The sequence below is a fragment of the Gopherus evgoodei genome, chromosome 1 (assembly GCF_007399415.2).
Source record: "Gopherus evgoodei ecotype Sinaloan lineage chromosome 1, rGopEvg1_v1.p, whole genome shotgun sequence".
NCBI lineage: Eukaryota > Metazoa > Chordata > Testudines > Testudinidae > Gopherus > Gopherus evgoodei.
Window position 1 is genome coordinate 279,709,876 of NC_044322.1, and position 60,948 is coordinate 279,770,823.

Here is a 60,948-nt window from a genome sequence, read left to right on the forward strand (position 1 = left end):
TGTCCCCGTTGTTTACTAGAACTGAGCCAATACTTGATATTCTGTTTGGTGACAGAACTGAAAAAATCTGAAAAAAAAATATTTTTGGCTCAACCTGAAACAGAATTTTTTGTTTGTTTTTTCCTTGCTGGAACTAGAACAACAAAAAACAATCTCATTTTGGGTTGAACTAAATCTTTAATTCTATGTAGATCACCCCCCCCTTCCATTTTCTGTTTGGTTTTTGGTTTTAGGTGGCATCTTTTTTGTGTTTGTAATAAACGTAGCTAAATTTAAAAATGAAATGTAGTTTTGAAATGAAAAGTCTAAATGTTTTGAAAATGCTGAAATGAAACAGTCTGACATTTTCAATATTTCCCCCCAGCCAAAACTGGTCACTGAATTTGATCTGAATTCACAAATAGTTTCAGTGAATCTGAAACTGCATTTTTTTGGTGAATAAACTATTTGAAAATTTTCCCAAGTTCTATTCTGTCTTACTTTTTTTTAAAGGTTTTATATTAGACATAGGGTTAAAAACCACGTGTACTTGAGGTTGTTTCAATACAACAATGCAACATTGCAAGAAACATCTAAAAACCACTTACAACCAGCATTAGCACTACAAAAACATATGTAAGAGCACACTTTAAATGAGCAGCCCTATTGCAAAATACAGGTGATAAACCATGACAGGAAACCTCAAAAGATTCAGACTTTGGAAATGGTATGGGTGAGCTAAGCACTCAGACACCAGAGACAAGGGAGGGAACAGAAATTGCTGTCTATTCAGGGGCTCATAGGGAAATGAAGACAGATTCAGCTGTTTGTCACATGGCAACAGCCAAGAAAGTGGCCCGGTGAGGATAGGAAGCAGAAAGCAGAACAGGCAACCTGTTTCAATCCTGGAGAGAGGATCAAGCAGGTGGAAGAGTGGGTGGGGGGGGAAAGAGCCATGCATCAGATTCTCACTTCAGGCATGAGTCTTGGCAGTTTTGCACCCAGGTGGTGTCCTTTGTTTGCTTGGAATTCTGTATATTTTTGATTGGTGCGTGATCACATGACTCTGTTTAGCTTGTTGCACTCTACATCACTGCATAAGAAACTGCAAGAAAACACAATCATTAGGAAATCTGGGAATGATATTTCCCAGCAACAAAAGACCGGCATTCATTTCACTTGACTGAAAACTTTATGGGCAGCATAGAGTTGCCAGTAAAATAAATATTCTGCACACCAAGTGAACTTACAGTTATCCAAATGTGGATTGAAAGTCTGAATTGGACAGGCTTGGACCACTTTAGCAACTTGGCACTTGTTCTGAAGATGTCATCGAATGGTTCAGAATTTCTGCTTTCAGAAAAAAATTAGTGACCACTACATGCCTACATGAGGATCTTCCCAGCAAGATCAGCACTACTCACAACCAGGCTAGGCTGAGTGGCAGGTTCCTTGCAGAATATCCTGTCAATTTCCTTGTAAGAGGGATCTTGTGTGAGTTCCTATAGGAGCTGTTTTGGTCCTATGCATCTCTGTAGGTCTGTCAGAGGTTTCATCACTGCATTTCATCTTGGGGCTACCTCAGTTTGATCATCTGTCCAGACAGCTGCTTGTAAATCTTTGCACTGGATCATAGGGTTAGAAGGCATCTCAAGGGCCATCTAATCTAACCCCCTGCCAAGATGCTGGATTTGTTGTGTCTAAACCATCCAAGACAGATGGCTATCCAGCCTCCTTTTGAAAACCTCCAGTGATCCTGGTATGTCTTTTCTGGCATGGACTGGGCATGCTACTCACCCCACAGAACAATGCACCGACAGGCTCCAGCCAGAGGCAATGAAACATTCTGAACAAATGGAAAGTGCTCTTCACTCAGTCTGAAAGCAACTCACTAGCAAATGGGACTCTTGCATTTGCCAGCAGCACTACTTGAACAGGTGGGTGACCTCTAGACCAAATGACCCCAAAGCAGTGGAGGACAGAATACTAACCTAACAGGTTACCTCTGCAGTGATTAGAGCAGTTTAGGATAATGGGGAAGGACTATTTGCTCCATTTTAGTTAAATCAGCAGTGGGATGTGATCATACTGCCACAAAGCCTTTACTTCTCACCAATATGGAGTTACTTCAGATGTGATATGCAGTAGCTTCTGCTAAAGTCCAAAGAGCCACTGACAGGAAGAATTTGTGTGTGGACATGTGGTAGTTCCCACTGATATGAAGACAATTATACTAAGGCAATTTTCATCTAAAGACAAGGCCTAAGTCTGTTGCAAGGAAAACCATGAAAATATGAATGGTATAACCAATACAGAAATGTCCTCCTGAATTTGTAGAGAGAGCTGGAAACAAAAGGTCTTAGAGGTATGAACTGCCCGTTCATCTCAGTGGGGATTTAACTCAGATGCCTGTTGGTGTTGATTTAAATGTTGGCTTGAAGTATTTCACTGCAGATGAAAGCGTGTAAGAAAGAAGAGGGACAAGTATATTATGAGATCTGCACAATAGTCTGTGAGACCTTAGTTTAGTGCCATGATGGTGCTTGAGGGACACCACTCCTCTCTGTCCTACTGCTCCAAGGAGGTATGACTGGCAACAAATGCTCCTCAAAATTCCACCTGGAGGAGGCAGTAGTAGTTGTTAAAGGCCTCCTCTTCTCTTCCCTGCCACTTAGGGAAACGAGGAGGCACCTGGAATGGTGACTGGCACTAGGTAGTCTCCCCTCTCAGCAGTAATGGCAAAGCCCCGCTGAGTAGCAGCAGCATGGAGCCTTGAATACCATGGTGACCTAATCTTCTCTAGTAGTAGGGGTATCGGGCACAGTAATTTTCTTCCTAGGAGCTGCTGCTAACTCTCTGAAGGCTCACACAGACATCACTGTAGCAGTTACAGCCATGTTTCATTATCGAGTGTTTATTAGCTTCCATGAGGGACAGAACTATAACTTGTTTTTTAAGTGAAAGCTTAGATTCTGACATCATCATCTAACTCTAGAACTGGGGTCGTAGGAGGGGCCTGTTGTCATTATGCCTTAACCCAGCTCTCTTGATGGGTGTATCCAAACTCTGCTGAGCAGGAACCAAACCTGAGGAGTTTAGTTGAGCCCATCAGACCATTCCTGATCATATTTTTGAATGGTTGCACAGACTGCCGTGAGTGGTGTCTCATTTTGGTGTCTCAGATGGGTGGGGCTTGGTTTGTGGGAAAAGCTTGGAAAAGTACCACCAATTTTCCCCTCCATTTCCCCAAACTAGAGGACTAGGTAACTTAACAGATTGTTGCACTAATTTGGCACTTATGCAGATCCATGTTCAAGGCTTAAACTGGATTGGGCTGTACTGAGTCAGTGATCTGGTACTACCTTTTTTTTTTTTTTTTTTTGAGGCCGCCGTCTTGTTCTATAGTGTAAATTCATGTTACAGCATTATTAACTCAAGATACAATAAGAGACCTTAATGGATTCTCCAGTGTTGTAGGCTGTTCTGTAAACCATTTAAAGTAGTAAATCACAAAATAGACTCTTTAAAACTCCAAAATCTGAATGCTTAAAATCCATAGCAGATTTTTGTTGAAAAAAAGTTAACGTTCATGTGCAAATAAAACACTGTAATCAGTGTCAATATTTTTGCAACCAACATGCTCTAAAGCACCAATCCATGTTCAAGATAGATAATCTCAAAGACGTTAGCTTAAAAAGCAAAGCCTTTAAAAAAATAATTCTCACCAGTGTTTAACAGCATGTCTGCTCCTATCAGTGGACACCTGAGATGGAAAACCAGATTACTAATGCCAAGGAGCTAATTAGTAGAGTAAAAATATATTTGATACTATCAAAATTTACTCTTTTCTCCACTCTTCTAATATTAACTAAATAATATGACAGTTAGACTCCCCCCCCACTCTCCACTTGTTAAAAATATTCCTGGAAAATAATATGTCATTGAACTGAAATCTTGTATTACAAATCCAAGTTTTAACTTGAAGCAATATTTTCAAATAGTCAAATGTGAAATTCCTGAAAATAGAGACTTTGCTGGAAATGCACTCTTACCTAAATGATCTTATACATGTTGCTGTTTTACTGTGTCTTATTCTCAATAATGGTGTATGAGGGGCAAAGATGCTTTCCATCTACGTTAATTTGCTAAATTAACACCTCCAAGTCATTTGCAACTCATTCTAATCCTCCAGTGTACCACAGACAGTTCCATAGTCCTACATAATATGTATCAGCTGAATGGATTCCAATTTATCAGGAAAGTATAAATTGCAAAATACCAGGCTGAAACTGAAGTAATAAACCCAGTGATCACTGTCCCATACATTTTAGGCTGTTATTTTGGGCCTCCTGGGATATCAATGCTGTATAAACCATTTCTCAAGACTCCTGTCAGCTATATGAATCCTTTGCAACTGCTTTCACTAATATATTACAACTTGTTCATGAAATTGAAGAATAAGTTATAAAATCAGCATGGTCGCTGCGGGATGGGAAATGATGTGAAAACTTTCTGGATAGAGTCTCCTTTTTCCTTCCTGTGTATGAACATACTAAAGAGCATGCAGATATTAATTTCCCCCTCAAGCCTGCCTTCTAGGTACCCAAAAAGGTGTAGTAGAGTTATATTGACCTTTTGAGACTTCATACAGGCAGATCTGTACTCAGTAGGGCTAAGTCATTCTGAAGTTGCCCATGCTACCATGGGTATGATACTATTTATACATGTCCTAGCTCTCATTAAATATGTGCACGTGAGCTAGATATCACACCCCTTGTCATAGTATAGACCAGGCAACCTTTCAGAAGTGGTGTGCCGAGTCTTCATTTATTCCAGGAGTTGGCAACCTTTCAGAAGTGGTGTGCCGAATCTTCATTTATTCACTCTAATTTAAGGTTTCACGTGCCAGTATACATTTTAATGTTTTTAGAAAGTCTCTTTCTGTAAGTCTATAATATATAGACTTACAGAAAGTCTATACTATTGTTGTATGTGAAGTAAATAAGGTTTTAAATTGTTTAAGAAGCTTCATTTAAAATTAAATTAAAATGCAGAGCCCTCCAGACCAGTGGCCAGGACCCAGGCAGTGTAAGTGCCACTGAAAATCAGCTCACATGCCTCCTTTGGCACAGGTACCATAGGTTGCCTACCCCTGGTATAGACCTAGCCTAAGTCATATGCTTAAATTCATCCCTACTCAAAACGGCACTTAAAGAATGTGCTTTACTATAATCACATTACTAAGTCCCGGATTTAAGCACAGGCTTAAAAAGTATGTGTTTAAATGCCTTTTCGGAATTAGACAACTTCCCTGAATCAGGGCTTAAATTATCACACACGTCTCTTAAAAATAAGATGCTGCTCACTATGGAGCCCAGGTAGAGCATAGGAATAAATCAAGAGCTTTGACATTCAGCATGTGACCTAATCAGCTCTTTTCTGGGTCTCTGAATAGAGGGACTGCCAACATATTTAAAATGTGGCACATGTAAAATAAAGGGAGATAAGCATATTGGTCTTTTCTGGTTGGATGCAGTATATTTGTAGTTTTCTTCTGATAAAAATCAATGGAAAAGGCTATTTATATTTCACAAAGTATTAAAGAAGAAACAAACTATTTAACTTATATGGTCCTAGCTCGGTGACACTGTAAGGTAAAAAAAAATCAGGCACCATTTCCCATGCAAACAGCTTCTCTGCTTCAATCACCTTACCCCACTGACTCACAAGATGTAGCCACAATGAGGTAATATATATAAAATGGAGTCCCTTGCAGGAAAATATTGTACAGTACTTTAGAATAAATATAACTGTAAGAAGAGTTCAGCTGTAGGTGATATTAATTACAACAATTTGGTAGAATCCATTAAAACTTTATCTTTGCCGCAATCATAATTGTATTAGCCAGGTACAGTGTTTATCTTCATAGTGTTATAACTCAAATAACTACTGGATTGTGCTTTGAACTCAAATCCATAAATTAGTTATCTGCAGTATTCTGTCAAAAGGGACCACACTACTTTGATTAATAGAGTTAAAGTCTGAGAAAAGATTTTTTTAAATCTTGAGTCTTAGGGCTTTACTAAAAATGACAATGATATTGACTTTACATAGTGATATTCATCATGGATGACCCCAAAGTGCCTTACACACACACACACACACACACACACACACACACACACACACACACGCACACACACACTCAGCAGACTGGATCATGGGCGGTCAAGACTAGTGGTCCGAGTGGGAGTCAGGCTTAGTGATCAGAGTTCAAATGCCAGAGCCAAGGGTTGAGGCAGAGTTGGAGTCAGGAGTCAGAGCCAAGGGTTGGAACCAGATTAAAAGAGTCTGCAAAGGCAGAAGCAGAGCTGGTTCTGAGGCAGGAGCAATGCTGAAACAGAATGGGAACAAGACCTGGTGCAGGGTAGAATCTGGGCTGGAGCTGTGAGGAGAAAAGCAGGCTTGGAGAGCCAAGCACAAGGAGGCAGAGAGTCCGTGGGCATCTGCGTTGAGCTGCCACCAAGCTACTGCTGCTGCTATGTTTAAGAACCAGCCTGCTGGCTTTCTCAGCCAATCAAGCAGCGTGGTCCATCAGGCAGTCAAGCTCAGTGCTTCTCAAAGTGGTGGTCCATGGACCGGTGCCGGTCTGTGAGCCATCGGCTGCTGGTCCGTGGCGAGTTTCCTCATAATAATAATAATATGGCACTGGTCCCTGGCACATTGGAAAAAAAATTGCTGGTCCCCCACATCAGATAGCTTGAGAAGCACTCTGGCTGGCTTATTAGGGCATCAGAAGTTCTGAGCAGGCATAGCTGAGGGCCTTACTCCTGACACACGTACACACCCCCAAACAATAGACAGGAGCACTTTTTCCCACCACTGAAACTTAGCCATTGTGGGGGTGAAATTCAGCAACCATTTAACAATGCAGAATAAAATTACACATCAAGTTAGGACATAAAATGAAGAATAGCTTTTCCAACTGAAACTACAGGGAGAACTTAAGATAGCAGAACAGATTCACCCAGACTGGAATTTGTTCAAGACATCAACATTAACAACCCAACTCTTAGAGATAGTGCCAAGTACCTTTAATAAACAGAGGTAGCCAGGACCCCTGCTGCTATATGTCTCATCTGCAAGATGGCATCTCCAGCAGTACAGCACCCTCTGACACCATTGGGGCACTTTTCCCTCTGACTTAGAGGGAAAAGTTCAGTCTACTGAAACCCCATCACTGCTTGTTCCTTAGAGGTTTCCCATCTAAGTAATGATGATTTACCCTTCCTTAGCTTAGAGAGGTCTGAGAGGGTCACTGCATAAGAGGGAAGAGTTGAAAACCAATCAATAACTGATATTCTGCACATTGTACCTTATGAGTGTTATATGTTTTACATAGTTAGTATGGCAAAAAATGTAAGCCCGGTCTCTGGCCGCACATACTATATATGAAATTAACAGAGAGCTTCATAAAAATATCAGTATCAAGTCAAAAATCAAGTCAACAGAATTTTTTCCATTTTTCATTTCAGAAGTTGTCCGATGTATTAAAAATTGAATTGTTTTGATGTTATAAAATGTCAGCTATCCCAAAGTGGATTCTTTACATTATGAAAAGTATTGACAGTTCTTCTTCATTTGCATGGGATTTTATGTAACTGAAGTAAAGTTCTATAAATCATATTTTTCATATGAATTTAAGTCAATACAAATCAGGGTGCCTTTTGAGGAAAATGGATCAAAAGTGGAACTTCTGCAGTGCCTTCATATGAAACTGCACATTTCAAAAGATCTACTAAATTAAAAACAGGACTCTGGCCAGAGGCATTGGAAGCCATCATGAATCTATGAAATTACTCCATACGTGTGCAACAATGAAAATATTTTGCACAAGCAAATGCTGGAGAATTAGTTTTTCTGGCCAAATGAAGCCCCATGGACTACAGACACTAGAGTGGCTTATTAATATTTTGGCAGCTGACATGCACCTTGGAGTATTCGATAGAGATTACTTCATTTCTAGTAATACTACTAGATTTCTGGTGAAAGCACTGTTGGTAAATGAAGGCAAACAGAATTATTGGGAGTATCTTGGCTTTAAACAAGTAGAATGGGGAGTGGTTGTTAAACTGATATCCAGCCCCCACAACCAAGAGCCAATGTGTGAGGCTGCTCTGCAGCTATCTCATCTTACTCCCTCACAGATGCTATTTCAGTTTTTCAGTTGGAACAGCAGCTGTAGTTCATCCATGCTTAGTTGTACGGGGTACTGCGGACACTAGACATGTAAATATGGATTTATGCCCTAGCCCTTACCCCGGCACCACCTCTGACCTACACTTATTGTGGCCTTCTGCATTGGCCCATTTTCAGTTCCAGTGGTTAGATAAGAACAATGCAGCTCTGTTCTTGGATGGCAGTAAGTTTGTAGTGTATCTTTCTTGTCTCACATGGTAAAACCTAGAAACAGTGATAACCACAATTCACTATTATGGGTAGCATAATAAGCCTCATCATCAAAATTAAATTATTATATTTTACTCACCACAGTTGAGAACCCTTTCTCCTCAGGCTCCAGAGTATCAGTTACGAAGGAAAATGACAAGGGGGTTTTAATGTCTCATGGTATTCTTTTAAAAATAGTTTATCTTAGGGATCTCAATTGATGTCAGGAACACTAACAAAAAGAGTGGCACGAAAATAATTGTCACTGTGCAAATATCATGGAATGGAGTGCATATTTTTTAATTTCAATACATGACCAATGATAGATAGTTAGGAATGATTCTTCTCTTAAGGCACAGTCACTCAGTAAAGGATGACAAAAGCCAGCTGGAGAGTATAAAACCCCTTTGGTCTGCTTTGAAATTTAGAATGTGGTCTTTGACTTTGTTAAGATAAAGCCAAAGAAAAAAATGAATTATTTATATAAATGTTGCCTTAGTAACACTGCAGCAAATAAAATAATGAAGCTGCCTCTTGTTTTTAAGGAAAGCATAAGTTTTAGCTCATTGGTATTGAAAGTTAAGCACGCTCTTAAGGCAATTGTCAGGCAATTTTCCTATGTGGTCATACATGCGAACAGTATCATAACTGCATATGCCTGACTTACTATATGTCATCATTTATTGTTCATGTTGAATAAAGGAGGACTTGACAGCAACCGATGTCTCACTGAGACTCATCTTGTGTGGGACAGAGCATTCCAATGTTGTCTAACACCTACTTCCACATTGCGGAACATTTTTCTATTCTTCTTCTTTTTTCAATAACCTAATACATTCACTGCAAAAATATTTATTAAATGAATACTAAGGATTCAAGGCAAAGGACTCTAAAAATCAAGAAATGGCAAAGTTAAAAGCTAAAAATAACCAGTTTTATGGTTTCCTGTACTAACTCTCTTCCTTGCTCCCCACTAGCCTCAATGGTACAGGTAAAGGTATTCTCTATGTACTCAGTGTATGGTAGCATATCTGGGGCAGGAGGGGGAAGGGAGAGGGAAGTGGAGAGGGAAAGATAAAACAGACATACTATGCTGTAAAGTATCTGAGGGGTAGCCGTGTTAGTAAGATCCAGAGGCTGGGATTTCCAAAGAAATGTAAGGCAGTTGGGTACCCACATCATAGGGAAAATTAACAGGATACGGGAAACTGACTCTTAAAATATGTCTGAGATTATTCAGAGTAACATATATACATAAATGTGGTGTGTGTGTGCGTGCTCACCATAAACATGTTGGTTTATAGCTTAATAGAAAACACGTTAGTTTACACAAAGCATAAGAAAGCATGGTAAACACCAGGGAACAAAATCTGACTTCACATCATCCATGTGAATGTCAAAAGGGTTAAGCAAGCAGCTTCAGAAAGGATCATACTACCCTCCTCCCCCACTGACTACAGGGGATGTATTCCAATTCACCTTGGCAAAACCAACAATTGGTCACATTCCATTACTTCTAACAATGGTAAACTAAAGAAAGAAAGAAAAAAGAGAGAGAGATGAGCCTAGGCAATGTGTGTATATATTTAAATACTGTGTAGATAAGATAGCTCCACATTTAACATGCCATTTACCAGCTGGAATGAGTTCCTTTACAGCATAGACTAACAGATGTATTGGAGCATGAGCTTTCGTGGGTGAATTCGATGAAGTAGGTATTCACCCACGAAAGCTCATGCTCCAAAACATCTGTTAGTCTATAAGGTGCCACAGGATTCTTTGCTGCTTTTACAGATCCAGACTAACACGGCTACCCCTCAGATACTTTACAGCATAGTATGTCTGTTTTATCTTTCCCTCTTCCACTTCCCTGCCCCAGATATGCTACCATACACTGAGTACATAGAGAATACCTTTACCTGTACCATTGAGGCTAGTGGGGAGCAAGGAAGAGAGTTAGTACAGGAAACCAAACACCTGACCAGGGGACCAATCAGGAGACAAGATACTTTCAAATCTCGGTGGAGGGAAGCCTTTGTTTGTGTTTTTTGGGTTTTGCTTTGTTCTCTTTGGGCTCTGAGAGTGACCACATGTACCTACAGGCTCTCTAATCTTCTATTCCAATTTTGTGAGTACAAAGGTAGAAAGGCGGTATAGTCTTTTTATTTGTTTTCTTTTATTTGCAAATGTGTAGTTTGCTGGAAGTATTTTAAATTGTATTTTGCTGGGGGGAAGGCTTCTTTCTAGTTTCTATAAGCTGACAGACCCTGTAACTTTTTACCATCTAAATTGCAGAGATAAACTTTTACCTTTTTTCTTTCTTTTTATTAAAAGCTTTGCTTTAAAACCTGTCTGATTTTTTTCTCCTAGTTAAGGCTCAAAGGAACTGAGTCTGTACACACCAGGGAATTGGTGGGGAGAAGGGAAAGAGAGCAGGGGGGAGAAGGGAAAAGTGAATTTCCTCTTTGTTTCAGATTAGCAGAGTTTGAATCTGGATTGCCTCTGGGTGAAGGGAAAAGAGGAGGGGGGAAGCTATTATTCCTCTCTGTGTGGTGATTCAAGGAGTTTGAATCATGGTGATCTCCTAGTGTACCCAGGGCGGAAAAGAGCTGGGAAGAAGAAAGGAGGGGGAAGGGAAATGGTTTATTCCCCTTTGTTGTGAGACTCAAGGAATTTGGGTCTTGGGGTCCCCAGGGAAGGTTTTGGGGGAGACCAGAGTTTGTCAGGCACTCTATTCTAAGTCCTGATTGGTGGCAGCACTACAGGATCTAAGCTGGTAATTAAGCGTAGGGGAATCCATGCTAGTACCCATATTTTGGACGCTAAGGTTCAGAATTGGGAATTATATTATGACAATGTCTGTTTTATCTTTCCCTCTCCACTTCCCCCTCCTGCCCCAGATATGCTACCATACACTGAGTACATAGAGAATACCTTTACCTTTACCATTGAGGCTAGTGGGGAGCAAGGAAGAGAGTTAGTGGAGGATGCTCAGAGTTTCCTGGCCTACAGAGCCTGCCAGGGTAGATTGTAGGGGAGGCAGGGATACATTCCTTACTTCCAACATCCTGTAGATTTTAAGAATCCCACACTACCAGTCCAAAACGCTGGCTCATTTTTATGCCTGCTGAATATAGATTTCTCACTTTTATGAGGCAAGAAAGAATATGGTTCCACACATTTACTTTAGCTTATTCAAAATAATAATAAATAATCTTGATTTGTTTGAATACTTTCAAAACAGTGTTTGCAAACATTCATTGACATGCTATCCCTGTTTGGTTCAGCCGTCCTCATACGCCTTATTCTTTGTCAGGGCCACATTGGTTTGGGGGATGCAGAAAACTCTGAAACCTAGAACCCCCTACATTTTTTTTAAATTACCACTGAGAGTGGGGATTGGAGAACTAGCCCGCCCCACACTCATCCCACAGCAGTGATTCCTGTGTCTTGGGCAGAGGCAGCTCTAGACATTTCGCTGTCCCAAGCATGGCGTCATGCCGCGGGGGGTGCTCTGCCGGTCGTCGGTCCTGCGGCCCCGGTGGATCTCCTGCTGCGGAGGGTTCTCTGGCCCCGTGGCTCCAGTGGACCTCCTGCAGGTGTGCCTGCGGAGGGTCCTGCTGGTTCCACAGCTTCGGTGGAGCTGTAGGACCGGTGGACCCGCCACAGGCATGCCTGCGGGAGGTCCGCTGAAACCGCGGGACCAGCGGACCCTCCCGCGCCGGCAGAGTGTCCCCCGCGGCGTGCCACCCCAAGCACGTGCTGGGGCCTGGAGCCGCCTTTGGTCTTGGGGATGAGCCCTGCTCCCTGCACCAGGTGCCACTTCACTGGTCATGATGGAGGAGGGCAGCAGACCAAATCTGAGTGATGCTGTGATCCTGTGCACCTGGATATAAAGTTACTTGATTTGAGGCCCCTCTCAAACTGGGATCCAGGGTAAAGTGCCCTTCCCCCCTGCTGCTCCAACAGCCATATTCTTTGTTATTCACAAATACTTAAATGAAATGGAATATTTTCACATCTCATTTCCACACAGACAAGGGTTATTTATGCCTAGACAAAAGTATTTGCTCTTCATTATACAGCTGTTTAAAACATGCTTGTGATCCAGTCAGGGAACAGAAGCATGCCATGTGACTTAGGTGGCTATTCGTATACCATGAATGAATACTCAGTGCTCAGTTTGTGAACAGCCCATAGTCTGAAATTGTTTTCATTCTTAAAGGTTGATTTATTTATTTTGCAAGCCTGCTTCAGTATTGCCTTTTCTCTTTTCATATCACTAATAAATAGCCCAGTAATAGTGTTTGTCTCTGTAAATAAGTATTGGGCCACATCTGCAGCTGAGGTTCTGGTCCATTTTTAAAAAATCTCTTCTTCCCTTTCTCCCAACTTGTAAAAACTCATTATTTTAAACACCTGTACTAAAATAAAAAAGGAGATAGATCTAATGTGACTGCCTTTGAAGCACACTACTTAGTATTCAAAGAGAGATGAATTGAAATGACCTTTAGCACTGGAGAATTTGAAACACTTAAATAACATCAGTTTGGTGCAACAAAAACTTAAATTATTTTACCCTCTAATAATAAAGATTGTATTGTCTGGCCAGATAACTGAATGTGGTCATCGTATACAGCATTAATAAATCCCCATGTTTAGTGTTTTTCTCTTTCATTATCATTTGAGCTAAAACAATGTTTTTAAGAATTAACAAAATAGCTTAATTTATACCAGTTTAAAGCAATATCTGTTAGTTTCAGGGTAACATGTATGTAATGAAGTTCTGTTGAAAATTTAGCACTATGTATACATTCACTGGTTAAAATACACTTTATGCACAATTATTTGTAACCCACACACCTCCTGGGTGTGGTGTTCTGTTCCATCTAGTGGCACCAAGATCACTTAAGCCTGGTCTACACTACGGGTTATACCGAATTAGCAGCATTAAACTGAATTAATCCTGCACCCGTTCACACAATGAAGCCCTTTATATCGATATAAAGGGCTCTTAATATCGAATCTGTACTCCTCTCCAACGAGGGAAGTAGTGCTCAGATCGGTATTGCCATTTCGGAATAGGGTTAGTGTGGCCGCAATTCAACGGTATTGGCCTCTGGGCGGTATCCCACAGTGCACCATTGTGACTGCTCTGGACAAGCAATCTGGAGTCGGATGCACTGGCCAGGTAGACAGGGAAAAGCCCCGCAAATTTTTGAATTTCATTTCCGTTTGCCTAGCCGGAGAGCTGATCAGCACAGGTAACTATGCAGTCAGAGAATCGAAAAAGAGCTCCAGCATGGACCACACGGGAGGTACTGGATCTGAGCGCTATATGGGGAGAGAGTTCCGTGCTAACAGAACTCTCTTCCAAAAGACAAAATGAAAAAACATTTGAAAAAATTTCCAAGGCCATGATGGAGAGAGGCCACAGCAGGGACTCAGTACAGTGTCGTGTGAAAGTTAAGGAGCTCAGACAAGCATGTCAGAAAACCAAAGAAGCAAAAGATCTGAGGTATCAAGATGCAACTCTAGGGCTGCTGTGTGATCAAATGGACATGCTCCGGCGTCTGGTGGAGCTTAAGGAACTGCAGCAGGATCACAGAGTGCTGCTGCAGCCCCTGTATAACCGCCATCCCCCCTCACCATATTCCTTAGCCTCCTCATCCACCAGATGTCTAAGAAAGCGTGGAGGGAGGCTCCGTGCACCCGCCCATTCCACCCCAGTGGACAGCCCAACCAAAAGGCTGTCATTATTTTGAATTTTTTTTTAGTGGCCTTTTCCTTCCCTACTATCTTCCTCCCAAACCCCGCCCAGACTATCTTGTCAGTTCTCTCCCTCTTTTTATAATTAATTAATAAAGAATACATGATTTTAAAATGAGAGTGACTTTATTTCCTTAGGAAGCAAGCGCTAATTGAAGGGGGAAAGGTGGATGGCTTACAGGGAATGAGTCAATCAAGGGGGCGGGTTTTCATCAAGGAGAAACAAACACAATAGTCACACCGTACCCTGGCCAGTGATGAAACTGGTTTTCAAAGCCTCTCTGATGCGCATCGCTTCCTGGTGTGCTCTTCTAATAGCCCTGGTGTCTAGCTGCGCGTAATCAGTGGCCAGGTGATTTGCCTCAGCCTCCCACCCCGCCATAAAGGTCTCCCCCTTACTCTCACGGAGATTGCGGAGCACACAGCAAGCAGCAATAACAATGGGGACACTGGTTTGGCTGAGGTCTGAGTGAGTCAGTAGTGTGTGCCAGCGCACCTTTAAATGGCCAAATGTACATTCTACCACCATTCTGCATTTGCTCAGCCCGTAGTTGAACAACTCCTGACTACTGTCCAGGCTGCCTGTGTATGGCTTCATGACCCCTGGCATCAAGGGGTAGACTGGGTCCCCCAGGATAACTACAGGCATTTCAACATCTCCAACTATTAATTTCTGGTCTGGGAAGTAATTCCCTTGCTGCAACCGTTTACGCAGAGTAGTGTTCCTGAAGACGCGAGCGTCATGAACCCTTCCTGGCCATCTCTCGTGGATGTTGGTGAAGCGTCCCTTGTGATCCACCAATGCTTGCAGCACCATGGAAAAGTACCCCTTGCGGTTTATGTACTGGGTGCCCTGGTGCTCCAGTGCCAAGATAGAGATATGTGTTCCATCTATCGCCCCACCACAGTTAGGGAATCCCATTGCAGCAAAGCCATCCACTATGACCTGCACATTTCCCAGAGTCACAACCTTTCGTAGCTGCAGCTTAATGATTGCTTAATGATTCTAGGGTCTGTGCTGGTTTCTGTTGGAATCTGTCATAACAGAGAGTTTCAAGCAGTAGTGAGTGTACCTGCCCATGGCACTCAACCCCCCAGGAAGACTGCACCCAGTTAGTTCAGCCTAAAGAATAACCAGAGCTGGATGGAGAGGTGGCATGGCCAGGACACCTAATGGATCAGCATCCTTCCTCAGCAAGGCTCCCATGGCACGCAAGCCACAAATCAAAGCAACCATCTGTGAATGGAACCACAGGGAATGAGGCTATAGAATAATTACCTCCCTCCCTCAAGGATGAATGCCCCACTGGTGCAGGCACTGCAGTTTGTAATCCTTCCAAGAGCAGGCCTGAATCAGGCCCCCTAGTCAGCAAAAGCATTTTAGGTCTGTTTTTAGTTGTTGTTTTTTAATTCACTAAAGATAGTAAATTATTCGCAGAGCCAGGCACAGTTTAGACAGGCTCTCTGCAAGCTTTGCCGCTGCATTTCATATCAGGTGTCATATGGATTCTGATGTTATTCCAGTCTAAAATCTCTTCAGGGTGCAGGCTACCTTTCAGACCATATTATACTCAGCTGGTTGGTGGTTCTGTGGTATAAACAAATGATTACTGGGAACTGGACTGAAACTACCAACTCATTTTGCTTATCACAAATTTGAACCCAAGTCTCTAGAAGTGAAAATCTGGTGTGGATTAATCCCTGCGCCACACAGCTCCTCTACGATAATGCTTTTTAAAACAGTCTCCATAGTGAATAAAAGTTTCATTAGAGGTTGGAAAAATAAATTGGTGAGGTGACAGATTCTATGATATGATGGAAGCTCAATTATAAGTGAATATCATAATATAACAAGTGCAGGTGAAATCCTATTAAGGTCTGAAAATCCAATATCTCATCTCCATGACTTTTAATTGATCTTTACACATATTGTCATTGCAGTCAAATATTTGAGATGATTCCCGTACACATAAACAAATGTAAACACATTAACTCTGTTAATAATTTTAACAAGTAATTTGTATTTCCCATTAGACTGTCTTACATTTTTCTATCGTATAATTAAAGATATCAACAGTGATAAGCTTAATGTGTTATTTAAAGTCTGTCTGTTTATAAGATTTGCTTTTATCATTAACTGCAGTTTGATAAGATCTACGTATCTCCTCATCAAGAAATTAGATTTTATGCCTCCAAAGAAAATAGGATATTTGTGTGGCAAAGGATTGTCAATGTTTTCATAAATCCAAAAACATAGTTTCTTCTTATGTATGTTGATTGGTGTTAAGTAAAACAGCTTGGTTGCATTACTGTGTTTCAATTTGTTTTACCAAAATAACAATGCTGTGACCCATACTGTATATCTTTATTTTTGCATAACATTGCATGTCTTTCTATTCTTTTCCATTATGATGGGTTGGGTGAGAAGAGATTATTCTACGAAAACCATGAAGGAAAACTCTTTTCAGGGGTATGCAAAGCTCTTAGGAATTGAAATTCTTTTGGTCTTGGGATCTCAAAAACCTGACAGCAGGGTTTTAAAAAACTCACCAAATCTACAAATGAAACATGTGAGATACGGGGCTATTTAAATCCTTTGTAAATATGTTACTGTGTGTGCCTTAACAAGCTAAACACAGAAAACGCCGCTATACCTAAATAATACAATGGAAATCAACATGATAAAAAAATCTGCCTTTTGTCCATTTTGTCCAGGTGTCTGTTAAGTGCAAATGTGTCCTGAAATGACTTTTAAGATGATTTTTTAAAAATATTACTTGTCAAGGAAAAAAAGAGAATTAATATGTATGTTTCCAGCTTCTGGTCTGAACTATTTGTTAATGGTACAAATGTGACATTTGGGATCTCTGTTTTGATATACAGGAAGCAGCCAAGCTGTACATGAAAAACTTTTTAACACCAGCTCTGACTAATCCATTACTTTATTTCAATAAGCAGAACAAACATTTGATTCCTAATTAGGGGCCTACCAAACTCACAGTCTATTTTGGTCAATTCACTGTCATAGGATTTAAAAATCATAAATTTAATTATTTCAGCTATTTACAGCTGAAATTTCAGTGTTGTAATTGTAGGGCTCCTGACCCAAAAGAAGTTGTGGGGGGGGGGGGGATGGGGAGGTCAGGGGGAGGTGTCACACGAAGTTATTGTAAGGGATTACAGTGCTGCTAGTCTTACTTCTGCACTGTTGCTATCAGCGGCACTGCCTTCAGAGCTGGGCAGCTGGAGAGTGGTGGTTGATGGCCAGGAGCAAAGCTCTGAAGGCAGAGCCACTGCCAGCAGCAGTGCAGAAGTAAGGGTAGAAACAGTATGGTATTGCAACCCTTACTTGTGCATTGCCTGCAGAGCTGGGCCCTCAGTCAGCAGCCACCACTCTCCAGCCTCTGAGCACTAAAGGCCACAGTGCAGAAGTAAGAGTGGCATGGTATGGCATCGCCATCCTTAATTCTGTGCTGCTGCCTTCAGAGCTGGGCACCTAGCCAACAGCCACTGCTCTCTGGCCACCCAGCTCTGAAGGCAGCACAGAAATAAGGGTAGCAATACTGTGAACCCCACAAATAACCTTGTGTCCCTGCCCCACCCCCCACAACAGCCTTTTGGGTCCAGACCCTCAATTTCAGAAATGCTGGTCTCCTCTGCGAAATCTGTATAGTATAGGGCAAAAGCGCACAAAAGACCAGATTTCACAGTGGGAGACCAGATTTCATGGTCCGTGATGCGTTTTTCATGGCCGTGAATTTGGTACGGCCCTATTCATAATAAAACAGCTGAACTTACCATGCAAGGTTTCTGTTTAAATGTATAATATTTTTATATAGCAGTTACCTCAGTAAATAAATTGGTTGTGTGAGTGGAAAACAAGGTGAGAGTAATTTTCTCAAGTATGGAATATACTGTAGTTTATTTTTCATTTGTGTGTTTTGATTCCGCTAATGCAGCACCTGCTTCTGTCCACTTGTCCTCAATCTCTGGAGCAGAGGAGATGACTTGGACCTTAGTTAATGATACAACAACCAAAATTTATTTTCTCAGAAAGATGTTAAGGTCTAAGCATTTTCCTAGTAACATTTCATACAATTAAAAATTTCACTTGCCCTAGTTTCGAAAATACATCTAGGATTCCTCCAAACATTCAAAGGATTCCCACCCAAAATACAAGGATGCTCTAGGCCAACAATAGGTTGGTGATCTCTTGTTGCATTTGATTAGTCATAGCAACAAAACTGGTGCCTCTTCATCCCTGAGACCTCGATTACCTCTCCTTTGTATATACATTTCCAAAACTATTAATAGCAAAACAGATTGAAATATAATGCTAACTCAGAACTGTTTATGTATTTGTGCTGTTATAATTTTGATAATATTGATTTTATGTAAAGTTTTAACAAAACACAGATTGCACAGCTTAAAAAGGACTTCGGGGAGTTCCTAATAAATTGCATTTCAAATCCTTAATGGAGCATTAGTAATTATTGGACATGACGTGATTAAAATCCATTTAGAAATAACAAAAAGACAGGTTGAATACAATATTACAATTTGATATCTCTAACAAAATAGGCACAGAAAATGTTTATCATATATCTCACAGATAATGTAAATTAGGAAAGACTTTTCCATTATCTTACCAGTTCCCAAACAATTCATATATTATGTCATGTATAAGGTATTGTAATTTTATATATTGTTTTCTTTATATGTTTTCTGCTATGATTCCATAAGTATTCATAAAGATATAAAGGTTTAACATGATATGGTCCAATGCATATAGAACACTGCACCACAAACATACACCAATTTTCAACAGAATCCAAGTGAAAGTGACCAGGTGTGCAGCAGCTAAAAGAAAAACAAATATTATATACAAATTTCATCAAACTGAGCACAGATTCCCCATTAAGACATAATGATCTAAAGTATCTTGGGGCAGATACTTGTTTTATGGTAGCTGTACCCCACCACCAGTGATGATTCAGCTTGATGATATTCTGAACAAAAAGAGCTCAACCATGCTTTTGGGAGTTTCCATCACTGCACATACACTTAACAGATGTTCTAGGCCACAAAGAGTGACAACCTTGAAACCTTATTATATAGATGGTGTTATGGCTTCAGCTCCAAGTTTCATTCCCTCTCATAACCTCTTCTTCATTCTCATCCTGTTTGCTGGGCTAACTTTCATTGCTCCTTTCTGTGCTACTTCCTACCCTACCTCTTCCATGTCTGTACTTGAATGATTTTCTCTCCATCTTCCTACTCTCCCTATGTACCTTACTATACTTTCCCCCCCAACCACTAATCTCCCATGCCCACTCCTTGTTCATCCAACACCTATTTCTATACCTTCCTCTCTCTTTCTTTCCTATCACATCTTCAGTCTCTTCTCTCCTTTATCCCTTTCCACTATTTCTATTTGACTGTTACTACCACTCAACCCTCATTATATTCCCACTCTATCCACAGCAAGCTTTGCCCAGTCCCAAAATAAATTCCACCTAAGCCCCCTTTCCTTTTATCACTTTCTTCTCTGGGAAATTACTTGCTCTTTACTTGGCCCCTGTTGGAGTAACTGAGTTCCTGTCAAATCTAATCATCTATCTGAGCATTTATAGTGCTCCAGTCATTACAGAATGTAGGCACTGTTACCTCCCACTAAATCACCACTTACCATTAGACTCACTTCCTTAAAACTCATCAGTGAATGAGATATTCTTATTGATATACATACTGCTTTCTCGGTCTCTCCCACAGTGATAAATTAATATTCTTAGTGTGACACAAACAAAGAAACAAATAAGAAGTCCATACAGACCAATGAAAAGCTGTGAGACTTGCTATCATAGTTATCTTCCACTGTACCAGACTGGAGAGCATGAAACAATATTAGTGCCTCCTATTACCCATCTAAATATCTGTAGATCCACTAGGCCAGACCCCCTGCCCGTTTGCCATTGACTTCAGTGGGCATTGAGTCAATTTAATTATGACCATCATAAGGCAGAAAAGGAAAGCAGGTAACAACATTAAACAAAATTTCTTCAGATTTAAGAGAGAGGTTATTTTTTATGCACATTTTGAGTGTGGTACTAGGCTGGTGCATGGTGACTCAGTATAGTTGTGGGACTGTCCCTCGGAAACGCAAACTTCATAGGTGCATTCCATACAGCTATCAGTCTCTGGAAGGAAATAAAGCATACACTACAAGCAGAGAGTTTTCTCTGCTGTATGTTCTACCCTAAATCTGCTTATTCTGATGTGATACAGAACACTTCCTAGGTAGGTCTAAAACAAGGCAGAGATTGATTGAGGAAAGAACTGCTATATAACTTTGACATTGTCTTGCTTTCCATTACCCGAACCACAAAGTTACAACAGCTTTCAAGTGACAAACCAATTTAAAAAAAATTTGACTCCCAAGACAATCAGAAAAGGGAAAGACTAAGTTAAGGCAGATATTCCAATGCAATTACCATCATTAACCCTTTGGCACAGCAGCCAATCAGGAGTTTCCACTGCTAAGAGTTTCTTCAAAATGTCTGGTATTGGCAAATTGATTTCCAGCAGTGAGGAGTTAACACTGTGGCAATCTCTTCCTTACAGATTTTTAACGGGCTCCAGGTGGTAAGATCTATTTATACACCATATGTTAGTACTCGAATCTCAGTTTGTAAGATATAGCATTCAGCTTCTTGAAGGAATATACTGAACAGAGTATCATGGCAACTGCAACTGTAATAATATGATGAAACATTAAAATTAGTGTTAATATAATAATCTGCTGTGTTTTCTTCCACATGACAAATTATTTTAACGATTAAGCTAAATCCCATCTGCTGCTTCAGAATAAAAACACAATAAAACAGAAAGTTCACAGTCATGAACCATTATCTCTGGAAATCACATTGTACAGGTTCAGTACTGATGGAGTCAATTCAACAAACACTATAGGAGAACACATATATGTCAGGTCAAATCAATGTGAGAACTGCAAACATTGTTACATGTGGGACAGACAAGACTGTCCAGGACCATTACAGACTCTTGTAGCCTTACTTTGCACTGTTCACATTTTTCATCTAAGATATTAGTTAACGTGCCTTGCTTCAAAGTGGTTAACAGTGACATGAAAAGTCTGCTGCAACCTTGTTTGACTTCGGTGTGTCTTTGTATCATTTTTACTGGTCACCATGAGACTAGGTCCCTTGCTTCAGCTGACCATAAAATATGGCCTTGGGTATTCTTGAGTTGGCTGTATGAACTAGACGCCCAGACCAAAACAGCTGAGTTTTTGTGAGCGTGCTTTGAATGCCAGACATCTGACAACAATTAAGGATTTCAATATTTGGAATCGTGTCCCACCATTTGACCCTGCAAACATCCAAACAGCACATATGGAACTGATCGGGTTCAGTATTGAACATGCCAATGGTCATCTATATGAAGTCTGTTGGATTAAAATACATTTTCTCTCTCATGCTAACATTGATGTTGAAAGAAGAACCTTGCTTTCTAATTTCTGTCTCACCAAAGGATCTTAAGAGCTGGTGGATAATTTAAACCATAAAGAAACTTTGACAACATTCAGAGTTTCACAACAGGGTCATTCATCCTGAAGATGCAAAAAAGGGCACAGTAGAGCTGAAAACAGCAAAAAGTACAGATTTAAATATTTCCTGAACTGAAGATATTGTTGGTTCAGGATAGTACTCATTCAGTAGCAATGACAAGACAAACAGTATAGTCCACCCACCTAATGAGTGTGCTGTTCTTTGGTTTATATTTGAATACATTGACAGTATAGCTCTGGAGAGTATTTATCTTTATAACACCTGACAAGAAGCATAACTACTGTATGGGTATGGGTATCAAAATAACAAAAGAAAAAAAGTCCTGTCTATGAACCTTGCTATTTACCACATTCTGAAATGCTGACCATGTCTAACTCAATAGAAATTATTTGTAAAATTGCCTTAAAAACAATTATTTTCTTTCCCCCCAGATGATATGTGGGTCACAAAGATCTGACCTGCACTGTCTGTTTCTGTCCAGTTTCTATAGCGATCATTCCACACCTGCAAGAAACAATAAAAATGGTCATTATTGCACCAGAAAAATATGAAAAAACTAAGAAAAATTTCCACATTTGCTGTGCCACAAAAAGCATAGGATGCGAACATTGGATTCATTTTGCAGGCAAGTGCCTCCTGGGATACAGGCAAGCAAAAATTAAACACTGGGCCTAATGTTCAGATATGGCCTCCTCAGTAAATCCTGCATATTCACACTAAAATCAACACTCAGATCTGCAAAACAGGAATCTGCATTGCTGATTTAATTCTCCAGCTGGGAGATCTGGCTCTTTTATTAAAGCCTTCTTCTGTGAAACGTGAAACTCATTGTTAGCCCTCTAAAGTGCCCTGTTTTTCTGAACCTTCTTTTCTAAGGAGATAGGCTTTCCATCCTTTACTTCATTGCATGCCTGCTGGATTCTAACACAGAAGCCCCTCAGTAATTCCTCTTAATACAGTTATAAATCTTAGTGCAACACATCTACATGTGTCACTGAGTCCTAGGTTTTCCATTTGGATCTGACTTACTGAAGTTGAAAAATAAAAGGATAAAAAGCTCATATAGTCTGAAAGCTCCTTATTAGCTACAGGAGCAAAAAATATTCCTGCCAATTATGATTTAAGTTCACTGATTTGCCTCTGTATTCATGTCTCCCAAAGAACAGAATGTGGAAAAACATATTTATTTGCTCAAAATGCTCATTTTTAGCATTAACCATGCTTCCTCTAGAAGATCCACTAACACAATACAGACTGGGATGTGGATCTGAGCCATAGTTTCTGATCAATGTTTTACTGCAAAATATTTTTGTACTTCTGATATCCACAGTGTGGATCTGTGAGGAGCATTTGCCCCTGAATATACATGCACAGGGTCAGTGTAAATCAGCATATTTGCATTGGCTTCATATTTAGATTGGCATTCTAGACAAGCTCCACAATTGCCATTGTTCATTGAAGAGCATAAAATGGTTTAAAAATAATTCTCCTCTCTCAGTCCCTTCTTTAAAACCCATTTCTTAGAAAAGGTTTTTTTTCATAGCACTCTCCCCTGACAAGTGTTAATAAACTAGATGACTGAAAATCTTTACACCTTAGAAAAAATCCCAACAAAATCATGGAACGACTAAGAGGTGCACTATCCTTCACCGCTCAGTCACACTGCTTTTGTTGCTTCACCTCCTGTCTTCCTTTGTTGCCATATTGTCTGCCTAGGTTGTAAGCTCTTTGGATCAGGGATCTTATCTTCTGACCCACCTGCAAAAACACCTTAGCTGTTGCTTTGCTATGCAAATCCACAATTAATATATAATAACCATTAATTCAGCAAATTCACATTCAGGCAAGTGGTAAAACGGTGTTTGTACTGCAGACAGGATCACCAATAAAAGATTGATTGTGGCCTATTGCATTATTCACCACATGCACCCAGGGTATTTTTTAAATGGTAAAGAAAACAAAAATGAATTAAAAAAGAATACCACTTATATACCATTAAAATTGAGATATAAACCACCAGAAGCCAGGATATGCAAAGACACAGCTATTATTTGTACTGACACTGGGCAGCATGACATAGTGTCAGAGTTAATTTTGAATTTCCTGGCTTTGCTTGGTTTGTGTTCCAACCTTGAGACATCATTTAAATGTAGTTTGTTGTCTGCAGCTATAACTATAACTCCAATATCATCAATAATAATAGGGTACTTCCCTCCTTCGGGGCAAACTCTCAAACAAATGGCTTGCAAATCAATAAACACCTTAGTCTGTTCTCTCTGAATTTATTTATTCATGAAATACTTATTTCTTTGTAAAGTCCTTAGAAAAAATCCTTAAGCTTACCATATTGACTTGACTGTTTATCAGTTTTAAATTAGATCTTATTAATTTTTTCCTTGCTGGAAATGTATTTCAGATGGTATATTTTTGTATAGAATTAAATTTATTTTTGTCTTCCTTTTCTCTCCCTGGGACTAAACTCACCAGTTAAGAACAGGAGTTAACTTATGGCTACAAGCTCCATACATAACTGTGTTTGTATTTGGATATCCTATAAGGTACACCACCACCTACATGTAAAAGCTTGAATGCTATAACATAAGCTCACTAATGCTTGGCTTTTCACTCATCAGTGACAGGTTGATCTGTTTTCCCTTTGTTTTATTGCTGCTCATTGGCAGCTGCTCTAAGCTGAGATCAGCTATATCATGGCTGAGCACGATTATATTTATAGGGTACAAAAGTACTTACAAACCCTTAAGTATAAAACCGAATCTGATCCTAAGGTCTTACCTACTGACTTGCTCAAGATCTAGGACCCTCAAAATGAAATGCTTGCTCAAGATCTAGGACCCTCAAAAAATGATGTTTTCCTGCAGGCTCATTTGAATAATCTCACCACTCATTAAACACAGCTGCAAGGCAAGGAATGACAGAGTTCAAAAGGCAGACCAAGGGAATATATTAGTAATAGAATTATTGTCAGAGCCTTTAGGCATGTTTCCCCAATATCCCCATACACGTCAGCACCATTAATTACAATAAGAACAATTTTGTCATTTGCAAATGTTTAAAAAGACTATAAGAATATTCTACTCTGGTAGCACAAACATATTTATTTAGAAACCCTGTAATTAGGATATTGTAACAGCCTGTACATTTTGGGAATCAGCCAAAAGGAGTTTTCATGATTACTGAGTTTTAAAGCCCACATAATGTGTTATTTTCTGAAAACATTTGCTGATTCGATTTAAAGTATATTGTTTATTAATCCTAGAGAAGCTACAAACTGCATGAAAAACATTCTACTCAGAGATGTAAGTAAGGTCATATTTTGTTTGTGTTGTTACATGTTATTATCATTAGGACATGTGTTCATAATCTGTATCCAAATGGCAGCCACTGGCACATCAAAAATGCACCATTTTCTGCCTTTTGTCAAACTGGTGGCATGCTTTTGACACATATTTACTAACACACCTGTTAAAGCAAGATGATAGCTTGGGAATAGAACTGTTTCTCTCAATTCAATTTATACAATTTGAGAATGCCAAAATGCTTTCAGGGTACCAAAGTGTTGATACTTTTAGTGCAATTTTCATCACTCTCTTTGCTAAATAAAATAAACTATCCAGTATGGCTCTGGAGATTGGAGTGTTGCCTTTTTTTTCTCTCTACAAATCAAAAGGGTTTTCATTCTTTGATATTTATCAACTTGCAACCAGAGGGTAATGTCAGAAACACAAATCCCCCTCCCCCTCCACAAAAGGCATCTAGAAGTAGTGATTTTAACATATCTTATTTTTTGGGAGGGTGGATGTGGGGAGAACTTCGGGGACACCTGTTGTAGTGGACATTTCCCCAATACACTATTGTAATCAGAAGTGGAAGTGCTAGAAGGTATTTTCTACACAGTACTGCTACTGAGCTAAATAAATGGAGTATGGGGATTGCTTGTGAAAAGACTGTAATTCTGAGGAAATTTACTTGGCTAAAAACCATAAGAAGTTTAATAGATACTGCTTCTTTAGGGAGAATTAAATGCAGGCGAAGAAAGTTATATTATGAACGCTTTAAATAAAAGGGACTGCTGAGGAAAGGAAACAAACAGCATGTAGACATCCAGCCACTTCTAACTCACTTGTAAAACTTAGGCCTTGACTCTTCAAAGACTTACAGACTTGCTTAACTTTAAGCATGTGAGTAGTTCCACAGATTGCAATGAAAAGTGCTTAAAGTTAAGCATGTGCATAAATCATTTGCAAGATTGGAGTGTAGCAGGTGGGGCTGCTCTGTAACATCCCCCTATGGGACCAGGAGTGGTACTGCAGGTGTTACCTGCCTTAGTCCATACGTTTTGGCTGCCTGCTTGGAGCAAGGTGGCCCGTGTTGTAAATCTGGTCTTGGGGCTCTCGTCTAGCATTATCCCAGTCTCACTCCACTGTGCCACTGAGAAGAAGCAGGCAGGCCTTTTTAACTGGCCTCCTAGGTCTTGACTGGCCAGTATTTCCTCCAGGCCACTCTAGACCTCTGGAGGACTGTCTTATTGATAACCCAGTCTGAGTTCCTGAGCAAGGGGGTCAGGGTGCTGATGCTGTCAGCAGGGGGCAGACAATGCCTGACAGAGCATGTCACATGGGCCTTACACCCATTCCTGTAATCTGATTCATGTGGGGACACCCTTAAGACAGCATGGAGCCCCAGTGATTTTTACAGGACTCTGCACCTTGCAGGATCAGAGCCTTAGCTGATAGAAAATGAGCTGAAAGTGGCTGTTATGACAGATGGGTTTCTGGGGAAGAGGAGGAGGGTTCAGATAAAACCTTAAATAAATAGAAAAGTTAGACAAATAAATCAATAAGCAATGAATATGCTGAAAAGAGTAAAGGAAAAGGGTCTAAATTTTACCTTCTGATTTCTCTCATCTCTGCTATTATGAACTATTTTTTTAAACAAAGATATTTGAAATTGATCGGCCTTATCCACTATCAATAAAGCACAACACCATATGCTTTAGTAGGTTATTGATGCACTTCTTGGGTAGGTGAAAACACCATGCTTCAGCAGTGCCAAAATTCTTAGAAATTACATAGACTTTAAGAGGTAAACCATTTAACAGGCAATAGTAACAGAAAATTCCAGGAGGTAAAAGAAATTTTGGCCTCTATCAGAAATTCAGACACACAATATTGACCTCTGATTTCCCTTGTAAAGCTATAATCAGATATAATGTGAGGAGAAATAGCAAACATTACACTTCCCACTAACTGAAGGATTTATAATATACAATATGCAAAACCACTGCCTGCTGGAATCCAAAAGCCACAGTGAATTGAGAGATGGGAGAACCTTTTTCCTTACTAGTAAACAAGATTCACATTGAGAAGCAGAAAGCACTTTTAATGCCAAACCACCTCATGCAAAACTTAATGAAAATAGCTACTTTGACCCATCTCAGCACATTAGGCAATCAGAGAAACAGCGGAAATATCATGTGACTTTCACCTAGTGACCAACCATCTCAAAATTATAAATGCAATGCAAAATTTTTCCCTGCATGCTTGCCAACACCCATGGAATGGCAAAATAAACAAACAAACAAACAGTGTGAAACACATTTACAGAAGAAGCTTGGCCTTGGAAAAGGATACTTAAGAGGACTTTTGATGTTTGACCTGAAGGTGTCATGCAGCTCTAGCAACACAGTTTACCAAGGCAATCTAAAAGTTTGCACATATTACCTCACACAAGGCCCACCAAAACCTATCGCTATCTTTGTTTTGCTGAGTAAACCTGTTTCAGGAAGGAAGAACTGTGAAGATGTCAAAAAATGGTGGAGAGCTCAAATCTTCACAGTAATACCAAACATTTGGTTATCAAGGCACTAACAACATGGAGTGCAATTGTGAGTCCAGCTGTGCTCCCGCACAAGGGAGCTAAGGGGTGCAAAAAAATTCAGTTATCCCCCTGCATGGGCTGCTCACATCATGAGATCCTGCACAAGAGGCGAGCGGAGAAGATGGCGTCAGGTTGCTACTCTCATGTCCATGTAGGTGGATGGGACGTGAAGAGACAGGGGCAGGGAGTGGGCTTAGCTTTAGCTCCATCCCACTCTCCCACAGTAGCTGGAAAGGGCATCTTCCCTCACAGAGCCAGGGGGAAGCAAGGACTCAGAGTCACAATTCAGTACCTCTCTTGCTCTTGGGTAGTGCAGCGATGTTCTGCCCTTTTCTTGGGCTGGATTGCAAGGTACTTTTCCCGTTCCAGTGAACGGGGTTGTGCAAATGAGATTAAGGAGTGCATAGTTGTGTTTAAACAAATATTTTGTTCTTTTGGAGCCTGATCTTGCAAGCACTTAGGCCAGAGGTGGGAAATCTTTTTGGCCCAAGGGCAACATCTGGGTATAGAAATTGTATAGCAGGCTATGAATACTCAAGAAATTGGGGTTGGGGTGTGGAAAGTGGTGAGGACTCTGGCTGAGGTTGCGGGCTCTGGGATGGAGCCAGAAATGAGGAATTCAGGGTGCAAGAGGGGGCTCCGGGCTGGGACTGAGGGGCTCGGAGGGTGGGAGAGGCATCAAGGGGTGAGGGGGTAAGGCTCCAGCTGGGGGTGCAGGCTTTGGGGTTAGGGTGAGGGGCTTTGGAGGGAAGGAGGGGGATCAGGGCTAGGGAAGGGAGTTTGGGTGCAGGGGGAGGCTCAGAGGTGCAGGCTCCGGGTGGCCCTTACATCAAGCGGCTCCCAGAAGCAGCAGTATATCCCCTCTCCATCTCCTATGCGGAGGTGCAGCCAGGGGACTCTGCTGCTTGCTTTCCTGTCCACAGGCACAGCCCTCGCACCTCCCATTGGCCATGGTTCCCAGCCAATGGGAGCTGCAGGGGTAATGTTTGGGGCAGGGGGCAGCGTGCAGAGCGGAGCCCCCTGGGTGCCCCTATGCCTAGGAACCAGAGGGCGGCCATCCCACTGCTTCCAGGAGCCGCGCAGAGTGGCTCCTGATCCTGCTTCCCAGCTGGAGCACTAGAGCGGGGAAAGCCCCAGGTCCCACTCCCCAGTGGTTGCTTGAGGGCCAGATTAAATGGCTGGCGGGCCAGATCTGGGCCATGGGCTGTAGTTTGCCTACCCCGATTTAGGCACTTGAGTAACTTTACTTGTGAATTAGTTTACTCAGATGTGTGCGCTCACATGATCAGGTATTTAGCTAACTACTGCATAACAGCAGCTGCTTTTAGCCTTTCTATATGTGAACAATTATCAGGCTACCAGTCATGAGAAAGATGGAAAGAGCTTGTGCAATATTTTGTTTCACAGGGAATTAAAACCATTAAAAGCCAAGAGACTATCTCATTGCAGAATTTAATTAGACTATTATTCAATGGTTTGTATTTAGTTCAGTTATTTATATTTAATGTGGCTGCAAACAGCAAGCAAAAAGGTTGGTTCACCAGAGTAATGATTCATTATGTTAGTAACTAAACTCTTGAGACTTTGCAATCCTGACATCTCTGGTCAGGTCAGCTCCTGTTATTAAGTTTCTGGAGCCAAATGTGAACTATGTTAGCATTGTTCTTCCAGAGAGGAAAAGAAATTGCACCAGGAGGCATTCCAGTATCTTAGGAACAAATTTGTAGCTAGTGAATAACATGGAATGCTGCAGTGGTTTGGGTTGATTTCTGCCAATAGGTGTTTCTGATGTCAACACAAATTACTTCAGATGGATTGAGGAAGGTAAATAATTATTCTTTGATAAGTCTGGAAGGACATGCTATAAACAGTATCTGTATAGATGAAGTGTTCTGCTGAAGTTGAACTGCTACCGTTATTCAGCACAGAGGGTCCAAAATCATCCCTAGCATTTTAAACAAAGCACATTCCACAGAGATGAAAAACAGCAAACACAGACTTCGTTGTTACAATTGACTGCTACCTGAAGGATGTACACTACCTTGCTATGCTCAACAGCACACAGGAGGAAAATACTTTGAGATTAAAACATACAATCAAACAATCAGATTTTTGAATATAACAGAAATAGGATGCTACAGGCTTCAGAAGACCTTTCCACACCATCTCTTATGTTCCATTAACCTGGCCTGCAGCCCTGAAGTTTATCAGGGCTGCAAGATACTCTTGAATGCCCTGATCCATGATAAGGGTTATCTCTTTCCTAGATTGAAAAAACAGAAATGTTCCAGCCTGGGGCATTTGCTGGTAACTTACGAACAGACATGGGGCAGGTGTGGGAGTGGGTCATTTTGTTGTTTTTTGACTATTCTCTTTAACAGAATTTGCAAATATGTCAGTACTCTGATTGGGTTTGACTGTTCCATTTAGTCAAAATGTATGTTAGAAGTGAATTTTTTGAACAAAATTACTAGTGTGTATAACAAAGTTATAGGCTGATATAGACATAGCAGACTTTAGCAAACCTCTGGAAAATTAAAGGGTGTATTGAGAGTTTTGAAATATTCAGTGATCATGAATTACACATGGTATAACGAACCTAAATAGAACAGAATAGTAAAGAAAAATAGATCACTTTTTATCCAGAATGTTTTCAAAGTGCTTTACTTTGCTAAAGGGCCAATAAACAAACAAACAAATAAATAAATCATACTAATAAATAACAAAAGCTATCCTGCACATTGAAATCCTTTGCATATAGGTATATAGGAATCGCGTATAGGCCTTGCATATGTAAATCATTTTACCCAGTTGCTTTAATGTAATTGCCTGTGAGGTGAAACTCAGTAACTGCTTAATATTGCCAGCAACACTGGGCAACAGTTTAGGACAGCAAGTGAAAAATAACTTATTCAATAGAAACTATAGAATTTTAGTAAGGCAGAATGTAATTATCCAAACTGGAATTTAGCCAGGACACTTAGTTACATCATCCTAGATATACTTATGAAAAAAACATTTTGGGATCTTTAGTGGCCACAAAAGGCCAAGATGTCAGATTTATATGGCCTTTGAAAGAGAGCTCAGCAGCACACTGGAGAAGTATGGTCTTGTAGCTAGGGCACTGTTAGGGACTTGGGAGATATAAGCTCAATTGCTGGCACAGACCTCCTATGTGAGTTGGGGAAGCTAACTAATCTTTGTGTGTTTCTATTCCCTTCTGTAAAATGGCGATGATAATGCTTAATTTCTCCCAACCTTTGTGTGTCTTGGCAAGTTAGAGTAAGATCTGGTGCTGTTATAAAAGAATTAAATCCCATAAATATAAATCATATTATCTCAACAACCTAAATATTAAATATCATAGTACTTAAGAAATATTAAGTATCAGAGGGTAGCCTTGTTAGTCTGGATCTGTAAAAGCAGCAAAGAGTCCTGTGGCACCTTATAGACTAACAGATGTATTGGAGCATGAGCTTTCTTGGGTATACACCCATGAAAGCTCATGCTCCAATACGTCTGTTAAGAAATATTAAATGCACCTCTAGGGTGTTCAAAAGTTTATTTAATTAGCTATTGAATTATAGGAATTTAACTTAAATTCAGAAATGCAGCTTTAGTTGTTGCCCAAGAATGACATATAGGACTTTAAACTTGTTCAAGCTAAAACTAGCTAATCACGTAGTATAAGTGAGTTTTTGAAAAGAGAGATGAAATAATTGAAAGTTAATCATTTTAAATGATTGTTCAGTAGATTAAAAAGAGAGTTTAAATAAGTGAACTTTATTAGGAAACTGAAAAGTACAAAAGAAAGGGAATTTCAAGGACCAAGGTGCTACTCTTCATAGAAATGCTTTATCAGTGGAAATGCAGACAACCAAATTGTTACATAAATCTGAACTGGTGCTTAAGCTTCTACCAACAGAGAAGACTAACTACTCCATTTACAATAATTAATATCATTAACATAAAGGAAATTGATTAAGTTAACTCTAGAGAGAATTAAAACTGTTTAAAAAGCTTTGAAGAAATAGTCCCTGAAATGGCAAGTGTCCGCTTAATAAATAAATCCTCTTTCTAGAGAAATATAACTGCAAGGTCAAATAGTAATATTTGCTATATTAAATTAATGAATGAGTTCAACATGATTTATTTGTCACAATAGTAACAGGTGATAGAAATATTAGTGCTTATATGCATTTATATATTAGAGATCAAATTAAATATTTAAGTTATATGTTGGGAAAATGTTAATTTGTACCATTTAATTTGGAAGTTGGAAAAGGCCATGTGGTGTGGAAAATTTCAGGTGCAACCAAAGTAAAGTGGGAATATTACAAAAACTAGGTAACAATAAAGCTAGTTACTACCATATTTATGGTTAAAAATACACAGATTGTATACTCCAAAACACATACAAAGAACGTGAGATAAAGAATAATGAACAGTTGCACTCAAAAAGAAATTATCCATTTCATCCTGCTAGTAACAGTGAAAGATCTAGCAAAGATAAGCATCTATTACTTGTATCTCTCTTATTTTCAGCTAATTCACCACCATATTCATTTGCTTCTGTGTTGTGTCTCCATCCCCTACCCCTTGTTGTTTGTAAACCCCAAAGGGCAGGAACTGACTCTTTCTGTGTTTGTACAGAGTCCTGCAGAATGGGACCCTGACTGCAATTGGGGAGTTTGGGAACTACTATAATATACTTATTTTCTGCTACCACTAACCATCACACTTGGGGAGTTATTTCCTACACAATGAAAGGGTATCAGAATCTGACACTTAATAGCCACTACAATCTTGGAATTATGTCTTAGCATCTTCACTTACTAAATGCCAGAAGGATGAATACAAAGCTCCTCACACATCAACAGTAATTTTGGCTGCATTATCGACTTGGTTTTCTTTTAAATTAAAGAGTAATCTTGGGTCCAATTTTTCTTAAGCAGTTGCAATCGAAGGAATTTGTGAGAAAGCTTAGTATAGTCGGTTAATTTTAATGAACTATGTTGTTATGTATATATAACCTATTGTTCTTGCAGCTCCCCTGATTTTCTTCAGTTTCCCAGTCAGGTATTAAGTAATTTAGACTCTGCTGAGTTCTGAGATCTGACAAGATCACGACTTGATGTGTAAGAGTCACTTAAGGAAACTGCTTATACCATAGTAAAATTATAAACTTGACAGCAGACTGTTTGTTCAAAAGAACCTAGTAATTTTATTTCTTTCCCATTCCTGAAAACATTTTCTGTGATGTGAAGGAAATGTCAAGATAAAGAGAATAATTCATGGGACATGATATCAAGTGTGGGTTCATTGTGCTTTTTTATGAGTGGATGAATGCTCCTGGTTTTCTGGCATTCATAGGTGAGGTGAATTAGCAGATATATAAAAAGATTAATTCTCAGAAAGCTTGTACACTGTTTTAAGGTTTTCATCTATCAAAACACTTAAAAAGATTCCCCAGAAATCCCTCTTTCTCCCTCATTTCCAAAAATTTGAATTAATCATGGCAGGAATAGGTGGTCCTAAAGATTCCTTTTCTGGGTAGCATTTTTTTTTCAATTTGTCTCATATGATGAAAACTAATTAAAAGGCAGATAACTATTATTTTATTAAAATAATAAATCAACATGAAAATAAAGGCAAAGGCTGACAATCTGACAAAAGAAAGCAAGGAAATAAAAAAATTAAGGCCTCCAATCTTAGGGGGTCTGTCTTCACTGCAGAAAAAAGGTATGATCTTAATTTGGGTTAGGTACCTGAGTTAGCTAATCTGGATTAAAAAGCAACAAAGACACAGCAATGCAGCTTTTAACTCAGGTTAGCATCTTGAGTTACAGCCTACCAGGGATTCAGGGATTGAACTCAAACCGCTAACCTAAATTGAAAGCAAGTTGTTGTTTCTTCACTGCTATTTTAACGTGAGTTTGCTAACTTGGGGTTAGCTAAACCAAGTTAAGAACATTTTTTTTTAATGTATCTAGGAGCCAGGTTATTTGGCAAGCACATGTTCTGTTCTGAGACTTCTGCTGTACAGTGGGAGACAAGAAGGTGAAGTTTTAGCCCAGTTCTGAATTCCATTGCTTTAAACTACTTAAGCCAAATTTTTACCTTTTTGGTAACACAAAATTGCTTATTCTGAATGAGACAGACAAATCCAAAATCCAGCAGAAGAACTGTTATTTCGAGCTATCTTTGTTTTCAATTGTCCTATGATAATGATGTAGTTTAGAAACTATTATGACAGATATGGCAATTTCCTGGAAAAGCCTTACTGAATTGAGTTAAACATTATTGAATTAACTTTAAGTATTTTAGGAGTTCATTGTATTAAAAATGCAAATGTTTATGTATTACTGTGAAATTGTAAGTAACAACTCCAAGGGGGAGCTCTGACTAATATAAACCCTGGGAAGCCTTATGAGCCTCAAAGCACTACTTGAAACAACGTGTACCTTTAAAGTTAAGTGGATTTCCTACGGGGCAAGGGAATGCAAATTTCCCATCTCCAGACTCAGCCTTTTGAAGCTACCTTCTGAGCTAGGGACCTTTTATGTGCTGATCACCTGTTACGTGAGGACAGATCAAAGACGTGACTCACAGATTCATGGGGGTGAGTCAAGTGATTATGAACCTGTAACCACAGGAAAATCTCTTGATGGGATTTGAAGGGCTTTTCACTGGCCAGAGTCCTTTTGGGAGTGGGGGTGATTTGTGGTAAGCTTATTTATATGCATGTAAGTTCTTTTATTGTGTTTTCTCTGTAGTGCTTCACCTTAAGAATAAATGTGCTTGCTTAGAAAGAGCTGTGTGATAGCTTAACAGTAGGAATTACATTATTTATAGCATCCAAGGAAGGTAGGTAAAGCAGATGTGCTTAAGGTGGGGAGGGAAATGTGCAGCCTGGACATACCCTGGTCAGCAGGAAGAGAGATACATGTCTCTGCCCAAAAGAGGTAATATGTGGGGAGCCAGTAGCCTGAGAGTGGATGCCCTTGTTGGACCACAGAGTGGGAATACAGGGGCAGTTGCTCCAAACTGTGACAACTGCACCTCAGAATTACAAACAGAGAGATACTGACAATCTCATATGCCCATTTTAGAATGTATCCACCAAAGATCCAGGCATTCACAAAGAACAGAACTCATATAAGAATAACATAGGTAACAAAAGTTTAAAACACTCACACCAAAGAGAATCCATAGATGGGAAAGCATTTTACCAGGTTATTTTTTTCTGAACAGTCTCACTTGTTCTGCTAGTGCTTGAGTGCGTGAACAAATTAAGTTTACAGATTCTGTAAAGCAATTAATTCTGTCTGAATATGATAGCCGTAATTTTTCATGCAAGTCAGCAAAATACAGTCCATAAAGGAAAAATACTGCCATTATTTTTAACTCTATTGTTTTTATTCAATCCAAGTCTGAACTGGGGCTAAATCATCTACTGTGTAAAAATTAAAAATTTTAATTGTATGTTATTCCAAAAGAATGAGTAGCAGGGAGAGAGGAGCCTAATGTCTCAGCAGTAAAATAATCTAGGGAGTGTATTTCAGCAAAAATGATTACTGATATCTATAATGGAATTGTAATAACTCAATAGTGGTTTATAAATTTTTGAATCACTCTGCATTTTTTATCTGACAGCTAGCCAAGTTCCAGTTTTTGGCTATCCTCTGTGTATTAATAATACATTACAATAAATTCCTTCATAAATGAGGATACTGTTTTCTCACAGAATACTTTATTTTTGCCATTAAAATACTGTTTCAGGTTTACAATCAGTTCCTATTTGGTTTGATCATACTTAGCATGCAACCAAGATATTTGCTGTCATACAGCCACCAATATTTATCTCATAGAATGAGTTGCTCTACTTGAACTAATTCAGTTATTAATGAACTGATCCACCCTATAGCTTGTAACATTTGATTGACTGAAGGGCAAATTCTGCAAAGACTTTTACATGTGAATAACTGTACTCACATGAGGATTCCCTCTCATTGACTTTCAAAGGACCACTTACCCAAAAGTAATTGCACTCCTGTGCATAGGTCTTAGAGGAATCAGGCACTACCTTTTTAACAGTAAATATTTGAATAATCCTTAGTTTGCATATTCTAACAAGAGTTGGTCAATAAATAAATAATTTACTGTCAAAAAAGTTGACCAAAAATTGTCAATTTTTTGTCAAGTTCTTGCTTTTTTGACCACTTCCCCCAAAATTTTTTTGAAGAAAATGTATTTTCTTGCCAAAATGTTTATTAAATTAAAAGGGCTTTTTTTCATCAAAAAAAGAATTTGGACAGAAAAAATCAAGCAGATTTAATGTTGACTTAGTCAAATGGAAAATGATTTTTTACCTATGTAGTTACATAAGTATATCACTGACCTACAGCATAATTATAAATGAGTAGTAGCAAGAAAATTAATTGATTGGGAAATAGTTGATGTAAAAATAGTTTAGCTTGACTCAGTTACCATGTTTCCTATGTGCTTCTTTTTTATGACTTTCTATTTGTTGGTACAGTGCCTAGCACCATACTCTCAGGGTGTGTCTTTCTGACCCCAGTCAAGGAGTTTTCATCTTGAGAGGATGGAAGTCTCTAGACTTCAGGCTCTTTTGTTGACCAAAGAGGTGACAGTACTAATTTTTGAAGGCTCCAAGAATAACACTGAATAATTCCAATGTTGTCAAGAGACTGAGAACCTGATCACTCACATGCAGAAGATTAAGAATTTCTGCTGGAGCCTCCTGATGGTGATTTCTAGTTTCTAAGTCCTCTTGGAAAAGGGGGAAGCTAGCCTTCCATCTGAGTCTGTAACTGCTCCTGGATTGTGTGGGAATGAGAGAAGTTTTTTCAGGCCAAGAGATTTTAACCATAGAGAGCAAGAAACAACTTGGGGATCATTTGCTGGATCTGCCAGTTGTCTAGGTAGGAATTAAGTAAATACTAAAGGGGAGTTGCTTTCAGAAGTTAATTTTCTTATGGAAAAATAAGCTATGTCATTTAGAGCTCTGTTTTCATTGAAAATTTCTTTATGAAAAAGATCACAGAGTAGTTTCTACACCTGGCTGGCCTATTTTGGCTAAATTTTAACTGGCTGTGAAAGCTCCAAGTAATTATACAGAGCCAACAAGATATCCCTAAGTGCTGCAGATATATTGTTCTTATTTTTCAAAATTAATCTAGCTGGACTTGCAATGATACATCCTCTCAATCATAGCTGCAGAAGCTTTGGATAGAATGAAGTTTTGATGTTCCAATTTGGAATAATTTCCTCAGCAAACAAAGATGATATAAATAAATGGTCTCTTGCCTGCCTATGTTCATGTCCATCTGTTTGGAAGGCACAGTGCCCATTCAAAAGTTGCCCAGAACCTTGGCATAGAAGATTTGTGCCAAGCTTTACATGGCACTCTGCCTAACCCTGCAAGTGCCATCTTTTCTGCCATAGATCCTCATGCTCAACAAGAACTAAAGAGCTGGCACTAAAGGCCTTTACACTTGATCACAACTGTTGTTAATATTGTGCCAAGACTAGGCCACCAGAACAAGGCAGATAAGGAAAATGTGGCATTTATAGGCATTTCAGACTGCCAAGTTTGTAATTCAGTGAATGTCTTGGAACTTCATGGACACTACGCGTGGAATCTAATTGTCTGTAGTTTTAAAGAAATCACTGTCTTTAGGGTGTCCTCACATAATGACACTATAGACAAAATGAACCACAAAGATGTGAATTAAGATTAATACAGTACTTATGCCACAGCCCCCAACCAGTAGTCATTCACCCCAAAAAAGTACAATATAAATGGACTGCTCAATGCCAAAGTGTATGATAGCTCTTCGAAAGCAAAATTATTGAGACACTGTATGTGTTTCCTCTGCCTGCACAGCATTGACAGTGAGGATCCTAAGAAAAGATCACATACTATATGGTGAACCATCTCCTAGAGTTTGTCATTAGGTAGACACAAATTAGCAAACTTGGTTGTCTTTCAAAGATTGCAAATTCCTTTTAGGAAAATACATAGCTTTTTCTCTCCATTTTTCATGTGGCTGGTCCACTGTGGTAATGGTATGGGAGCACATCAGAACACTCTCTCATGTCTCAGTGTTAGTTATCTCTAAGGATATGATCCCTTTAGTTAGCCTGTGGCCACTGTGGGCAATCAGGGCAGAAAAGCATATAGGGGAACTGTGACTTTTAACTTCTCGCTGGATCTGGGTGTTGATCATCCTGAAGGAGAGAAAAGTGCCTCCTTGTAACAGCAAGGAGCAAAGGAATAAATGGAGAGTGAACCCATTGCTTAAAAATGATAAAGAAATTATCTGAAAACAAAATTCGAAAGAACCAGAGACTGACCTTCTCCCCCTCATGATAAATCAATTAACAGCTGATAGCTGGCAAGTTTTTTTTACCTATGTTACATAATAGAGGATATAAGCAATCAGAACAAATAAATAAGCTACCCCACATCAGTGGGAGCTTTTGCAAAAAACATACTGCAAAAAGCAATGCTCATTATTTTCACTATGTGCCTTCCATTTCCTAGAGATGGGCATCAGAATTCTCAGGTTGAGTCAGGTTGACAGATGGACTGGGCTGCAGGGGATGAGGACAGACAGGGTTGAGTTAAAATGACAGACAGGGTTGAGTTAAAAATTATCTTTTGTCTTGTCAAACAATAGAGAGATAACAGGCTCAGACTCACTCACCTCTGTATCCTCTTCTTAATCCACTAGCGTGACTTCCCCTCTGGTATAACAATTCCTTTTCACACAGCTAGCCAACACAGTAGCAAAAGAAGCATGGAAGGAAGAAAATATGCCACTGATTTGCCTAGCAACATTAGTTCAGTTTTAGTTAGTTTACTCTTTCTTTTTTCGATGTCTTAGGGAAGTGAATGGATTCATTGTTCCACTACAAACAGGAAAGAAAAAAAATAACACGTCTCTTACTTCTCCTCCCTAACAACTTGAAAAATATCTACTCATATATAAGCGAGACTCGCCGGAGCTCGACCATCCTGGATGAGGAGGGGAGCCACACCGGCCTCGACTTGTCCTCTGCAGGTCTCGGTTCTCGGGACTGTTGCCAACCGTGCAGGTAGTTGGTCCCTGTGGATAGGACCGGGCAGTGGCAAAGTCAAAGGGGGCTCAGCCCTTGGTTCAGGGGGGGCACCAAACACAGTTCTAACTGCTCTGGCCTTTGGAGCAGGGCAGAGCAGTGGCAAAGTCAAAGGGGCCCAGCCCTTGGTTCGGGCAGGGCACCAAACACAGCAGTTAGCTCTTGCCCTTGGGAGCAGGGCCGAGCACTGACACTAGGCTGGGAAGAGGGGGGAGTCTGCCACCCGGTTATGGGTGGCAGGGGGAACGCAGGCCCACCCACTCTTCTGCGTTCCAGCCCGGGGCCCTAATAGCAGCTGACACCGCTAGTAGCAGTCAGTGGGGAAGGGAATCCTGACCGAAACACACTGACATCGGCAAGGGTTGCTCTACAGCCTGACTGGCGTCCGGCTTCCCTGGGCTACTTCCTGTATCCCCCTCCAAGCCTACCTGGCTTGTGGGATCACCTTCAGGGACGTCCCACCACATCAGCTCCTCACGGCCAGAGCTGGGCGGCAGGTCCGGCAGCTCTTCTGGGAAGTTTGGCCAGGCCTGTTCCGGGGGGTCCTCGGGGCCGCAACAGGGCCGGGGCAGCTCCGGCCACTCCTCGTCGTAGCAGGCGCGGGGCAGCTCCGGCAGCTCCTCGTCGTAGCAGGCGCGGGGCAGCTCCGGCAGCTCCTCGTTGTAGCAAGCGCGGGGAGGTTCTGGCCAGTCCGGACACCGGCCTGCGGCCTCAGCGGCTTCCCAGTCAGGAGCTCCCACAGACAGGTCTGCTCCTGACGGTGGCTGGGCTCCAACTGAGGGCTGAGGGCCGACTTTTATTCTTCCGGGCCGCCGCTTGACCCTCTGGGGGGCGGGACTTCTGCTTAGAGGCCTCGCCCCTCTGGATGATTGATGGGGCTTGACTCTCCTGGATGAGGAGGGGAGCCACACTGCCTCGTTACACCATAACAGAAAACACAGAAAAAAATCACTTTGTAAAAATAGTTTTGTTCCCCTGCACTAAAAATATGAAGAAGTAAAATAGGTTTCCTGAATAATATTCAGTTCCTTCTTACCAATGCCTGACTTATTTATACTTTTCTTGCAACAGTAGGGTGCTTTTTTAACTAGAAAAAGATATAGTTGACAAAGTATCACCAGTCAATTGAGCTGATCTTAAAGGCTTTTATTGTTTTCAACTTTTATTGTACAAAGGTCTGATCTATGATCTATAATAATTAAATTCCTTCACCAAATATTAATTTGAAATGTATAAACTGGATAGTCTTAATATGAAAAGTGATACATCTTGATTTAATAAATCTTGTTCTCCAAGATAGTCATTGGTGGTAGCTTACTTTATCACTTTGCCAAGGGAAAGCCAAGTTTTGTCTGGGGTTTTCTATGGAAACAGCCATTCTTCCATTAGCAAACACTGCTCCCAGTACTGAGTATTTGGTTTCCAGTTGCTGTCAGTGTCTGTAAGTCATTGTTCCGCTGTCTTGACATGAATACCTCATTTTTTGGTAACATGATTTGCTACTATGGCAAATGTCGTGAGAATGCTTCAGTGGAGCAAAGTGAAATTCAGCAATTTCTCAATCACTTCAACAATTCTAAGTCAAGCAGCAGGCATGTGCATGCATAGCATAGCATGGCATGGCATGGAAGCAGCAGCAACAGAGTGGTGGGTGCCTAACATACTGCATTTCACTAGTTTGCATTGTGTTTCACAGAAAGAGAAAACATAATCCATCACAAAATTAGTCTACCTAGGTTTCTATATTGCATCCATCAGTGTGAAATACATGCCCTTTTAAAGATACGTTAGCTTCTTGTTTTCTTCCTCCCTGCCACAGTGTAGTCCTCCAACTCCCATGGGATTTCACTGTTCCCTGGGACATATATAATCTGTAAAACTTTAGTGAATATTAATTAATCTTGACAGGCCCAACAAAGAAATTAACAGAACACCACCAGCTGGCACCTTCAGCCCCCAACTAAAACCTCTCCAGCGCATCATCAAGATTCTACAACATATCTTGAAGGACAATTCCTCACTCTCACAGATCCTGGGAGACAGGCCAGTCCTCGCTTACAGACAGCCCCCCAACCTGAAGCAAATACTCATCAGCAACCATACACCACACAACAAAAACACTAACCCAGGAACCTATCCTTGCAACAAAGCCCAATGCCAACTTTGCCCATATATCTATTCAAGGGACACCATCATAGGACCTAATCACGTCAGCCACACTATCAGAGGCTCATTCACCTGCACATCTACCAATGTGATATATGCCCATCATGTGCCAGCTGTTCCCCTCTGCCATGTACACTGTCCAAACCTGACAGTCTCTACACAAAAGAAAAAATGGACACAAATCAGATGTCAAGAATTATAACATTTAAAAACCAGTCGGAAAACACTTCAACCTCCCTGGTCACTCAGTTACAGATCTCAAAGTTGCAATACTCCAACAAAAAAACTTCAAAAACAGACTCCAATGAGAAACCGCAGAATTGGAATTAATTTGCAAATTAGACACCATTAAATTAGGTTTGAATAAAGACTGGGTTATTATACAAAGTAAAACTGTTTCCCCATGCTAATCCCCCACCTCCCGTTACTCACACCTTCTTGTCAACTGTTGGAAATGGGCCATCCTGATTATCATTACAAAAGTTTTTTTCTCCTGCTGATCATAGCTCACCTAATAGCTCACCTCAATTAATTACTCTCATTACAGTTGGTATGGTGAAACCCATTTTTTCATGTTCTCTGTGTATATACATATATATCTTCCTACTGTATTTTCCACTGCATGCATCTAATGAAGTAGGTTTTAGCCCACGAAAGCTTATGCTCAAATAAATTTGTTAGTCTCTGAGGTGCCACAAGTACTCTTCATTCTTTTTGCTGATACAGACTAACACGGCTAGCACTCTGAATTAAGAAGATACGCATTCTAAAGTTCTGAGTCCTGATCCTCCTGTCTTTTATACAAGTGTGACTCAGGAGTGACTCCCTTCGAATCCAAGGAGATGATCAGAGGTTAAAATCAGTATAAATGAAAGGAGTATCAGACCTCAGATATTTACCTTCAGCATGTTTCAATGTATCTGAACCTCTTTGGCCTGGAAAGCAAAAAGGGAATCGGTCTCTCTCACATGACTTTTAATGTTTCTTTGCTTTGGCCATATTAGCCACATCAGAATAATAGCTCACTGTGCAGTATATCAGTTCCTCCTGGTTGTGGCTGGAAATGCAGCAACATCTGAACATATTTGAAAGAGAAAAGAAGAAGATGACAAAAGTGATAACCAAAGGTTTCTCAAATCCCAGAAGAGCCATTTTTGTTGTTAGTTTTGGACAAAGATTTTGTTTTCCACCTTTCATTATCCAAACCAGTTTGCCCATCCCCAGTGCAGAGCCATGATCCTCTGTTCTTGATTTCCTAAATTCACTGACGTCTGTGGAAGGGTTTGGAGCTATTTTACACCACCATATTCATTTTCAGAGAAGCTATAAAGCAGGAGGGAGGGAGGGGATGATGGCAAAATGAATACAGAAGATCCTCTAGAAGTCAGGAATTGTAACATTTGTGACTTCATCTGCTCCTCACTTCTTTCCTCATCATCTTTGTTCTCACAGACACTGGAACTGATATTTACATTTTAAATGGTACTTCAACATGGATATCCCCGGGTGTCTGCTATTCTCCCCTTGACTGACACTTGTGTGGCAGATGGTGCAAATGGCCCGGCAAATATTTACTGGATCAGCCTAAAAAATCCCACAGCTGCCAGACTGATGGATTTCTTGGCACTCTGCCTTGTGGCACCAATAACTGGGCAGAGAGAGAGACACCACAGGAAAATAGTGGAGGCTGAACTTGCTGGATTTTTCAGAGCACTTTTGTATAATTTTGAGCATAATCCAGGGAAAGGTGAGGTACAGAAACAGGTTCTTTTCTCATTTCATGTAAACTAGTGCGTCCTCCTTGGTGCTTACTAAGTACTAAGGAACCTGCAATCAGAACTGCCCACTATGAGAATTATGCACACAAAAATAAGTGGTTTTGGGGACTGCAGAGACCACACCCAGTTCTCATTTGAAAAGGAGCCCTCCTAGGACCAGCAGGGTCAGGCAGTCCTGTGGCACCCTCCGAGGGGCAAGAGGAGCCTCACTAGGAGAACTCATCGCAACTGGGAGGGGATGGGGAAGGATTAAGTACCCTTCAGTCCTGCTTCATTAATAGAGGGAATAACAGGAAGGGAGCAGTCACGTTATAATAAAACGGGCATGAAATGTCCATGCTGCCAGACAGGATGAAGCGTGGGTGCTGGAGACAAGTACTACTGCTATTAGGTGTGAGTGTGGGGTGAATATGCAGGTTAGGGGAAACTAGGACAGTGGCAGGAGGGAGGGTCTCAGAGCTCGGGCTCCAGCATGAGCCCAAAGTCTATGCTGCAATTAAACAACTCCATGAGCCCAAGTCAATTAACACAGACTAGCTACAGGTGTCTGATTGCAGTGTAGACATTCCCTAAGTCTCTGTGCTGACGCGCCCTTAAAATATCCTAAGACTGGCAAGTACACTATGCAGCATGCAATGTATACAGTGCAACTAGGGTAACTAACTCACTACGGGAGTGCTGCTGGTAAAGCAACTTACAGCAGGGTATATAATGAAACAGGCCCTCCTCACCCTTTAATTTATACCTTCCTCTTAGTTGGTTTTCCTGTTATACTTCCTTCTCTCCATTTGCTTGTAGATTGTACTCATTGGGTCAAAATCTATACTGAAATCTCTACTGTAAATTGGTGAAACAGCGCTGAAGCCAATGGAGCTGCATCTGTTTATACCATCAGAGAAGTGGCCTATTTTACACCCACTGAACACAAAAGTGTTGCAAATTACACTACTACAACATTGACTGTATTTGGACCCATTTATGCACCACATGTAATTTATGCCACCATCTAAGCCAGGGCTTTTCAAAAGCAGTTAAGGCACTTGGGCATCCAAATGCCACTGAATTTCAATGGTTGTTGGGTGCCTAACTAGTTTAGGCTTATTTAAAAATCCCAGCCTAAACCCCTAATGAATGTAGCCTAACACTACTAAACAAACCCTAACACCACAAAGCGGGAGTAAAACTGATTGCGGATAGTAAGGTTCCCTTCAGGATAACTGACTGCCAATGACCACAGTTTCCTCACATAGTAGCAACATATTAAGGCCAGAATTTTCAAAACTAGCTCAACACCTATTTGAAGGAACAAAATGAACACTGTGTCGAATAAAGCACGTGGGTTTATTACGCACAGTGCTGGGGGAGTGTCACTTTGCTTGTTCGGCTCAGAGACACTGCCAAGCCATTGATTACAAGACATTACATGGAATCTTCATGGGCGGAGGGTAAAGATGGGGTGGGAGGTCCTGAGCCCCTGGATAGGTCTAGCAGCAAGACATGATAAGCACAGTAAGCCGATAGTCTAAAGATTACATAATGTTTTCACCCATGGTTTCAGGTTAACATGTAACATACTGTTAGTACACAGGTTGTTTTCTTTTAAACAATGTATAAAGTGTACAATTATAAAATATATATTGAATTGTGATTTGGGGTCCGTAGGAATGAGGTAGCTCCTCTGATAGTCCAGCGGGTACATTCCTGGGGGTTAAAACAAAAAGGCATTGAAAAGTACATGGCAATAGAAATTGTTTTTCAGGTTGCCCCATTGTATTTCCAAGGGCAGACACTGGCAATTGGGAGGGAGTGGGTGCACCAGTTAGGAGGGAGGATGTCGTATCTAGCCTCTCCATAAACTCAATGTTGGTATGTGGGGAGGGTATGGCTCTCTCTTCCTGCAGAAGGAATGGACATAGACATGGACATAGTGGGCCCCTTTCAATACTTTGGTCTGCCTGAAGCCTCTGATAAGGATGCCAATTACTGTTCCCCATCTGGAGTATTGCTGACCAGGTCTTATTTTAGTAAAAAACAAGGTTGTCTCTTGTTTGTTCAGCTTCTCTTAGCTAATATTATTCACTGTTTGCTAGGCCCCTACGCCTCTTGACCAAGCTTTGAACTTTGGGCCTGTAAAAAGTTGCCAATAAAGCAAGCCTGTGTCAGGGTTTTATATACACAGCATGTGGATTTTGGTCCTTCACCCACAATCTGGAGTAGATTTTCAAAAGAGCTCAACACAGTGGGGACTGCTGGGTGTTGAGCTTTTTTGAGAACCTGGCTCTAATGTTGGGTCCTGAGCACTTGAAAATCTGGCCCTGACCTCTGGCCCCACACATTTAACTAATTTTGACTTGCCATGATAACTTAAGAAACATTTAAACATACGTACGTGTTTGTTACTCAGGAAAAAAAAATCCTCCTACCTCCTTCTGGGGAAAGATATCATCTCATTTTAGAAGCCTACATGAGAGAGAGAGATTGTAGAGATAACAAATATCAGCCAGGACAAACTAGAAAAATCAAGTCCCCTTGAAATTGTATTTTATCCATTCAGCCACAGCTACCTATTGCAAATTAAAGGAAAATTTCCCATGAAATGAAAAGAAGGAAAACAATTTTCATTGGTTAGAATTCAGTCTGAGCCCTCTCCTTGATCTGATGGCTTTTTACAAAACATCACTCCCACCAGTTACTTAGATTGCACAAATGTCATTGCTTCCTCAGTGTTGCAAAAGAAATAGGATTGTCCCCTACTTTCAAGTGAAAGCTGTAGTAGCTACAAGATAATTATACAATAGCTTGGGTCTCTCCCATTCACTTGTATAAATAATGTTTTGTCTTTGAAACCCAAACCAGATTATTAAATCCATAAACCACCAATCAAAACCATTGGGGAAGTCCAAATCCAGATCTGGATCTGAACTCCGTGACTCAGGCTTATTTCTGAAATAATTTGAGCTGCATCAACCAATATGAACACCCAGGACCTCTGAGTAAGTTTAAATTCTGATTCTGTTCCAGACCCAAACTTTCCAACTCTGGTCTATTTTTTCTTTTCAGTAGATCCAATTTATAATAAGGCTAAATGTTGATATATAGAGAATTCAGGGTCAGAAAACCATCAGTATGCACTCCAGAATCATATTTTCCAAATTCATAGATTCTAAAATGTGAGTGTGGATTTTGGAGGAATAAAATCTATTGCTCAATGTATCCTTGATACTTGTAGGGTCCCTATCATTATAGTACCAGTATAGTGCCTCAAAATCTAATGTATTTATGCTCACAAGTTGAAGACTTATTCAGAGAAGCCATAAGGCTCAGACAATAAAGGTTCAATTTGCTCTTCAAGTTGATAGTTCTCATTTAGAGTAAATAAATAGATGTTCCTTATTAAGAATGCTCCAGCATTCCCATTTTGCACTTGCTAATTCTCAATTTAATCTCAAACTTTTCTGCCTTTCCACTGGACGACAGCTGAACTTTTGCAAACAGACTCAGCTAAATAGTCACAGAGCAAATTATAAATTCAGCCTTATTTGCAGTTTTATTCTTAACCTTCTTCACACAGTCCACCAGCTTGATTTTTCCTCCCATTATTTTCACCATGCCCTGTTAGTGATTCCCAAATAGAAAGTAATCTCTTCTGAAGCATTGGACATTTCCTAACTTTTGAGTGCTTAACTTTGCAACCTTAATAATTTTCTCTTAACATAGTTTTTATGTATGTGATCTATATATAGTGAGAGAGACAAATAAAGATCCATGGGGGTGTGTCATGCACAATCTCTATTGGCATGTGCAAACAAGAGTGTAATGGCTGCAGTGCAGTGGGCTGAAGCTAAAGCTACTGCCCATGTACCGTTTAATAGGGAAGCAGGTGTACACAAAGAGAGCACAGAGGGTGTAGAAATGGGGGAGGAGGGTAATGCTGAAAAAAGAGCAGAGTAAATGCAGAAATCTGTAAACCAAATAAAGAAACCTTGGCAGTCAGCAAGCCTCAGCCTTTGTCCCCGTACCTAACAAACACCAAGTTGTGTAATTATTAATCCTTAATCACACTCCGTCATGCCTTATTGCTCAATTATGTGTACATAATCACAACATTTTGGCAGCAAACCTTCTAGTGAATAAATTATGTGCACTTTGTTTTTCCCCAACCTCCTCGTTCATTTCACTTGTTCTTTTCTCTTGTGTCCGGCTTTTTCCTTTTCTCAGACACTTTTGGTGTTTGTAAAAACAATGAGAAGCCCTTGTGGCACCTCAGACACTAACAAATTTATTTGGGCATAAGCTTTCACAGGCTAAAACCCACTTCATCAGAGGTGTTTTCCCAGAGAAGCTTTTTTTTTTTTACAATTTTACATATTTTTTCTCTAAGTACATCCTCCTTTCCTCTTATCAAGCGATTTCCCCTCTTCTTTTGATTATTTTCTGGTTTTAGATGCTTATTTTTCCCTTCCCCATTTTCTCTCTCTCTCAGTCCTGTCCCTGCCAAGCCCCTGGCTTCTCGACCCAATCCCAATCTCCCCATCTGAGTACCTGTCTCTATGTATACATAGACATAGACAACAGCAATATGTCCTAACACATAGCATAAATGAGGAGGTGATTGCGAATGAAATGAATGCAATGGGTCAACATCTAAAGGATTTAGCAACTCCTGAAGGTATCGTGAGATCAGATAAGCTCCATACAGGATTCGGTGGAACACATTTAGAGGAATAGGAGCAATCCCAAGAAGAGGACCACCTCTGTCTCCTACAGGCTGTTGGTGCCCTTCAGAGTAATATTTCCTTGGCCCTGGCATGCATGCAAATGCAGGTGTGGATTATCAACGTGGTAAAGAATATGACTCAAGATTATATTAGTGGGATACGCCAATTACAATAAAATACTTTCAGTAAAGCCAACTGTAGATTTAACCCTTAACTTTGAAAACAAAAAGCACACACACACGCAAAAAAAAAAGTAGGGGAGGAATAAGCAGAAGGAGCAGGAGGGGGGAGAGAGGAAGTAGAGAGAAGGGGAAGAGACAAGAAGCGTAGAGAGAGGGAGTGAAAGAAGAGGGTAGTGTGTGTGTGTGCGTATGTAGAATGGTTTAGGGAGAAAGGAAAACCTAAGCCAAGAAAAGTACACACAGCAACAACAAATCTAGAAGTAGGGCTCCGTGGACCAAAGCATCTGCAAACCCATACTCCAATCCCCGATCCAAGAGGAGAGTGGGAGTTGCTGCTGGAGTGAGACAGAGGGTGCCAGCTATCCTTGCTAGACATCCCAAGGCTGTGCTCTGGGTTAACGGGCCAATCAATTGTCCTGCAGCACTAGCCTGGACAGGGGTGAAGGACCTGGCCTCTACTCATTCTTCTCCTGCTTGATTACCCCCACTGGGGACCAATATTCCTTACCATGGGGGCTATGGGCATGGGTGCCTGCAGCTCTTCCAGTGTTTCAAGTAAGGGACCATATGGGGACTGCCCAGAAGAGCCCAAGGGAAAAGGAAGCTCCTCTCATACTCATAATGAGAAGGACACAAGTAGACATCCTCTGCTGACCTTCCTGCCCCTTCCTAGGCTACGACTCTCTCAAATTGTGACCACTATTCCCTTTTGCTCTCCCAACGTGGCTCTGAGAGCACAACTTTGTCTCTTACATTCCCTGTGATCTGTCTAGGGTTAGGGTCTTTTCCTGGGAATTCTTTAGTAAGGCCCTAACAATTCCTTCACTCTCCATTGTCTGCTGTTTCAAGCCACACACTTCTGCTGCAACCTGTTATTCTCTCACTCACTGTCACACCCCTGCTTCTGCAGTGCCACTATCTGAGCTGTCCTCAGGCTGTATATTTCTTTGTCTTTTTCAGTGTTCTTGTTCTTTAACTCCTCTATTTCTGCCTTTAACTGCTTTATTTCGTTTATCTACTAGCATCACTACCATCTGCTTACAGAGCTGCAAGAATGCTCCAGGACCAGTAAAGCATTCAGGCTTCCAGAGACCATTATCACGCTCCTGTATAAAATCTGCTAGGCTGTTACCCAAAATCATTTCCAACTTTTCTTTCTTTCCAGATGTTCCCTTTCCTTCTGACATATCTTCTTACCCACCCAGGCTGTTAGTCCTGAGCCCTGAATCAGTAACGGAATGTGACCATTAATCAATTCATGGGCTATAACGTGGAAAATTATAGGTTGTGACCCTGTTCCATTGTCCCCCTCCTCTATTGCAAACAAACAAACAAACAAACAAACAAACAAACAAAAACAAAGTAATTGTGTCATTTGTCCCCCCCTCTCCACCACTCCTGGCAACTATCTCACCAAATATGTTACCCATGGTTTTCAGAACCAAAAGCAGTGGTAATTTAACTGTTTCACTGCATGCGGCATCAGGAATAAGTCAATGAGCACACAGCACTTCTGACTGATGAAAGATTAATACAAGTAAGTGTGCTCTTATCTAAAACTACTATTTATTAATTTAAGCACAACAGACATAAGCAGTAGCTTTAGATCATCCCAAATAATTACTCTGAATATAAGATGGTATTGAGCAATTAGCAGCAGTTCAACAATGGCTGGTTGCTTCTCCGCCAGGGAGTTTGGTGTCAGGAAAAAATCTCTCAAGATAGCTTCAGAGAACTGCTCCAAAGTACATTCTATTATCCAGGTTTTTTATAACAAATGTTTACAAAACATCCAGCTCATAGTGACCCCTACTGGGTCATCACCTCTTCTAACTTCAATAAACTATTTACCAACAAAACATTCCTAATGTAGTCATAATTAGGGTCCTACCAAATTCACGGTCCAATTTGGTCAATTTCATGGCTATAGGATTTTAAATATAGCAATTTTCATGATTTAAGCTATTTAAATCTGAAATTTCACAGAGTTGTAATTGTAGGGATCCGGACCCAAAAAGGAGTTGTGTGAGGGGAGAGGTGTCACAAAGTTATTGTAGGGGGAGTTGCAGTACTGCTCCCTGTACAGCTGCTGGTGGTGGCACTGCCTTCAGATCTGGGCAGCTGGAGAGCAGCAACTGCTGGCTCGGAGCCCGGCTATCAAGGCAGAACTGCCGCCAGGAGCAGTACAGAAGTAAGTATGGCATGGTATGGTATTGTCACCCTTACTTCTGTGCTGCTTCCCTCAGCGCTGGGTCCTCAGTCAGCAGCTGCCACTCTATAGCTGCCCAGCTCTGAAGGCAGCAACACAGAAGTAAGGGTGGCATGGCATGGTATGGTATGGTATTGCCACATGCGCTTCTGCTGGGTGCCCGGCCAACAACCACCACTCTCTGGCTGCCCAGCTCTGAAGGCAGCACAGAAGTAAGGGTGGCAATACTGACCCCCCTAAAACAACCTTGTGACTCCTCTGCAACTGCCTTTTGGGTCAGGATCCCCAATCTGAGAAACACTGATCTCCCCTGTGAAATCTGTATAGTATCAGGCAAAAGCACAAAATTACCAGTTTTCACGGGGGGAGAACAGATTTCACAGTCTGTGACACATTTTTCAAGGCCGTGAATTTGATAGGGCCCTTGTCATAATAAGCTTCAAGATCAAAGGTGCCTAAATTCACGGTCTCCATCCACTTATTTTCTTTCAGTTTCAATTTGTTGACTCTTTGCTCCCTTCCTTCCATTCTGATTAGAAGAAACTGCAAGCCTGCAGTTAGCATTTGACCTTGCTGCCAGAAGCCTTGCTTGTTCAAATTAACCCTTAACTATGTGGTATTCTACTTCATTAATTCCTGGTGGTGGAATGCACTGAATGGCAGGAAGGCCTTCTAGGCCTGATGCAGCCACACTTTCTCAATTTGCTATCAGTACTGTTGCCCCGGATTGGAGGGGTGTGTTACCCCAGAATTTGATCAAGCTAATTGCAATCATATTATACCATACCACGCCATCCTTACTTCTGTGCTGCTCCTGGCGGCAGTCCTGCCTTGATAGCCGGGCTCCTATATGATTGCAATTAGCTTGATCAAATTCTGGGGTAACACCCCCCTCCATTCCGGGGCAACAGTACTGATAGCAAATTGAGAAAGTGTGGCTGCATCAGGCCTAGAAGGCCTTCCTGCCATTCAGTGTCCAGCCATAGGCCTCCTGAGTCTCTCAGAGAAAGTAGATTTGGTGCAACTGAAACGCTTGTGAATTTGTGCTGATTTCGGTGAATTGTTTTGGTCAAAAATAAAATGAAACAAAAAATCCAAAAGAGTCTCAACATTTTGTTTTTACATTTTCAGAATGAAACATCTCAGTTTTTCTATCCAAAACAACTTTAGTGCTTTGCTATTTCCTTTAATTTTATTTGAAACATTAAATAGTGTTTTAAAATGTTAAAAATCAAAATGGAAAGTTTCATTCAATCAGAAGCAATTTTTTTCAGCTGTGATTTGCCCCCCTAAAAATAAAAAAGTTGATGCAAAACAAACTTTTTCCCCTATTTTTCAGAATTGCCAGTGAACCGAAAAACCTGTTATTTGCACAGATCTAATTTTGACATCCTTATCAATGCTGCTTGTTGTTTTTACAGATGATGAGAGAGAGACTCATCTGTTCCTATTTCAGATATCTCTTAAGTGATTTCAAAAAATGAGAAGAAGGGGAGGGGAGGGGGCTGTAACCTGAGTCCTGCTGCCCATGGCTGAAGCCAAAGCCTGAGCCCCAGGCCTCAGTAAGTCTAGCACCAGCCCTGGTGACCCCATTAAAAGGGTCCTGACCCACAGTTTGAGAACCACTGACCAAGAGTATTGGATAGCGCATTTTGGGCCCAAAAACATTTAAGCACATGCTTAACATTAAGGACATATTTAAGTGCATCCCTATTCATCAAAGCATTTAAACATGTGCTTAATTTTAAGTGTATGCTTATGTACCATTGGAGCCCATAGGACTTACATATGTGCTTAAATTCTTTTACAGATCAGGGCTTTAACAGATCTAAATAAATAAATAAATAAATAGTCCTTGAAGTGTAGCCATTTTGCATAGATTGGCAGAACTGAGTTTGAAAAGTGTATTTTTAAATTTAAATTAAAAAGCTATGAATAGAACATAAGAAGAAACATCTCCTTTCTGCTTCAGTACATGGTACTAAGCTATTATTCTTGCAACATGTTAACAGTATCTCTGTCATCTAAATGAGACATAATACAATTCTATTTTGATATTTTAGCTGCAGGCAACTGAGCCATATGTCCAAATTGTATTTCAAGTTATACGGACCTATAGGTCCAAGTTGTCTGCAGCGGGGATTATTTCTGCATAGCAGGTGGGAAACATAGATTTGGTCTCAGGCAAAGATCCGCCAGCTACACAATTGAAGTTAGACAATTGCACCAGCTGAGGTTCTGCTCCACAGATTTCTCCCGTGATGATTCTGTTGGGGAGAAGACAAGATCTGCGCCCACACACCTTGCCCTGTTCCCCTGCTTTTTGCTCTAAGCAGTTAATGGAAACAGCCACTTCAATATTTTGTGGCTGCAAATATGCTGAATACGGAACATATTGCAGATACCATTTGATCCTTCATTAAAGTTGCACAATTTATTATTTTATAGAGCCCCAAAGTGTGACAGTGACAGAAGACATAAAAATCTTAGTGTATTAAAATATAAAAATACTTTCTTAATATTACTTTTCTACGTACACATTTATTGTTGTTGCTCTAGGGATGTTGTGCAATCGTAACTGTGAGGTTTGGAGAGGAGGTGATTGCTCTACTAAAATGTAGTCCACACTATGAAAAATAATAATAACTGGATCACTACATTTTCAACTCTTAATTTAATTTAATTGCATTTAATTAATGCAATTTTTTTTAATAAGAAAGAACATTTCACATAGAGTATTAACTCTGCTCTTCCTAATCCCTTGAAAAACACATTTCATGTTTTTGGATGTTACCAAAAGCTGTGTCGCCAGGGGATAAAGTCCTTATATTTCAAGGATATTGAGTTCAAACCCTATGTAGTTTGCACTTTCATTAAAATTTCTATTAACTTTTACCATCAACATAGCATGCGCAATTTAATTTTACCACTTTCCCAAAGCAAAACCTGATATCTGAGCTAAAACATTTCACACATAGGAAAAAGTCAAGTTAGCAAAACAACAGTTCATCTGTTGGTGAATGTTTTTATAGATTTTTGAGTCCTTTTATGTTCTTCCCTCCCCTCAGCTTGTTTTTTAATATGTAAAGTATTTTAAGTAAGATATTCTCTACACTGGTTCTATCCTAAAATACTTAGGAAGCTACAATCCTACTAAATTGGCACCAGTCCCTAGGTTTTACCTTCCTGTGCTATGAAATCCAGTACTGTCAATTTCGTTAAATAAATTAAAAGGTATGTGTGGCAAGATGAGCACCTGCATAAACAAAAATGTCCCAATAAGACTTAAAGGTTTGCTTAACTTGATGCACTCCAGGTAGTCCCATTAAAGCTAAACAATCAAAAATTGATTACACCATCTCCTTTTTTATATTTATTTTATCTGCTTTTCTGATTTGTTTTTCTCTTCTCTCCCCTGCCCCCTACCCATGGCACTCTGTTGCCCAGTCCATTTCAGTGTAGTTTGCATTATGCTCAATAAGAAGTCTTCACATGAGGCAACACATCTCTATTGATAGCCACACCTGTTACACTAATGATCAAATTGACCGACATATATCAGATGATTATTGTGAATACAGATATAGAGTGTGTGGTAGGGCCATGAGCGGAAACAACTGTCCAAAGGGAGTACAAATGCACCTATACAGCCTCAAAGGTGTGGAGTCTTTGTCTGACCTAGCAGGAGGAAAGGGGTTGTGGATCATTAAAGGGGTTCTCTTCTTTCATCTTTATTCCTCCTTCCCTTCTTCTAAAAGCCAGCTCCCTTGTGGGTTGAGGGAGGAGCAGCTGGAAGTGGGGCTAGCATTGGCCAAGCAGATTGGCTGGTTGGAGGATGGCTCAGCGGATGTCCATTGGCTCCTACACACACAAGGGGAGGTCATATAAGCCTTTTGTCTGCAGTGAGACACCATTGCATGCCCAGATCAACTGTTTCCGGGATTTTTGTTCTGCTATGGGTATTGGGACAGTGTACCCCATAAGGCTTTATGGGATGGGGGTGCTCATAAATGTATGTATGATATAACTGGAATAGGGTTTTGCTACATATGCCATGTAACATATCTATCTAAAGGTTATGATCTATTGGCTATGTTCATCTAGTTGTATGCAGGCACCATTTGTGTGTTCAAAGTTATGAACATTGGCTATATAATTGCTTAATTTCTAAGTGGCCTTAGTTAGAACATTTGGTCACTTCTTGGAAAAGGAATGTGCAAATTCGGTGCTCATTCAGGAAGCACTTAACAGAAGAAAGAGCTTGGAAGGCTCCAATCCACATAAGAAGTCTTCCTGGAGACATACAAGATACCATGTGGACAATGGCTTCTGCCTGTAAAGACTGAGTCATGAATGGACATGTGACTTGCCCAAGTGACTCCAGAACTCCATCCTGGAGCTGGACTTTGCATAGGAGTGAGAAGGGGGTCTCCACCCACAAGAGAAAGTCTATTTAAACCTGTAGAAGACCCCTCCATTTAGTCTTCATCTGGCTAAAGAAGGAACCTCTCCATGCCCCCAGGATACTTAAAGGAAACTGAAGCAAAAGATAGTAACTACAGGGGGTGTAAGTAATTGCTGGACCCAGACTAAAAGAAGATTAGCTTGTAAAAGGAGGCATTCTGGAACTGGTGAGGATCTTATCTATATTTAGTTTAATTAGATATAGATCTGCACATTTTTATTTTATTTTGCTTGGTAGCCTACTTTGTTCTGTCTGTTACCACTTGGAATGACTTAGATCCTACTTTCTGTATTTAATAAAATCACTTTTTACTTATTATTTAACTCAGAGTATGTATTAATACCTCGGGGAGCAAACAACTGTCCATATCTCTCTATCAGTGTTATAGAGGGCGTACAATTTATGGGTTTACCCTGCATAAGCTTTATACAGGATAAAAGGGATTTATTTGGGTTTAGACCCCATTGGGTGTTGGGCATCTGGATGCTAAAGACAAGCACACTTCTGTGAGCTGTTTTCAGGTAAACCTGCAGCTTTGAGGCAGGTAATTCAGATTCTGGGTCTTTGCTGAAGCAGACAGGAGTGTCTGGCTCAGGAAGACAGGGTGCTGAAGTCCTGAGCTGGCAGGGAAAACAGGGACAGAAGTAGTCTTGGCACATCAGTTAGCAGCTCCCAAGGCGGTTTCTGTGATCCAACCCATCACAGGTATTGCACTAGTTACCTTTTTAGGGCCTGGGAAGGAATTTTTCCCCCACTGTCAGGCTGGGTAAGTTTTCTTGCCTTCCTCATTGCAGCCCAAGGATGCAGTGGGTAGGTCAGGAGGTGCAGTTCAAGTTGTCACAATTTGGTAGGTGTCCAGTGCAGATACTTGTTCCACTGGGCTCTGATTCCCTGATAAACTGAAATTGGGAGTGGACTTAGGAGAAAGCATCTCCTAAAGAAACTGGGGATCATGGTTGGGCTCCTTATGTCTGGTAAAGTGAGGAGACAACCCTCTTTCCCTAGCCCCTTAACCCTCATACTAGGAGAGAGCAATGGGGTGCCAGGAATGGGCTAGACCCCAGGGATGGCAGGCTGACAGCTGCCCTCTGCCAAATGAGCAGATTAGGGAAGGAGAGATGACCTGCACTGAATGGATTATTGCCAGATAGTTCCCAGATGAGTTAAGTTAATAAAGTTGAAACCTATTTAAACCACCTCCGCTCGCGTCTTGTCTTTCTGCCTGCATGACTGGGACAGTTTTCAATTATTATCTACACTTCCTTATGTGAGGGCAATGCATTGCTAGGGAAAATACTGAGATCCTCAACAGCTATCTCTGCAAAAGTATGACTGAGACCTTCGCTGATGAAGAGATGGATGTGGCACAAAATTACCACACAACATTAATTGTGCAATTACTTTGCTGTCTCTCTGCTTTCCTCTCTCCACTAACCTAGTGCTGCCTCCCTCACTCAGTTCCTTTGGAAAATCCTGTTATTCTCATTAAACCACTTTCCCCTCCCAAACTCTTACCACCTGCAACAGTCTTCCTGAATCCAACCGTCTGACAGTTTTGTCTTATCATTGCAAAACACTGCTAACGGTACAGTCACTCTCCCTGGCCCTGGCTTATTAATTTGCCTCTTTCTTTCTTCTGTGCCACCACTGTATATTTTAATGTTGTAACTTAATTATTGAATGTTGTCTTACACTTCTACATCCAGTTTGTATGAAGGGAGCTTTTTGTCTTGCCTTTGCCATTGTGTCATATACTACGCTTCTCTCTCATATGGCATATTTGCTTCTAGGGCATTACGAAAATGAGCACATTCATGACTGTGCACTGCTGATTGAAGCCACATGTTTGTTTCCATTTTGGAAATTCTTGTTTGTTAAATGTCTTTGCTTCCTGATATTCATTTCCCATCCTCTCTTGACTGCTTCCTCCTCATGCTCCTTTGTGACTGTTCGGTTTAGAAATAGATTAAACGATAGTACAAAACAATCTTCTTATGATACCCAATTCATTGCAGTGCTCAAAAGAGGATGTATTACAGGAAAGAAGCATGTATATTCTTTAAATGATTGAGTTAATAAGTTTCCACCTCTCAATATCTAAAAACTGTAGAAAGCTGGATTTAAATTTCAATCTCAATCCAGTGGCCAAATTCTGCCCTGATTTTCAATGCAGTTTGATAAAAGAAGGGAGAGGGGAGCTCCCTTTTATGGACACCCAGCCAGCCAGCCAGTTAGCTAGAAATATCCCTCTTAATAGCTGTTCTCTAAGCCCACAGGTAAAAGGAAGGGAGTTGGCACCTGACAAAAAAGAGCCAATGGGAGGGCTAGAACTTTTTTAAATTGGGAAAAAACTTCCCTCTGTCTGTTCTGTTGTTGTTCTCCGGACAGAAGTGACAGAGCAGAGACAGGGCTGGGACTATGCTGTAAAAATCTTTTTCTCAGGTATGGAAATCATCAAATCATACCTAAAACCTACTCATAAATCAGAAAATGTCTAAAAAGATGATTGGGTTTATTTCTGTTTATTTCTTATTGGCTTCTGGACTCCACTGTGCTAACCCCAAATGTTTTTGTTTTGCTTGTAGCCTTTAAGCTGGACCTCAAGAAGGTTATTCTTGATGTTTAATTTTTGTAAGTGGATCTTTTAAATCTAGCAAAAGCTTAAGTTCCCGATGTACTTTCTTTCTTTTTGTTTTTAATAATGTTTACCTTTTTTAAGAACAGGATTGGAGTTTTGGTGTCCTAAGAGGTTTGTGCATATGCTGTTTAATTAGCTGGGGGCAACAGCTCATTTCCTTTGTTCTCTTTCTCAGCTCCTCCCTGAAGAGGGGATGAGAGGTCTTGAGGGTACCCCACAGGAAGAAATTCCCAAGTGCGCTTTCTTGGGTTCCGAAAAGGGGGGTTTTGCACTTGGGTGGTGGCAGAGGTCAGAGAGAAGCTGTAACCTTGGGAGTTAATACAAGCCTGGAGTTGCCAGTATTAATTTTTAGAATCCTTGCAGGCCCCCACCTTCTGCACTTGAAGTGCCAGAGTGGGGAATCAGCCTTGACAGCAGGCAACGCCCTTACTTCCATGAGGCTGGAGAGGCTGTAAATCAGAGCAGGATTTTCCATAACTGACAATCTCATCACTTTTATTATTTTTATTCCTGCACTGCAAAGATACTTTCATGACTACTCTCCTAACCAAAAGCGAGCAGTAGCTAGAAGTTTGTCTGAAGCAGTTACTCTATTTTCAGTCCACTTAGCCACATTAAAATAGTCTTTGTGAAATTTGTCTTCTTACCATTTAGCTATCAAATTCAAAAAAGTGGGTTTAAATAAATTAAGTTAATTTTACAATGGAAAAAAAATCACCAGCTGTTAATTAATTAAACAAAAACAACACCCAAACAAATTTCCTGAGTCTTAGAAATCAAATGGCAAGCCCTTCTGGAAATTTGCACTACAAAATAGGCTAAACATGAAAATATAATTAAAATGGTTAATAGTTTTCACTACAGGAGCTCTGTTCTGCTTTGTGAAACACCCACCATCACTCCATTCATGTGAAACTGGATCAAATGTGCCATACAGCCGTGCCATAGTGATAGCTTTTGGCCTGATGAAAACATACTCCACTCTATGTTCATCCATTAGACCTTTTGCTTCCAGCTGTTCAAGAACCCCAGCAAGTACCTTCAAAGCAGAGGTTTTACCCCCTAGAGGGCTTCCTATCAATTTAAAGCCACGCTGAACTAGCATGATTTTGTAGCTCTTGTATAAAAAAAAATTGCATTTATATATAATGATGAAATATTTAACCCAGAGGGATCACTCATTTCCCCATAAAAGTAGTAGCTGTGCATATTCTAATTTTTTTCCTCTCTAAAAGGACAAGATTTAAATTTTCTCCCAAAAGGGAGGGCTTTGTAGAAATTTACTCTAAGGAGTTATGGTATGAATCTAAAAGTTATGAAATGCAATAAATTATACAAAATGGAAGCAGTTCTTCTAAAGAGTAAGATCACAGTTTCCCTAAATAAAGAGAACTTTTCTTTTCCTCCAAAGGGAAACCCTTTTCATTTGTAAAGATTTTACACCAGAAGTGTTTATCAAGTTGTTTAAATGGTACAGAATAGCAATTCTATCACTATAAGAAAAGCTACATATGCATTTCAAATATTAATATATTAGGATGGCTTCAAGTTCTTTTATATTACTTTTAAACCAAATAACTCAGTTTACATACTCAGGCTGTAAAGAATTAGAAGAGAAATGGCCTGACTTGCATTATCTTCTTGATGTACCAGAGAAAAGCCTGCAGATTCATTTTCTGCATGATTTCCCTGATGGATACATCCAGGATGCCATGGTCAGGAGTTGGTAAGACAACCCTTGGGAAGAGGTCAGAAATGATGCTATCAAAGAGAGGGCTGTCATGAGACAAGAAATGAAAATTGGAAAAAAGAAAATGAAAAAAAGGAATATGCAGTCAGAGCCATCGCTAAAGTAATCAGTTTAGCTTCCCTTACTTAAACCCCCTTTAATCCTTTACCTACAATTAATAAGAAATGCATTTTAAACAGTTCAGAGGGATCTTCATTTATTACTGAAACATAAAAGTAAAATTCTGGCCTTTCATCATCTAAAACATATATATATAAAGTTGGGGATCAAAGTCTCTGTTAAAGATCTCTGAGGGCGACAACTTAAAAAATGCCAACTCCTCACAGCGTATTGTCTAAATCCTAACATACAGCAGTAAAGACAAAAGGCAAAGTGAGCTGGTTCTGAGTGGTGCGAAGAACCAACGCTGCGGAGAGAGTTCCTTCAGTTTCAGCAAAATTTAATGTAAAAATGTGCAGCCTTTAGGGCTGTAAAATAAACCTTCCTCATATCCACCAATGTAGAGCTCTCTGAGTGCATAGGACAGTCAGGAACAATAGCTCTAAAAAACCCGTCCTGATACATTCCAGTGGGGTGTTGATTCTCAAACCCAATAGCATCAAGTTATTCTTCAAAAATGGACATCTGTGTGTGGTTTTTATACACAAATTAGGTATTTGTATATGCAAATGGGAAGTTTGACACATAAATACCAGATTTATTTATGAAATCCTGCTAAATAGACACAGAAATGCCAGCTTTGTGCATGTAGTCAAGGTAAATGCTTGTACCAATTGGTCATTCAATTTAAAAAAAATCAACCTTTCTTATACTACTAGAACAGAGTATGAGAGTGCTGGCGGACTCTGAACAGAGAACCATGGTTTCATTTTTCCCCCTTCCAATCTGTCACCAGGGTAAAGAGCAAAATTAATTTGATGATGTAACTCACTAGTGCCAGAGCAAAGCCAAAGGTTAGCTGGGTTAGGGTATCCCACCCAGCCTAACTCATTGAAAGCTGTGATCATATAGCATATAGTACACCTGCCTTCTCAGAGCAGTCATTTGGCAGACAAAGCCATTTTCTTAGTATATACAAGGAGTAGTAGTGGATTAGCCACTGGGCCAACGGGACCCATGCCAAGGGGTCCCAGCCAACTGGGGGGCCCTGGAAAAATGGATGCCCCTGCACCCCAACTCCACTCGCTGGCAGGAGTGCCGGACGGGCCGGGGAAGCCCTTACACTCTGACCCCATTTCTCTGGCAGGAGAGCCTAAAGGGTGGGATGGGCAGAAGAACTGCAGGTAGAAGGAGTGGAGAGGGGCCCCTCACTTGGTCTGTTGCAGGGCCCCATAAAACCATAATCTACCTCTGACCAGGAGATAAATTCAGCCCCAATTTCCATGGCTTTAGAGGCCATGGTGAGGGTCTACCGTGGCAGAGGGAGGAAGCTAATGGAGTGAGTAGGAGACATGCAGGGGATACTCACTCCCTGCATGGCACAGAGCCCATTTTGCATCAGCTTCTTGCTCCAGGGTCCTGACGAGGGCAGGGTGAGGGTGGATTAGGACAGGGCCAGAAGATCCATTCCTGTGTGGATTCTTCCCTTGCAAGCTGCTAAATGAGGGGACTCTGAGCTGCTGTAGCCCCCAAGGAGCAGCTCAAGAGTTATTTTGTGGCTTCTGACAGCAGATTCTTTTCTCACACTGTCCTATACACCTGCTCAGTGGATCAGTGCACAGTGCACTTGGGCTTGGAACTGGGTTCTGGGCAGATACACTCAGCTTTTAACAGCAAAGGAGCCCCTTTCGCCAAGAAGAGTTGCAGGGAGCCACAACATAAGCTGTGGCATTACCTTGAGATGTTCATACCATGATGTGGCATCAGCGTTAGATGTGCCATCATGACTGCATATCATAAAATCATAGATTAGGGTTGGAAGAGACCTCAGGAGCTCATCTAGTCCAACCCCTTGCTCAAAGCAGGACCAACCCCAAGTAAATTATCCCAGACAGGACTTTGTCAAGCCAGACCTTAAAAACCTCTAAGGATGGAGTTTCCACCATCTCTCTAGGTAACACATTCCAGTGCTTCACCACTCTCCTAGTGAAATAGTTTTTCCTAATATCCAACCTAGACCTCCCTCACTGTAACTTGAGACCAACCTATACCTCCCCCACTGCAACTTGAGACCATTGCTTCTTGTTCTGTCATCTGCCATCCCTTAAAACAGCC

At 40.6% G+C, this 60,948-nt stretch overlaps 1 protein-coding gene across 1 annotated transcript; it reads right to left on the bottom strand.

Moving 5' to 3' along the window:
- Positions 1 to 24,640: 24,640 nt before the first annotated feature.
- LOC115647134 (dynein heavy chain 7, axonemal-like) lies at positions 24,641 to 58,771 on the bottom strand (the record flags this gene model as incomplete). The annotated part of the gene is made up of 4 exons (XM_030553877.1): positions 24,641 to 24,704; positions 25,139 to 25,265; positions 57,879 to 58,101; positions 58,613 to 58,771. Coding segments are annotated over 4 exons (573 nt in total), but the record flags the coding sequence as incomplete, so codon positions are not given.
- Positions 58,772 to 60,948: the final 2,177 nt, after the last annotated feature.